We start from the raw sequence: 71,292 nt of genomic DNA, 5'->3' as shown, positions 1-71,292 counted from the left end.
AGGAGGTCTGCATACTGGTACGCTCAAAATAAAAAGTTTGTGTGTAAGAGAAAAACAGGCATTTCTTGTATAGAGGCAGTAATCAACTCGGATCACCTGCTGGCCAGCAAACAGCAGGCAATCACAGTAATCCAGAAAATAGAAATCCAGAAAATAATATCTAAAATACAATGTTAAAGGAGCAGTGTATATCTAGTGGTAAGGTTGCAGATTGCAACCAACCGAACCCTCCTCCGCTCAACCCTCCCTTCCCAAGCGTATCAAAGAACTACGGTGGCCTTGAGGTGATGTAAAAAAAATGTGAAATGCCATCACTCGAGCCAGTGTTGTTTTGTCTGTTCTGGGCTGATGTAGAAACATGGTGGTGCAACATGGCAGACACTGTGAAGAGGACAAGCTCCATATTTAGATATAACCAACTCATTCTAAGGTAAGGACAACACAAAGACTCAGGTGATTATACACTAATGAAATTATTATATTCCATTTCTGCTAATGGAGCCCCCTAATTCCTGCAAACGGATGCTTTAATGTAACAGAACCTGAAGGTAATCATTTGGTACGAAAAAAGTGGTCCAAAAATGTGTCTAGTTCTCAATAAATGTACAGATGGATGCAGACATGTTGTTGTTGGTTACTGCACAGCTCCAGTGGAGCAGCTGGCAGCTGTGTGACCACCTGACAGTTGTCAGGGTGTGGGTGGATTGTTATTTCATTCCTCTCAGAGGAAAAGCCTCAACAATGTTGAGAAGAGACAAGTACGAAACCTGCTTTAAGATGAATCATTGCTTCGTGGTATCATCGACAGGTGAAATGTAGCAAACCACTATGTTTATGTCAGTGTAAAAGTTGTTTACATTTACTTTAATACTGTGTGATGACAGGAAGAATACTAATTTGAGTAAAGGAGAGCTTAATCAATGTGCCATAAGAGATATAAATAACTACACACCTACACACAGGGAGTTACAGACAATAAGAGCCAAGAGAACTGGTTGAATTTTGACGCTCTCCACAACAACAATGCTGACACCTGACTGCTTGACATTTCAACAGAAAACACAAAAAGCATGATGTGATGGATGCTCAGTTACAAAACAAGCCATAAAAATAGAATCTAAAACAGAAAATGCTGCTTGGTAAACTGAATTAATGTTTTACGGAAGACAGAAAGGTTTGAGTGGCAAGACTGTTCCTTACTTGGTCTCTCTCTGCCTGCAGCTCTTTCATCTGGTTCTGGACCACAGTGCTCTTCTGCTGGTGCATGTTACAGTCCAGGGTCAGCTGCTGCACCTGGAGGCTCAGGCACTCCTTTTGATCCAAGAGCTGAATGCAAAATACACACATGTTAGACAAATGTGGCCTCAAATGATTTAGGGATATATAATAGAAGTACACGGAAACATCTGTGTTGTCTGAAATAGATAATGGGGCCTCGTAGTATTATCATTTATCAATTTCTCATTGCGTGTATAAATGTTTATTTCCTCTTTTTTATACAACGCACACTTAATAAGTATGAGACATACTCAGATTATTATTTAACTTGAGGTTCTCCTCTGTCTAAAGGCGTTTGTGCGTCATTTGTAGCAGTGGGATAAACAAAATGTCACTTTTCATATTCCAGTAGAAGTTTCCTGAATAAGCGTGACATTTCCTGATCCATGATGACACAGGAACCCCCCCCCCTCCCCCTCCCACACACACACACACACGCACACACACCACTTGTTTCTCTCTCAGCAGGTGTTCATTCTCCTTTCTGTAACACCTGAGCTGCTCTGCAAGCTCCACCTGGCTGTCTATGGCCTCAGCCAGGTCCTGGGCCAGGATGTCCTGACGAGCCTGGCAGAGACACAACAGCGACAGCAGATTAGATACAAACAGGAAGACACAACTGGCTATTGACTCTTTCACTATTTATGTGTGGTTATGTGTTGAAGCTGTTAGTATCAGCGAATACCAGAGAATGATTAAGGGAATATTCTCACTGGGTCCAGTTTTTCTGCCTTCACCAGCTGGCAGCGCAGACTTCTGACCTCCTCTTGCAGCTGCGGAGTCTCAGCAGGGGCACACCTGAGCGAGCGTCGCTTCTGGAACTCATTCTCCGTTTGTGCCTTCTGCAGCTCAGTCTGCAGCTGATACATCTGCCACCACACAAGAGCAAGAATGTCGATGGGGCTGCAACTATGATTATTTCTATACAACAATCCTCTTGTTTTTCTGAATTTATCAGTTGACAAATACAGTTTTGTCTATAAAATGTTCAAATAATTGTGACCAAAATCCAAGATAATGGACAAAAATGTTGTGTATTGTCTCACCAACAGTCCCACCATCCCCAAAGATATTTAAATAAAGACAATTATATATATAGCAACAAATGCACATTTGAGAAGTTGGATCTAACTTATCTCTGCTTGATAAATAACTTTTAGTTTAAATAATTTTGATCTAAATTTACATCAAGCTATGATGTTCACATTTCAGTTCTTTAGGCCTTGAGATCACAGCTTTGTGTTTCAGGAAAGAGACACTCATTCTATGTATTTCTGAGTTTTTGAGTGACAAGGGTCACTGACCTGCAGGTTGAGGTCATGGAGACGTATGTTCACAGCTGATTTCTCCTCGATGGCTGCTGTGTAGCGCATGTACAAGTCACACTTCTCATCCTTCAGCTTGGTGACGTCATGTTGCAAAGAACACAAGTGTCTACGCATGCGTTCATTTTCAGACTGAAGACATCTGGACTTCTCCCCCAGCTCCATTATCTGCCTAATCTCCAACTCCAGCGAGGCACAGCTTGCGCTCTTTCTGCTAGCTTCACAACGCGCCTCCTGGAGCTCTTTCTGCATCCCTGTCACTGCTCTGACCAGATACTCTGTCAGCTCTGAGTACTTTATCAGGCCTGCGAGGAGAGCAACGCAAATTAGACATGAAGCAAGTTACACAAACACACAATTATTCACTTAAAATACCTTATTAAAGCCACTGACCACTAAATCTTGAAGGCTCAGTGCTGGGTTTGCGTCCTGTGACTTGGGTGTACAAGGGGGGGTAGTGGATCATCAGGCTCTCCACCAAGGCCACAGCACCATTCCTCCCCTGGGTCCTCAGCAGATCCAGCATATGGCCTGTAAATGGAAGATGATAATGTAATGTTGTCATAAACTTCAACCCTAACCGTTGAATCATCCAAAATGCATATATATATATATATATATATATAGCAGGCCAATACACTCTCAAACTCTTTTAGGTAGCATAACATGTTTGTTTTCTGATAAATATTTGTTTTTAGGACTGCAGTGTGGCTGGAATTTCCTCCGTCTCTTAGCAATACACTCAACAGTCAGTGTAAATAAATCCGGTGCAGTAAAAGAGGAGGCAGACTACATCCTCCACAACACCATGGAAATCCAAAAAGCAACAAGTCAAGTCAGAAATCTCACTGGTTCTCATGCTGCGGTTGGTGAAGTTGTGGCAGGAGAGGATCTCATCCTCGTCCATCTCGGTGAGCACCCTGGCCTGCCTCAGGTACGGGATCAAGATGCCTGGCTGCACCCCCAAGGAGATCCGGTGGCGGTTGTCGTTTATCAGGTCCCACAATTCCTCCTCTCCCATCTCTCCAAGATCTGGACTCTCAAGAACACACTCCCCTGCCATCCTGAGTGTGTAACGCGGGTTTAAAAGAGAGATGGGTGAACGGCTAGACCAAACGGAGCAAGCACGCACCCTTTGCCGCAAAGAAAACTTGTCACTGACTCATCCCTGGAAGCACACAGAACAGAAGTCTGACTGGAAGCGCATAAGAGCCAGGCTTTCCACGCCCATTTGTTATGTCAAAACATGTGTGTGTGTTTATGTGTGGGTGTGTAGGAAAACCTGTAAGACAAGACCTCTGTGATGCGGTGCAACAAGGGACTGAGTCGATGAGTGTTGGAACAAACAGAGCTGAAAGATCTCACACACATTCACGTTTCAGACACAAATACTAAAAAAACATTAGTCAAGTGAGCCACACATATGTCTTTTCCATTCACACTCTTGGTGGCTTTCTCAGGTTTGTTTGCTTCCAACAAATAATTCAATATCTAATCACATCATAAACCTCTGCCGCATTTTATCAATGAGCAAAGCCAGATTTGTTTGTTGAATGGAGTCACATTCTATGGTCTAAATGAACAAAGCCGCTGGCCAACCCAGAAACATGAGATCACATGGGAGGCTGCCTTAATAATTGCTAATCACAGTAAAGTAAACACACATACCTCACTGCCGACAGGAACACTGAGCTATGAAGTGCAAAGTCCTCCGTTAAACAAGGAAATAAGGTTGGGGGGCGTAGCTGGCAGGGATGTCAGCGCAAGTTCAAAGGCTTTGTCATACTGTTAGCTAATTTACAGCTAACTGTTTACTGTACAGTAAAGGGTTTATGCAAACAAATGGAAGCTATTAAGGAAACATACTGTAAATTATATAACGTTACTGGCACACAGGATGTGTGTTGGAGGATGTAGGTAATTGCATAGATACAGGGAATATGGAAATTTAAAGAAATTGCTTAAAAGAATATGTTTTAACTATAGAAATGAAATAAAATAATACATTTTAGACTATAACATTTGTGTAGAGCTCAAAGGATACAAACACTGTCTCACAGTCACAGAGTCACAGAGCTATTCCTGTATTTCTAACTAAGGATGCGGTTTAAGATCAAAGGAAGTTATTAAAATTAAGATGCATGTTCCAGTAAACTGCAATAGTGTGACTCAGAAAATTATGAATGAATAATGCATGAGCTCATCGAAACTTGACAAATGACGGATTGTCAATTAATGAAATCTACAAACAGCATGACTCTACTGCTGTTCCAACAAATTATTTTCAACAACAGAGGATTAAGAGAATATGATCCTTTAGCCCCTGATACTGTTGCAGAAAGGGAGAAAAGAAAGAAATGCACAGAATAGTCCTATTAAAGTTAAAGTTAAAGTTAAAGTTTGCTTTATTGTCAATTCCACAATGTACTGAACATACAGGGGAGTTGAAAAGACGTTTCTCTCTAGTCCAGCATATAAACATATAAAGTGAATATTCCTCCCCGACAGGAAAAGAAGGTGGGAAAGTGAGGAGATAAATGAGGGTTTCATGAACTTTCTTGGAGGACAGGCATTGGTGGAGGGCCTCCTTGCCTTCGTTTGGCCATTATGATAAGTTCCCTCTACTGCAACTCTCAAAAACACCCACATACGCGCACATGCACGCACGCACGCACACACACACACACACAATCTAAAACTACTGGTCCTACCAGACCAAGGAAGGCTATAGCAGAAAAACCTCCAATTATATTGACCAAGAGCCTTTATGCTGCTCAAGTGTCATAATCATGTAGGTGACTGAGAGAGGACCTTCTGATTATGGTATTAATCCAATCATACAACTGATCTCTGTTCTCTGAAGAAGCAGCTAACATAACTAATATTATTAGTTGTAGTCTGAAGTAGTTGACTTAACAGGTCACAAGTCAAAAGACAACACAGACAAGTTGAAAGATGGGATTTGGGGTATTTGGGGTTGGGTATTGACACAGACAAATCATATTCTATTTCCACATTTTCACAGCATATTAAGATGATAAAAAACTAATATTTACTTTCTCTACAGACAAAAATAACTTAAAGGAATTGCCCGTATCTATGATCATCTTTGAAATTATTTATGGGAATTTCTTGAGTCATTTCGTGGGTTGCACATTTTTAGCTTTTCGCAAGTAATTTCATGCTGCTGCAATGGACACTTAGAGGAAGTGCTCCAGAACTCAGGTGACTCAATATCAAGAGCCAGAAGGGAAGTGGACTGGGTGAATGGGTGGGCAAAACGCATGACTTTCACCCAGAAGACAGTTGTTTGCTACAACCGTTGACCTATTCACATTGACTACTTCACTTACTTATAGGTAAATTAATTTCTGTAACAAACGTCCTAACCCAAACCATGATATTTTCTTAAACCTAACCAAGTAGTTTTGTTTAAACTCACAAAGAGCCGTGACCGTGCATCCGTATGTGACGAGTTGGGAATGAGAATAGCATTAAACGACGTGCGAAAAGCTTAAAATGTGTGACATGACATGCAAAATGTCCTTTCAAATGGCATCATGATGGCTGTTAACCTGGTAGTGCAACTGTTTTACTGCTGCATCACTGTGCTCGAAAGAAAAGTAAATTATAGAGATCTCGTTCTTTCAACATAAGTCATCTGTCATATTCCACTGAGTAAGAATGGGATAGGTGTGTAAGAGCTTTGTTTTACGTCAGAAATTCAGGCAAGAGGAGTGTGAGAATGAGTTTGAATAAGCGGTGGATGAGTTCTTCTTATTAGCTGCTTGTTTGGCCATAGTTCAAGGTCTGTGCGCCACGATACCAGTTCTAGTGACAGTCTGTAGGGTGCAGGGTGCTGTGGAAATTATGACCAGACAGAATACATGATAGCGCTCACGGAGAGCATGCAATGGGAGGAACCGGTTCCATAACATTGCACGAATAAGACTTAGTGGGAACCTTTGCACTCACATTTGTAAGCGTTAAATTCACTTGAAGTTACCGTCGCGTAAAGCAGATGTGCTGATTTCGAGGACGGCCTGCAGCTGATTGGCAAGTCACCAGTTATTGGAAGAGGGACATATAATGTTGATTGCAATGATTGACAATGGAGTGAAATGCGCTGACACAGTGCTGGTCTATTGTGAACAGACTTAAGTGCCATTGTCAACCAGGACAGGTGTGGCCAGTGTATTTCAATAGCAGAGTATAGAAATACATCTCCACCCATTGTAAATGTGCAGGTGCTGTCCTTTACGATAAACTACCACACTGGTGAGTAACACTAATTAAAACATATTACAGTTTCCATAATTAATTGCTTCCGTATCATTAATAATATTGCCCAAGCACAAATCTTGTGCAAATTAACCTCAGTATCTTCAAAAGGTAGTTGCCCTGTTCTTCTCGGAGCCAATGTTGACGGTGGGTGTTTGGACTGTGGGGAAGACTCAGTCGCGCTCTTCAGCCCTGCATGGTGATAGGTGTCGCTGTGTGGGGCAAGCCATCGCGGCCCAGAGGACGTGTTCCTCTGGAGCTTGAGTGACTGCCAACAGCAGAGTGTAAAGATGGTCGGCCAGGCGTCAATGCTACCTGGGGGCAGGAAGTCTGCGTGCCAGTCTGCCTCAGAGCTCACTTCAGGCTTCCGGTGTGTCCGATTTAGGATGCTGTGGTAAGATACTTGCACCAAACTCCTGTCGCGTAAACCAGTAGCATATCTGACCTGTAACTTTGGATTCAGAATAGACTTTGACTGCTACCACTTTTAGTAATTTAGCTCAGGATGTTTGGTGCCGCCTAAATGATTTTAGGATTACCAAATCCCTCGTTGAATATCAAATTGTTAACATTGATTATTTACTAAGAGTAAAGTACAGTATAAGTTTTGCGTGATATTTTGCGTGATATTTTTTATAATCATACAGTTGTATATTTAATATACAACTGTATGATTTTACATAGTTAATTAATATACTATATTAATTAACAAAGTAAAATTTTGGGATTTACTCCAACTGTCATGGGGTGTGGTGTTGGATCCAAAAGCAGACATGACCAGGGATTTTGAGGGAAAACAAAAGGGTTAATTCGGGGTAGACACAAAGGGGAACAACGGGGAGGTTGCTGCGGCCCAGCAAGACCACAAATAGGGCAGCCGGAGGCCAGCCCGAGATTGTTGCTGCGGCCCAGAAACGGGGAACCGGGGTAGATGTACTGTTGGGTGATGAATAGATGGAAGGCAGCTGGGTGGACTTGGCAGGTGAGTTGAATGAATGTAATCAAGAGGGAGCCGGGAGGAGACCAGGGCGGAGCCACGCCCAAAGCACACACACACACACACACACACACAGACACAGAGACAACACAGACATAGAGACACAGGAAGCAAAGCCTAATCGTGACACTAACTTCCTACATTGAGACAGTCTTTTTATGCTCTCATTCACTCACAAATCTCTCTGGCTTTCGCTCTCTGGCTCCTACGCTATCAGCTGACAGTGGCCGATTTCGCCAAGGTCTCCCTAAGCCAATCATATATTTCCCGTCAAACTTTAAAGACCTGTTCTCTTCACTGCAGTCAGCTGTCATTTCAGTACGAACCGATGTGACCCTCCTCCCCATTCATCATCACATCCGGTGCTTAAGGTTTCTTCTACTGAGCTCAGTGAACTCAGTTCCACTCCACATGCCATCATCTAGATCAGGTCTTCAACAGGGGGTCCGCAACCCCTAGGGGGTCCGCGGAGGTACTGCAGGGGGTCGTGACATTTTCGGTTGATTAGACAATTTTTCATATTTATTTAATATTTAAAAAAATATATATTATTTTTTTTTTCCCAAACATGAATCTGTCCATTATTTTAATAGTTCAGTATTGTATGCAAGACAACAGGTATGTTTATGCATGGCAGTGGCACTAATAGGCCATCACTCATTTTTAATTTCCACATTTTATATTTACAATACAAATGTCAATTTGAATAGCTTCTATGATTATCATGCAATTGACAGATAATGTTGATATTGGCATTGGTATCAGTTGACAAGGTATGTTTCTAAATGGCAGTTGCACGGCGTCCCTACTCACTGTACCTTGCACATGTTAAAAATAAAAACATGAATATATGAACCTGTGTATTATTTGAATAACTTAGTTTTGAATGCACAATAAAGAGGTATTCATGGTACTAGGCCCAGTTTAATATAAAACACAATTTTATACAATATATATAGGAGGGGGTCCCTGCTCCATCTCTCTATCAGTTTGGAGGTCCTTGGCCTGAAAAACATTGAAGACCCCTGATCTAGATCTTCAACCTGCCCCTACTGTCTTCAACACCTCCACCAGTGTCGACTCTCCAAAATTTTAACTTTGCTTTGCACAATTTGATAAATGTATTTGTTCACTGTAAATTAAGTTTCTCCTGATTGAACAACCTGTGCCTACCTGTATAATTGTGTCAATTATCTCCCGTTTGTTTCAGTTCTCATATTTATTGTGTTTTTTGTTATGTATGTTATGTTATTTCAAACTAATTTGCAATCATAACAAGCGTGGTCTTTGTTGGTGAAATGTTCCTTGTATACAAAGAACAATTACTTACTGTAAAATCTTTTTGGTGTGTTTTCTAGACTTAACGGGTTATGAAAAAAAGTAGGAAAATAATCTTTGTGTTGATTTTGGAAGTTTTACCAAGCTTCAAGATCTAAGAGATAATCATGATTTAAGAGTCTGCTTTTGAACAGCAACCTCCTGGCTTCCGTGTAGTATAACTCAACCTATCCACAAACATTTAATTAAACGTTGGAACACCTCACCTCTACTGCAATGAGCTCGGTACCATTGTGCTCCGGCAGCCCCGGTGGTTAATAGTCAAGTTAAGCTTACTGTATGCTTTGCCAGAGCGGCACGACCATGAGATGTCCACTCTGGCTTCTCTATACTAACAATAAATTGAAGCTTTGCAAAGGCCACCACGAATCACTTATGACACTATCATGTTGTCGTCGTGGACTGGGAGGAAGTAATGCAGAATACCTCAAAATACAAAATACCCTTGCTGAGCATGTTCAGAAATTCACTGCAAATGGTGCAGTTGCCCCAACAATAACTATAAACACACAAACCCTGGCATGCACACCTTAAACGACACAGAAGTCACGACTGAGACACAGTGCAGACAGCCTCACCCAGTCCTTTATGCATGTTTCAACAGTATAATGTACATGCCAATTACATTTTATCAATAGGTGTCACTTCAACACTGTCAGGTGAGAACACTTGCAGTTGGTGTAAGCCCTGGTTAGAAAAATGCTTAATAGTGCACAATGGAAAAACCAACAGCATCAATAGCTGGGTCCCAATTGTATACAATATATTAATTGTCACCCGTTCTGAATGTTATCAGCTAGTTAAATGTCTATTTAACGATTTTATTGTATGATATCGGGAAAAAAAATTATATTGTGAGTTTTGTCTTCCTCTTTGAGTGCAGGATACCGATAAATGCACTGATATGTATTCAAAAACTAATAAACTTAAGAGAAAAAGAAAGCACAACAGATCTTATCTCTTTGTTGGTTTGTAAGATCTTGCTGGGGCTGTCACACGACCATCCTCATTATATTTTAATGTAATGCAGCTCTTTTGTGCATTGCATTTTGGGAAATTGGTGTATATCACCTAAAAATTAAGTGTTTTTAGCATGCATAATAATCCTTTGAGTATACTTAATTTAGCCACATCTCCAGACGGGGTACTACAAGACCTACTTAGAATTAGTGTGGTATTGAATTAGGATGCAGCAAATGGTACTTTTTTTGACCATAACAAATTGTATAAAGTATGTTTGTATGTCATGAGGAATCTGTTTTATAAAACAAGAGTGCATTTTAAGTAGTTGTGTGGAATGTCTGCGCACATGGGGAGCTTTACCTGGAATCAAGAGGAAAGTAGAGGAAAAGAAAATAAGTAATTATGTGATGGAGATCACACATTGTTTGGCTACAATATACTGTAGAAAAAGGTGCCGTTTCAGCAACCATGGCTGTTTATGTGATTATGCAGGCGACATGCTTTAAGGACTTTAATGGGAGTGAAACCTCACAGACCTCAAGACTGTTCTAAATCGCAAAATGAGGAAGTGGCAAGGGAATAACGTCATCTGAAATATGATCACATTGACCTGGCACAAGATATGAAGAGCTCAAACGTGCTGCTGTTTGCCCTTTTTTCAGTAACTGAACAAACAAAAGGTGGATGAGTTACAGTAAATACATGATTATACTGAATGATTAAGAAATTACTCTATTTTTGTCTTTGCTGCATTAATTATTGGGACAATGTCACTAGAAACAACCTTTATTTATGTTACTAACCTTTTATCATTCAAATAGTACCAATGAACCACATATCAGTTAGATTCCATACTGGCAACTGGATTTAAAAAAGCACTCAAAAGGATTAAGTTATTTGTATTATTAAGTCTTTATTTTATAACATTAACACATCACACTCAATTATTATTGTATTTCATTCAAAGCATATACGAATGCAAACATTAAAACATAAGAATGGAAACATTAATAAAGCATATAATAATGCAAACATTAAAATAAAATGAGCTTGCATACTTCTCCGGTCGTCACTTATCTAATCTTTCTTCTCAGGAAGTCTCCTGCTATGGTTCTTGTGTGCGTGCTTCAAGCACTTGCAACAGCCTGTGCAGTGCCCTCTGGTGCTGAGGGAACTCCTCACACACGCGGTGCACGATGGTGTTGACGGCGTGCACACGCTCCATCTGGCTCTGCAGAGCGGCGACAACAGATTCGCTGGTGGACGAAGCCTTGTAGCTGCCCTCACACACGCCCTGCAGCTTCTTGGCACGGCCCTGTAGAGCAACTAGGTGGACTAGGTTCTAGAGGATGGGGAAAGCCCATGAGTAGTTATTTCAGGTATTCTTGGTGTGTGGGAGTGGATTCTGTAAGTGGAAAGTGTGACGCTCAAATCGGTAGTTCCCCAGCCATGTCTACATGGCCCGGTGATATATATGTTTCAATTCTGAATTGACACACGTACCAGCATTTTAGATAAAGATTAGATTAGATTTAAAGACAGTGAAGAGTAAATCACACACACACACACCAGTGTAATCTACAAAGATTATGAAATTTAAAAGCTCATTTACAGTATATTTAGCATGTGTTGCAAGGCAGTACATGTGCCCCTTACCCTATCTTTTGTGTCTTGGAGATTTCCAAATTCAGGATCAAGGATGCAACTGGTGCCGCAGAGTTCTATCAGCTGCTGCTTCTGCTGTGCGAGCCTGTTGCTCAGACTCTCCTGGCTCTTCTGTAGCTCCCCGATCACCTGCTCACGCTCTGCCACATGCTAAAGATGTACATACTGCATATAAGACAATTGTGCAACATGCTTCAGGCATGTAATGCAGATATGGAAAAGATCCACGTCCCCTACCTTTTGTGTGTCCCGGAGCTTGCGCTGCAGGCGCTGTGTGATGCGGTTCAGCTCGCCCTTACTAGTTTGTCTGCGGTGGGCAGAGTGGTGGGCGATGGCCTCGCTGCGCAAGACAATGGTCTCCCTTCGCGCCACGGTTGCTTCACTCTCCCTCAACAGTCGCTCCTGCTGCTTCATCAGCTGGTTGAGTCGCACCTGCACAGACACGCACGTTTAATGAACTGAGTCCAGAGGTATTAAAACATTGTTAAAAACATGAATAGAAGCATAACAATCATTACCAAGATTAGCCAAGATATCTTATTAATTTGAACTTTTAAGTTGCTTAGAAGGCCAAGCGATTCATTTTTTGCTCACCTTAAATGTTTGCTTCATTCAAACCACATACTATGGTATTGTTTGGGATGCTATTTTACCATAAAGATATTTTAATACCTCAGATGAGGAAGGTCCTAAAAACAGTGGTGATGAATGAAATAAAAATAATGAAAAAGCTGAATTTATTTTAACATATCTGATATGTTTGCTGTGATTCTACTGTCAGCATTACATAATTCAAAAGATGTGCTGTAGATTAAAATGGAATACTAACATTACAACCGAACTCTTCTTCACTTCCCTGGAGTCAACGAGCAACGAGCGGTTATTGAGACTTCTGGGTCCGAACGGCCTCACGCCTTCAGACAACGGTGCAACGAGCAATACTGGGAGCTCAGGGGTTGGCCTGTTCCTTTCGAATGGCCACACCCCAAATGGGCAGTGCACTAGTGTAGAACAATAGTTCCCAAGCCCCAGATCATCTGCCTCCAGGGCCATAAAGGCTAAAAAGTTGAATTATTATATTTCCATTACACGTTCTTTTTTTTAGGTAATGACATTGATTTTGACATCTCTTCTATACCTTTCCTCATCACTTCCAAACCCAACAAAAACAGGCTGATTTATATCTAAAGCATGTCATTAGTACAGGAAGTAATCAATCTGTAACTTAGCTACTTGATCTGTGTGTGCTGTGTTCCTATTGCTGTTGCAACTAACTAGCAAGATACATAATTGAGAAAAAAAACACTAAGATTTTGAGAGTCTTTTTTGTTTGAAAGGTGTAGCATGTGTGGTATAATATCCAAATGTCTCACCTAAAGCATGGGGCCTTTTTCTTTCGGTCAAGATACCCCCTCTGTCAATAAGTCAGCCGTCACATGTTACTGCCCTAATGTACGTACAATACCTATATGCACATACAAAGGCAAACAGCAGTGGACAACTCAATATGTCTGTTTACCTTCTCTTTGTATAATTATATTGTGTGCAATGTGTTTACCTCCATACGGTGTATCTCAGCCTTCATCATCTGAACGTCTCCCACCCCGTCCAAAGCTGAACGAGTCTCTTTTATAAGCTGGGTCTTCTTCTCCCATAACATAATCTGCCGCCTGCCACACACACACACACACACGCACACACACACACACACACACACACAGTACCCAATATGTGTGTTTGAATTTGTTAAGTGCATGAGCGTTGTATGAGCTACTTATCCATACTCTGTGTATTACCGACAGGAAATGGCAGTCGGCACGTTCCCGAGTTTGTAAAAGCAGGGAGGAGGACCAGCAGGGAAGCTAAGCAAAGCAATGTACTGCTGTGGACGGGGGCAGCAGCAAAACATATTTTGGACACCAAGAAGAAAGGCACACCTACAAAAATCGATATCAGTTTCAAGTGTATGCTGCATTTAGAAGATTTTCACTGCTTTCCAAGGGTAAACTGAAGCCATTATATCTATCTACGCTCTCCTCAAAGCCACCAGACTCACATAGACATAAACACTTATTTTACCTCGCAGAACATAGGAGTTGCTGGTCTACCGCTGCCTCAATCAGTTAGTTAGTTTGTGTTCGTGTGGGACTAATGTGAATCTGAAGTAACCCTTTAAAACACCAAACTGAAATAGATTTTTTAAGAGTGCCTCTCTTTTAGGTGTCTAAAAGACGTCTTGCTGCTGCCCCCTCCCACAGCAGTACATTGCTTTGCTCCTGTGCCAGTACGTCTGTCTGCTTCTTCAAACTGGGGGCGTGCTGACCGTCATCTACTGTAGGTATATAGTATATAATAAACATATATATAATACACTGACTACACAACCTACAACCATACTTAAAATAAATCAGTCCTTTAATATAGAGTTGAAAAATTACAAAACCAGACTCATGTGAAATGTCATTAACTGAGTAATTTCATTCCAATACATATTAGGTATTAATTATTGGAAAACAATTATCTTGATATTCATGAATATACTAAAATACCCTCGAGGTTACTGTTTGCTAAGCAGTAATCATAACAGTATACTATCATAATGTTCTCTTGCCTGAAGCCAGCAGGGATTCATAAGAGTTGGAATATATATTTTTGTTCAATAAAACATAAGGGAATAAAATGCATCAAGCTGTTTGCTATACAGACGTAAAAATATAAACTCATCTTAAACAAACGTGACTGACTTTGCCTCCACCAGAGTGTTGAGGAGTCTCTCCTTTTCCTCCTGGGTGTTCTCATGTTTCATACGCATCTTGATAGCCTCTCGCTCTGCCTCCTAAACACATGATATCACGGTTAGTTATCCTTTACTCATACAAATGGAAGAAAAGAGGAATCAAACAATCGATGGCGTGCCTTAAGACTGTGGAGCCCATCTGCCTCCATCAATGCATGCTGCTGCTGTAGCGCCTGGCTGAGCTCTCTGTTCATGCTCAGCAGGGTCTTGAGCTTCAGCAGGTCTCCCTTCAGGATCTTCACGTTCTTGTCCAGCTCCGTCCCCTCACGGTGCTCTACTTTAATCTGACCTGGTGGGGTTTGGAGTTTGTTCAATAGCAGCTCACGTAATAGTGCACAGGGTAGCTTTCAACACACACTGTGGATTGTTTTACTATAAAGGTATAGTTAGAGATGTCACACTGATGTTGTTATACACAGAAAACCTACAGTATTTCCTGACAACTGACTATGACTGACTGACATGGACCTGTGTACCTATTTGTTCATGTATATGCTTCTTTATAACTACATTACATACTCTCCAAGCTTATTTTCTTCTGCTGCATGGTAGTGTACTCTATCTGCAGTTTGAGCATGTCCTTGCTGTTGGCCTCTATCTCCTGGCTCAGTCCTACTAGAGTCCTCTGCCGTTTCATCCAGAGCTGCTGGTCACTCTTGATATTCGCTGCCAGCTCTTCGATCTGAGTCATTAATGCCGCCATCTTGATTTGCAGAGGACTCAGGTCCTCAGTCTGGGAATGGAGACACACAAATCACAAAGGTAGCATGTTGAGATAGTTTCTGATGAACTTATATTTCACATAAACAACAGACAACCAGGCCTCACTGCTTCCCCCAAAAGCTCTCACCCCAGTTTTTTCTGCGATTTGATGGATCTTGTTGTTATATCTGGAGATGGTAGCCTGCTTCTGCCCGATGAGTGTACCAAAGGAAGAGCTCTTAGCCTGGTTGATTGTCAGTGACTCGGTGTACTTTGCGATCTCCTCATCGAGGCCCTCCTGGGTGAGTGTCAGGCTGTCCAGATGTTGGCCGACCTCGCTGCTCTCCAGTCCCATCGCCACTACATCGTTCTCCAAATGCCACAACTGAGAGAGCTAAAAGGGAGGAAAAGACGACGAGCAGATCAAATATGTAATATCTTTATCCTTAGCATATTTCATGAAATGTAATATTACAATTGTCTATCTTCAGCACTGCATACTTTTTGCATTTTTGGCATCTTCTTTGCCATTCACGCTAGTTCCCTAACTGTGTGGAAGTCCTTTAACAAAGACAAGCCCCGTTTGAAAATGAAGATCTAAAATATGCTGTAGATATTAAATGATATGATAATGTTAATGAAAACATGATTGCTTATGTGTACATGGAAAGACTTTCTTGAAAGGGACTTTGGTGGAAAGATCTTTGCTATCAGAGTGTTATGCACCTTTGGACTCAACGATGGTCAAACTTCTTACTAAGCTTTCCCATGGCCTGAAACCATCGGGGGTCTGCAACCTTTGATGATGCATCACCGCATCAAAAGGCAACGTGCATAGCAACATTTTCTAAAAATCCATTTTCTCGGATAATCAGGATATTGTGATTATATATGAGAGCACTTTACAATAAGGCTGGTGTCCTTATGAAAGCGTCCACGTCGGAGTTGAGATCATTAACCCTGCCAGCTTCCAATCTAGTTCATCAGTAATAAACTTCTCATCTTTACCTTCTGCTTCTTGAGCGTGGCTATCTTGCCGGTGAGCCGTTGCGAGTACTTGGCAGCGTTGTTGTGGGTGAGCTCCTGCTGGATGTGGGTCATGATCTTTTCCTCCGACTCCAGACGCAAAGCGCTCTCTTTCTCCAACTGCCTCCTCTGATCGTTCACCTCAACATGGTGGGCGCCGATGTCCTAGATGCAGGAAAATAAATGGCGAGCCGAAACGGTTTCAGAAGGAGGAAACAGAAGGTAGGAAGACATTGTGACGAGACACCTCTGTGAAAACAACCAGGTGCAGAGCTCTGAAAAGAGGAGACTTTGTCCTCTAGCTACCTTAGAGAGCCTGGCGAGGGTGAGCTCTGTCTCCCTCAGAGTGCGGAGGCTGGTGCTGTAGTGGGCCTGCAGAGCCTCTTGCTGGGCCTGCTTCTGACTGATCAGCTTTGTGGATGTGGCCCCGTCCGTCTGGGACCCCTTCAGCTGCATAGTTAGTGTCTCACTTCGCTCTTGCTCTTCAATGATGGATCTCTTGTAATCTTCAATCTCTCTGTCCATCAAAATCACCTGGTGCTCAACGGTGCTGATACAAGGGCAGCAGTAAAGAATGAATAAATGCAGATTTCATTTTAATCTCAGGTTAATAATGTGTGTCCTACAAATATTGATCCTCATGCAGGAAGTGATATGAGAACAAATGTTCTCTTATTGTTGTTCGTATCCATGACTTGTTCTTATTTTGTTACCCATTGATTTCTGGAATCCATCAACGTTTTCTTATTTTTTGCTCTTCTCTTAGGTAAGAGAACATTTTATGACAGCATACTGAAAGAGATAAGACTTCTTTTCACAGTCCGCAAATTGTTTGTCCAACAAAAGGAAACCCTTGGATGATTTTGCTTACGGGCTGCTCTCTGATGTTTTTTGATTCTCCTGTAACACCAGTACTGACACTCTTTAAAATCATGTTTACTTTAAGTGTTTGTAAGATTTGAAGTTTCTATATTTAACTATTGCTGAGTTTCTTCTTCTTACAACCATTTTTTTGGCTGCATCGCTCCAAAACATTTGGAGTTGACTTTTCTTATTCTTTTCTCAAAACCCAAAATTAAGAGAAAACATAAAAACATTTTAAGAGAATGTTTGCAGCATGGGGCCCATTGTGTTTGATTTAGCCTTGAAAGCAGAGGCTGAGGCAAACCAACTATCTATCACTGCAGACTGACACCACGATGCTGTCCATGAATCATGTCTCCTGTAGGGCCACGTTGTTACTCACATGCAAGTTGGGAATGCATCAGGACATTTGAAGTGTATCAGTAGCCTATTCACATTCAGCCTTTCCTTTGCCTCATTCTCACCGCATGGCCTCTTGCATGGCGCTGAAGGCGTCGTCTCGTTTCCTCATGCCCACGAGGCAGCTGCTCCACTGCTGCAGCAGCTGTTTACGCGCTATCACCAGAGACTCCATCTCCATCTCAGCCTGCACACACACATGAATGCACATGTGTCGTGACTAATATTGTGTATATACATATACATCAACAACACTCATAGAATATGAGAATATGCATAGTATATCTATATAGTAAATATGACATTTTCAACCATGACATCCCAATTTTTATAAATTTGGTAAGAAATATCAATATTAACAGCAGCATTGATGCGTTTCATATCCTTTAGTTTATATACCTTATGCTATAATATGGTTACCTCAGAGTGAGCCTCTTTGGCTGCCTGTGTCTCCTCTGCTTGAGCTTTGGCCTGGGCCTCATACAAGGCTATCTGCTGCATCTGCCTCTCCTTCTCCTTTGTTAGACGCTCCACATATAAATCCTGATGGCACAGGAGTGTTTTCAATCAATAACAGTAAATGCATCAACGATAGTTCCTAATACAGTCAAGACTTTGAAAGATCTGCAGGAGTCTGCCCACCTGCTTCAACTTCTGATCTTCAGCCTGGTTCTTCACAGCTCTCGCTTTGCTTCTGGCATTCTTCGTGGCTTTGACATTTGAGCGCAGATCTTGACTGACTCCTCGTGTGAAGGCGAGCTGCAGCATCAGGTCGTCTGTCTTCGCTTGTAACTGGGACACTATGGAGAAGATACACAGGAGTCAACAAGGACACAACGGACACATGGACTGAGACTGGTGCTGAAACAATAACTGTACAGCTCTACCACTTTAAAAACAGATGTATTTTCAGGATTTCATATTTTCTATTGTAAATTTGACTATTATTATCATGTCACTTGAATTTTGCACCGTTGATTTTTATGCACCAAATCGCCAAGACAAATTCCTTGTATGTGCGAACCTACCTGGTAATAAAACTGTTTCTGATTCTGAAATAATTGGACTGTGCTATAACAAGGATGAAGCTTCAATTCAAATAACAATAGGTTTAACTGCTCAATCTTTAGCAAAAATAATGTAAACCTGAAACCTAATTTGATTTAAGATTTTATAGTTTAAGAATGTAATCAAGCTTTGAACTGAGGAAAAGTGTAATGATGATAGATCAAAATCCAGACCCATGTGTTTCCACATCCACATGGTTTCTACAAAGACAATCAATTTCTGCAGCTGTATCCCTTTTCAGAGATTGAGTTACCATCATGAGCAAAGCAAGTGAGGTTACAATAGACTCAAACTCTATGCTCTTGGGTGTGTCTATACTTCTGTGCCTGAACAATGCCGCACAGACAAATGCCTATTGACGACTCTTTTCAGACCAAATGGCAAATCAGTCTCACCATTGGCTTTGGCTTTGTCGTTTTGGCTGGTAATCCTGGAATGCTGGCTCTTCATTGCCTCCAGCTGATCTTGTGTCTGTTGATGTTTGGCTTCAGCCTGTGCCTTAGCATGATGACGGTCATCCAGTCTGGTCCGGAGTCTGGCCAGCTTCTCCTGAACCCTGAACGTCTCAACACCTAGCTCCAGTTGGTGTTTAGCATCTGCCTTCACCATTGCATGCTGAAGCAGTGGGAGAGAGTACGGACTCTGATTCCTTTAGTCACACACACACACACACACACACTCTGGGTCAAAGACATTTTGCTCCAATTATTGATATTTGGTGATTTCATCGGGCTATTATTATCCATCATTTTTAAGTCAACAGCACCATCTTCTAGACATATTGCGATCCTATAGATGTTAAGTTAGGGAAATTTTACCTGTTTGTGTTTATGAATGCCAGCCGCAACAGCAATGCTGGCATTGTTTTTTTTGTTATTGTTGAGTGTGTCATGACAGCAACTACACCCTGAAGACACCTACTGTAGCGGGAACTACCACAGAAGAGGTTTTGAGTACTTTGCCAGACGTTTATATTCCTGCACACAGATTTTGTCACAGCGATAGCGTAACAACAGTACAAGATGCAGTCACAACCTTTACAGGTGTGTAATTGAGATCCAAATAAAGGCTGGGTTTGAAGATGGGTGTGGTCCGAGCAAGGGGGCCAGAAGTATTGGGGGGGGGGGGGGGGGGGGGGGAGTAACAGAAAAGTAGCCAACCTTTTGGTTCAGTTCCAGGTTGATCCTTTCCAGCTGCTTTCTGAGCTGAATGTTGAGAGCAGTTTGATGCCTTTTGACCAGGGGCTGCCAAAAGATTACATATTACAACATTAACATAGCTTTAGAGGGCCGTGCTGGTGACACGTGAGCACACTGTGTATTTATTGGAAAGCACAACCTAGCTTTTAAGTGGTACCAATGTACTGAATTCACACACAGGTGAGACACCATTGAGGCACCATTATTCTCTTTTAGGAGCAATGAGGCAAAATCTATTCATTTAATAAATACTGATTGAATAAATATTGAAGGAGAAGCAACAGACATGTTCAGGGTCAAGAACAATTAACTCGTGGTCCTCTCTCTCCTCTTCCTCGTCCTCCGGCAGCATCTCTCGATCCTCCATGTCTTCTGATATGTTAAGGTTTGAGAGGTGAAGTGTTAACGGCGCTTGAGCTGCATTTCCTTGCACTAAAACACAGAAAAGACATTCTTTAAAGTTTATTAAAACTTTTACAGACATTTATTTTAATGAAAATCTTTGAGATTATTACTTTAACCAAATGAAAAATTCATGTGAACATATATAAATATTGCTCAATAATATATAACATGTAAATACGTTTTTGGAACTATTTTTTGTCCGCCTTCAACTGTCTTCTAAATATTATTTCTGTTTTTTTCTCTCCATGTACTCACTCGCGCCCTTGTTATTCTTTTTTATTGCAAATGTGTTTAGGGACAAGGAAGTTAATGAAGGCACTGTAATGTTACGACACAGTATCTTGCCCTTGGACAATAAAGTTTTGTGTATTAAATTAAAATGTATTCCAAGATAGTGATGGTTCTGTGGACTCAGGAATCCTAAACAAACCAGCCTTAATGAGCAGTCTCACTTACTGTATGTAAATTGTACTGATTTATGTGCTTCACTTGCCAAGTTAATTCCCCTCAGGATGATAAATGATATTGTATTGAACAGTGCTCTGCTGCGTCATACCGTGTTGCTTTGGACTCAATAGTAACTTACAAACAGGTAAAGTGACAGACCTGAATGTGTGGATGCAGGTGAGTAGTCATCTGCACCACTGTGGTCAGGGTGAGGCTGGAGGGACGGGTCCTCAGGCTCTGGTCCTGGCTGATTCTGTGAGCCACAGATAGAAAGCACATATAAAGGTCTTTGACACTGAGGATTTAGACACACATTACATGGACACATTTTAGACTTTTACAGGAACTGGCCATCGCTGTCCTATAGGACTAACATTGTACAGTATAATGGGCTTGATCTCATTGTTAACTTATATTATGTGCACCCAAAAACAAAGGCTACAAGTGCAACATCACACCTGTGGACAAAAGATGAAATACATATCCCCATGTCTCCACAATAAGTTGATAAAGAAGTGAAAAATGAAACGCTAGAGCATAGCTCGACTCTTGTTTATTCCTGACAGATATCATACCGCTTGAGCAGGTGGAGCGGTCGCCTCACAGTAGCTACTCTGCTGCTTTGTCATTTCCATCCTCAGTTTGTCTGGAGCTTCCTTCCCTCACCTCCTTCCTCACCTTCAGCGCTCTGCATTGGACCTGTGATGACGAAAAAGAGGTCTGACGCTAATGTTAGCTGTTTGTGCGAGCTATTTTTTTTTTCTTCTCCAACTGTTACAACTTAACGTATTACGTCTATTTCTTTGTTTTATATTTTCACTTGAACACAGTAGAAAACCCGCCTTCCATATCTACGTGGTACAGAAAAATTGAAAAACCTCAAAGCGAATAACTCACATTAAGTTAACCAAAGGTAGCCCAACGGTAACTTGTAGCTAGTTAGCCAACGATCAAACCTTGAAACAATGTCGCGTGAGCTAACGGTCAAACCTTGAAACAATGTCGCGTGAGCTAACGCTCGAAGTGTAACTCAGTTACAACAGTCGACAGTTAACCGTAGCTACTTAAATGAAAGAAATACTACGTATATCTGAATACAATCCAAACAATACTTTCCCTTTAATTTTGACAATACGTACCACCTTACAGTATCACTGATAAACCAGCGCACTGGCAACCGTTGCTTGGCAACCGTAAACATCCGTAGGAGGAGTAGAAGCAGTGCTCATCATCCCGCGTGCATTACCGTTAGCTCCATTGTAATGGCCAATTGTGTGCATTTGACCTTTCTGGTTGAATCTAGTGCAACGTTACCAAGTGATTTTGGGTTCCTAGTGTTTGCTAAACTCCAAAAGCATTTAAGACAGAACTGGAAGGCAGAGTTTTATAGTCTAAATAGTTAGTACTTTACCCCACGAAGCACAAGTAGTGTACTACACCACGTTGTGCCACTTTCAAATTACAGAGATAGTTATAAGGAACTCTAAATCCAGTTTTTTAAAGAGAAAACCCATGATGTGTTTTCTATATTTGATGTGTTGTTATAACTTTAGCTACCGAACACTATTATGTATGTATTAGTAATCAAAATACAACAATGCATGATAATGACACTGACAGGGGCCATTCTGCTGCCTAATGAAGTATTTTCCATTTAACACACTAGAAAAAGTTTTTGACTCTGTAATAGTACAAAGTAATCCAGATTTGCATCTCAGAATGAAAAGAATAAATAAAAAAATAAAAAAGGCTTTCATTGACTTTTGCTTTTATTTTGCTGTATAAATAAGGCAGATACACATTGGCTAATCACTGAATTTGGCCTTACAATTTCATAATCTCAAAAAGTAATTAATAATTCACAGATACAAATCCTGACATTATCTTCATACATCCTCAACAATCTTATTTCATTTAGTTTATTCCAAAGATGTAGACAAAAAAAATACAACAATAACCCACCTTGTGTAGTGATTCAAAAACAAATACTTAACAAAAAGTTGACAAAGCATAGAGGGAAAGACAATCATACAGAAACAAATCCATCTCATGTTACAGTGCTTTAGTATCCTTAGAGAGCAAAAGATGACAACAAGGTAAGAATTTCTGTAAACAATGTTAATGCAGGTATTGCAGCGCATTTGTAAATATTACCTCACAATGCAATATCACTACAGGGTGTGTACCTTTGAGCAGAGAGAAATCTGGCACTTTAGGCCTAATCAAAGGACTTTGGTATATTTAGAACTACGACACTGTTAAAAAGGTACATCAGAAAGGGAACCTGCAGATAAGGCTACATTCTTGGCAATAGATGCTCTACTATACAGTACGTACCCTCACTTCATCAAATTGTTGTACATACAGTATAGCTGGTAGAGGCTTTTTAAAGCACTGTTACATATCAAAGTTGGTCATTTAAATGAACTTCCAACAATAGCATTAACACAATTAAGTAGAAATGATGTATAAATAAATACACCACTTTATACGATTGAATGACACATCTGGAAAAAGATATGCAAGATGATATAGTGTACATAAGAAAACAAAAAAATTTTGTGCAATAATCTGCATACCACAGTCAAAATGTGACTGGGTAAACACTATTGTCATACAACAATAGGAACCAAAACTATCCACACATACATTCAATAGACATGTTAGAGGTCCTCTCATTCAGACATTTGCTTTTATATAATATTTACAGTATACACACGACCCTACTATAGCGATTTTATCATTGCACTTATTTTGTATGTGTATTTGTAATTAGTATGGAATTTACACAGTGCATGACACTTCTCCTAGATAACGTATGTTTACTGCTCTTGAGCATTATTTCCATATAGACATGGATAAGGACATCATTGGCATAAAAAAATGGCGTCTTGGCAAATGAAGCGAGGTGTTCAGGATGTGGCCACAGCACAAATGAATACTGTCAACACCCGATGAAAAACTGCTGACATAAAGCCACTTAAAGGTGTAATGTTTATATGGTAAATAAATCTACCAAGTATTTGAGCTTTTCTAATATACTTTTCTTAACCTGCTTACACTTTGTTGTTTTCATTCTCATCAATGGAAATGACAACATCACACCATAATCATTCAAAATGAAATCCTTCTAATTTCAACATACTATCATATCGTAAAACTCCACTTCCTATAACAAAGGGGCTACCAGGCTCTATCTCACTCTCTAGCCTTAGCAGAATCTTAGCAGAAATTATGTATCCCTATATACTCCCCTTATTAACTTTTACCAACCCAAATTCTGAGCCAAACGTGACTCTTCACATATCAGTCCCTAGTCAATAGAGTTTCTTACAGTTGTATAAATCCTTCAAAGTCAAATCACCTTTTTCTCAGGCAGCAAGCAACAGTTTGTCTTTAGTGTTTCCTCAGTCATCTCTGCCTTGTTCTTCTTAAATTCATAGGCTTTCCTCTACGGTAATGGATTCGAATTAGCGTCTGATATTTTGACTTTGGCTCCAGTCCCAGACTTCACAAGCAGGAAATATTGTAAACAATCTTCATGGTTGGCTGGTGCCGTCCTTCTCTGGAGGGGCAGGCTCTGGGTCCACTGTGAGGCCAACTAAGGGTCCGCCGGCTGTGCGTGGGTCCATTGCAGAATGCATGACAGTCAACCATACATCGTCCATGTTTGGCATTACAAAGATTTTCTAAAAGAGGAGAGTGAATGATGGAAGGACAGTGGGTGGTCTTTCAATTTTTACTATTCGTAACACATGGGATATCTTAGAATTTGAACCACAAATAGTGAGCACATAATAAATACCAGTAGGTTATGTGCAACTGTTTAAAAAGGGACAGTGCGTAGGATTTGGCCGCATCTAGTGGTGATGTTGCAGATTGAAACCAACTGAATACCCCGCTGCTTACTCCTCTCGTCCCAAAACTACGGTAGCATGAGCCGGCAGTACAAAACCGTGGTTTTCCGTTCAGAGGCCATCCTTACACTAATAACGCTACTTTGATCTAGGAGTTGAATATAATTTGAAAATATGACAGCATTTCAGGTCAAATGCAATTCATTTCAATGGAATGGATGCAGGGAATCACATGGCGACTTCAACTTTGGCAAACTTTCAAATTTTTCTATCCCTAACCCTGTCGTCGGTGTTCAAGTGTCTAAAAATCAAAATGTAGTGTTCATCAATACCTGGAATTCCTGGTCCAGTTTTTTCTCGATCCAGTCTGTAACGTGAGCCAGAGTCACTTCTCTTTCCCCCAGTTTAGGTCGCGCTTTCAGTTCCAGGTGAGGCGGTTTCCTGAAGCCATACCTGCAACAGAAAGGTCAAAACACTCAAGGATTACCTTATAAACATTAGTAAGAGATGACAAATGAACAAATGGACATTTTTCACAGCACACATTTTGGCCTGTCCTAGCAGGAAAAGCACAGGTGTAATTGATAACATTTGAAACCACTGCATTCAATCAGGTGAGGTTAAGGCATTTTGTGTTAAGTATGTTTTTCACAAGATAAAATTAGCATCCCAATTAATATCACAGTGAACGTGAATTACGGATTCACCTTGCTAACCAAGCTGGCTAGCTAGCACTGGCGTTAGCTTGTAACTCAGCAATTGCTATGCTACACAGTGCATGGCCCCGCCAGGCAAAGCTCTTCCCCAGCTCCACCCTCTTGTCCAAATGTCGTTACTTTAGCCTTCAAAACACCAAGATGGCAACAGTTACAATAGCAATCTTAAGGCTTTAAAACTGTAGACCACAAACCAATTGGTGACATCACGGTGGCTCCGTTCACATCTTGTATACAGTCTATGGTCCTGGTAATGTGCATGCTGGCTCGTTGTCACTGCTTACTGTGATACTGGATGGAAATGAGTCATTGCTAATGAAATTTGTTTCACCTTTGCTTTTCCTGTTATGACAAGTCAAAATGACTGCTTTGAAAAAGTCTATTGATGCAATTGTATGGTCACCACCAGCAGAGGGCATTGACGTTTTAAACAAAGAATTGAATTTTTCAAATAAAACATGCAGGTGTGGACTAGACTGAATTTCATTTGTTCTGATAACAGATACCCTCCCTGTGTATGTTGGACATGAATTATTCCACTCTTTAGAAATACAATTATGTAAATGTCGACACGAGGGAGGAAATCAGCTAATTAAGAGTCACCTGAAAGCCATTTTAATCAGCAAGAGTCATTTTCCTTCGGTGGGAAAGTGCTATCTTTGAGAAAAGGTGTGATTATTTGTCAGTCTGACAAACAGCATTTCACAAATGAGTTAGTAGAAAAACATCCCTCCCTTTACGTACCATATCCTGTCAGTGGGTGGAGGCGGTATGTTGACAGCCAGCATTCCTCTGAGTTCCTGCACCTCCACTGTAAGCAGGAGCGGTGTGTTAGACACTTCCTCCATCTTCTTTTTGATGAACTCTGTTTCTGTGGCCTTCTGGAAGTATTTGGACTTGGTGATCTTGTCCACGAAGCGCATGATCTTGCTGGGTTTGTGGCCTCCAACGAAACTGTATTCAATAAAGGGTCAGGGTTAAATTCACATATTGAATTTAGTATGGCTGGGCGTCAATGAAATCTAATGATACAATTTTTTGATAACTGATATTAAATATTTTTGATGAATTCCTAGCCATGCCTGGCAACATATTGTTGGAGGACAGTTATGTCTTCTGTCCCAATTTAAGTCATTCTCAGTCTCAGTATTTTCACCTCCCTCAAGTTTATAAAAAGAAATCTTTTGTCTCCATTTTTTCCTTAAATGACTACTACGTACATGTAATATCATTTTGTGATTATGGAATTGGATTAAGTGAGCACAGAGAATGTATATTAACTCAATCTCACCCCTCTGCTCCAGCCGAATCATTTGAGAGATCTGAGGCATCTTCCTCATCGGATGAGCCTGCGCTGGACGACTCTTCATCACTATCAGCCAGGCAGTAAGTCCGTGGCCTGTATCTGGAAACACATAAACAAACAAAAATGGATTAGGGTGGGCACACATGCACACACATTTGCATGCATGCAGCAAAACATGCAAATGCTGTGTTCTATTGTACAGTACCAACAAAACAATGAACAGATGAGGTACGTAAACAAGGTGACACAAGTGTACATGACCCATGTGCACAACCTAAACTTCTGGAAACATAACCGTTTAGAGATAATTCAGTAAGTTTCCACCGGATTAGGTATTTTTTTTTTTTTTTATACTTTCAGGAGTCATTTGATGTGAAACTGAAACTTGACTTGTTTCCTGGGCACTAGCAAAAAAAGAGCTCAGTTCTCATTTCCTGGCAATCAATCTAGCCCTGAGAGGTACATACTTTACATGCATGCACACTGTATTTTATGGATGAACCAATCCAATATACCAGATAGCTATTGGTAGCGGGAGGGAAAAAGTTTGATCTTGCAAATTTACCCTGACAAATATGAACCTTTTCTGTTTGTTGCCGAGAATGAATTTGGGGGTTGTACATAGTGTGTTCAGTGCCTTCATCTGTGTTTCTGACTGAGAAAATGAATACTGAATTAGATGAAGAATTGGGTGGTAACATGAAATGAGACAACCCCAAAACTAGAGAATGAGAGTTGAACAGAAAGATCATGGTTGAAAGTCAAGCAGCACTCACCAAGAGCAGAAACACATCCGATTAACAAGGTGGAATCCAGAAGGTAGAGAGAGAATATCAGAGAAAAGAAAGGAGAAGATATGAAAGACAGCAAAGATATAGAATACTGAGTGAGAGCCAGACAGAATGTGGCAAACACCTGACAGAGACACATATACCTTTTAGTGTCTAGTGTCTTGAAGCTTTTCTCAAATCTGTGTGTTTAACTGTCTCACCCGTCTTTGCCAAATTCCCCAAAGCGGACACTTTCTCCCTCCTTGCCCAGACGAATGAGGTTCATCTTGGTTTCCAGAGTCATCAGAAAGGAGCCACTGTAGGAAATCTCCAGGTCAAACCACAGACCTAAAGGGACACAGTGGTTATTAGAAATGCTGATGTGAGAGAAATTTGAAAAAGTGAAACTGTAAAAGTGGAAGATTGGGTGATACATATGCAGTAAAATAGATGAATTTACTGTCATGTTACTATAGATACACACAAGCATCATCATGTTACATTAGTAAAAAAAGTACCTGTTGACAAATATCTGTTTTGATCTCATCGTGTTGTCCAACCCTGTTAACAAGTTAAATCAAGGTAGTTTTAAGGCCAGTCTGCTCGACACAGACAGCACACCTAAGGCCACAGTCCTTCTCCCTGCCTATTACATCTCTCCATCTTTCCCTTACTCCTTGATTTGCCTACCTCTAAGCCCCCCCCCCCCTTCATTACAGAAGTGGGAAACACAGCAGATTTAATTTTCTTGATCCCTAAACCTCGACGAGAAAGACATGATCACATGTTCCTGTGTACAGAGAGCCACAGCCGATCCTGAAATTTGGTGTGGTTTCTCTTTGCACCAGTGGGAGGCAGCAAAGTATGAACATTGACACAGGAAATCTGAATGAGGTGAGGAGTGAGTGAGTCAGAGGATGACAGCCATTCTAAACCAAAACACATAGCACTTTGCTGCAACTAAGACGCGTCTACATGTATTCAATGCAAAGTGTGTACAAATACATGGTGCGACATTTAGTGCACAGCTACCAGTCCTTTTCAAATCAGATTTCAATCGCTTTCCTGACAAACGCATACATGGCCCACAAGTCGTCAGATAGGATCAAGAAATGTAATACTGGAAGGCAAAAAGAAGAAAAACAGCAGAGACTGGGTGTCCTCTCCTCACTGCTCTAGTGATGCCCGAACACCAGCTGGTTGTGCCAAATTATGCGATAATGCAATGAGTCTGTTGTGCCAGAAAGAAAAACATTCAGAGTGAGAGTGAGTCAAACAAAGTGGAGGAGAAATCAAAGCAGAAGACATTCAGAGAAGGTTTGAGGAAGCCCTCAGAGAAAAATAGAGTCAGACAGTCAGACACAGGGTGATCAGGCTGGGTCTGCTGAACCCAGTAGGCCTTACCCGCCTGTCATGGGGTGGCGTGATGGATAATAACACCATGTCTGGCTGGTTCTAGGTTTATGCAGGGCACTGCGGTTTGTTAGTTTGGCAAGAGGAGAGCCTCAGTGCAAGCTGCTTGACACAAGGAAGTGCTTCCTTAATTGGCGTAAAGCTGTACAGCGAAGAGTTAGGAGTGTGTGTTACACATAATGCCAAGAATTGCCTTCAATGCAGAGTAAGTGCAAACACAAATAAGCATTGAACACAACTGCACAGGCCTGCAGAGACAATTTCTTGTGGAGATATGTGCACATACACAGCTGGAAAGGTTCATTGATCCATTGCACTCAGCAAAGGAAGGCGCTGGGTCAGACAAGGTAAAGGCAGAACCTGAGACAAAAGGAGGATACAGCCACTGCAACACCCGTGGACATCTCCAAAGGGAAACTAAACTGACTGGTTCTACTCAAAGTTTTAGTACTACCACTTCAAGGTAAAATGCTATTGATCATAGAAACACACTGCAGAGAAAGTCAATGTTTCATTCCTCATTTCTGCTGAGGTGTGAGCTGTAGGAACATGCACAAGGCTAAGAGGATCAAATACCTTCATTTATCTTTTGTTTGGAGCATGTCTTTCCTGCTTTCTTTCACTTCCAAGAAATAGTCTAAAAATGAAGCACTTTTATGTTTAAGATTGATTTGGAAACAAATTGCAGTTTTTTAATGAAAGTGCAATTGAAGCTGATGACCGATCCACAACATTTACAAAATGATGGCCTTTATACACCGACTGTGTTTGAAGTGGCAGTTGAGGTGTGTTTTGGGCTTCCACACCATTGCCTTGTCAGTGGGAAATGCAATCAATTGTTGTTCTCATTATCGGGTTATTATGGAAGTACTGCAGTGATAAAAATGAGGCAGTGACTCATGACAGGAGGGAGGAAGAGAGAATGTGAAACTAAAGTGTGAGTAAGGACACAAAGAGGAATGAAAGGGAATGCAAGAGGAAGAGAACTATTTGGAGGCTGTACATGTGAAACAGCCAAAGAGACAGATTTGTCACTGAATGTAAAGGAGATGAGAGAGGCAATGTGGGACAACGTGATGGAAAGCTCAATGCTGAAGCATGTCTAAAAAAAAAAGACATGGAAAGCTCCTTCTGATCAAAACTAGAAAACAGTCAGCTGAAAACCTATGGGCTACTTGAGTCAACATAGTTGCGCAATTGCAACAGGCAAATAGTGTATAGTCCCTCACAAAGTTAAGACCTCACATAGCTAAGGCTCCATTTATCCGATCCACAGATGCCCGACCAGAAGACCTGCTAAAGTGCTTAGGGCCTCACTCTATTGTACTCAGCTAAGACGTCACTAACCAATCAAATTCTATTCTGGAAGCAAAGCCTTCAATTATGAAGTGTTTCCCAGGAACTACAGTGCACAACACCAGATTTCTTCATTTCAATTGAGCACACATGTCTTTTTGTAACACTTGCAACTTTTCCAGTGAACAACAATACCCTATTGAACTCTGAGCAGTGTTACTGCTGGTCAGACCGACAGGCAGCAGCTGTAGAGCAGAGGAAAGGTTTGTACTTTGACCCTGACTGCTGCGTTATTATTATTGTTAGCATTGCATTCTAATTGATTGTTAGCAATGTGTGATGGTCACTATTGTAAGCATCTCAGTCTGGACGGTGTTGTTTTCAACAGAGCTTTAGGATGGAGAGCATGTCATCCAGACACAGCCTCAGCACTGTGATCTCATTAGTCACAGCAGGAGGAAGAATGGAAGCAGTGGCCAGTCATGAGACAAGATGTCACTTCTGTCCATGTGTGTATGCAATGCAGTAGATTGCAAAAAGTCTTCACCTCATTTGACATTTCACACTACTTCTTGTACTGCAAGATTTTGAAAATGAAATAATTTGGATTTTTGGAGAGATTGTGACAAAGTTCAAATTTTTGTTATGAATTTGAGTAATATGAGTACTATGGGTTAGTGATAATACACTGTTGGTTTGGATAAGTGACCTACAGAGGCCAGTTTAAAACACATACGGTCCAATACATACTGAAATAACACACTAAGACCTTATTCATCACAGAAGCATTATGTATAATCATTCATTATAACCCATTTCAAGATAGTTGAAATTAATTTAACTGCCTAGTTTACCTTAGTTTACTCCTCAGAGCATGACATTGACGCAGTTTGTGCACTAACAGATGGAAATTGTGAAATCAGGCATGAGGCATGATTCTTCTTCTTGTCTACTCCACATACACTGTAAGTTCCAGTCAAGCTGCCGTTAGCCACTTTCTCCTGTGTGTGTTTGTATGACACAGCTGGAGTTCACACTTTATTTTTACCCTCCAAAATGCTATAGAGTGATGAGTTGAGATGGACTGACATAACAACATACAGTGTAAAGAGAACCAGTAGAGATTTAAACCTGCAGGAACTGTCCACACCTCTGTGATCAGAAGAACTTGCATACAGTTACCAAGTATTGATACCGTGAATATCGCTTTCTTTTATCTAGGTAATAAATAAGCCTTCCATGGGCCTTCATTGTCCTCCTTCTGCATAATAAATTCTTTGTTATTTTGATGTCCTTTGTTTGATCTTTGGAAATTAAACTCAAAATCCTTGGATCGTTTCATTCATTTTGGTATTTGTTTTGATAGCGGATCAGTTTGAAAAATTGCGTGATTATCGGAAAAAGAAGAAGCCGCCACAGTGAGCTGTTAAATGAAGAGCTGCCTCGTGTCGTGTGCAGCATAGAATAAGATCACACAGGATGATAGAAAAAGGCCGGCCTTCCATAATAGAACGACAGTAGTTTGTTTTATAGCACCTGTAGTATTAAATTGCGTTTGCTGTTATCACCAGTAAATAGGGTGTCGCTAAAAAAACCAGGCATGAAATCTTAAGGATTGCCACTTTAAAGTTAACAATGAAAACAACAGACTAGACTGTCTGAAATGTTCAATATAATCTGATGACTAAAACTATATATCGGAATGAAATGACTTTTAATCAACTAAAACTTGACTAAAGAAACAGGATGAGGTTGAATAAAACTAACAAGGACATTTGACAAAGGACTAAATAGTTGACAAAATGAATACAAGTCTGCACAATGCATGAAGTCATCCCAGAATACAGCACATAGAGCTCAGTGTACCACACAGTTAGCGTTACTGGCCAGTATCTCTTTACAGAAACCACTGAATGTGAGTGTTTGTGTGTGTTTGACATGGATTTCTCTCTTGCCTCTGTAGTCAATGGAGGGTTTGGATGCCCCAAGGATTCTGGGAGTGGCCGAGCCCATGTCCAGTTCTGTCAGGGTTAGCTCATTCATGAAGTAAGGCAACTGAAAAAGATAAAAGCATGCAACTGAGCCGAGCAAACCGTACATGAATAATTAATTTGCAGATTATGACCTAATCAAATTGGGGGAAAAAACACTGCAACGCCTGATTTGGTGTGAATGCAGCATTATGCATGGATGACGCACACTGCCTTCCGCCACACCTTATAAATAACTTTCTCTACGTGTCAATCCATTTTTGGACTGAATTGTGCCCAGTCTCTTTCCACTATTGTACCAAAACTACACTATTACCTGTAGCTATTGCCACAGGACATTGTGGATAGTCATACAAACCAAAACACATATACAACTTAGCAAAGTAGGTTTTTCCTGGGGGGCAGGATCAGAAAGAGACATTAGAACAAAGGGATGGAAGTGAAGGATGAGGTGTTTCCGTCTTACTGCCTCTGCTTCCAAACCCAGTGTGGCGCTGCTCGGGGATTTAAAGAGGTGCACAGAGACACATTTGGAGAACTTAAATGTGTATGCTCTGTGGGCTTGATGTTTCCATCACGATGGTGAGCATGACTCCTTTTATTTTTGCATCATCGCTACTCTTTACTTTTACTCTCTGTTGTCCGTCTGTTTAAATTTCAAGGATTTAGGGTGTTAGGACTGGCCTTGCTCCACTCACCCGTATCTTGCTGAGTTTCATCTGAATCTTCTTGGAGACCAGTTCAGCCCAGTAGGGCTCGCCCAAGAAGTCCCAGAAGACCCGGCCAAGAGCCGCATTAACCCAGGCAACAGTATCCTTCTCCTCCTCCTCCTCCTCCTCTTCAACCCTGGGTTGTACCTGAGCTGGAGTTGTGCTTTGAAGCTGAAGACACAGCAGGCAAATGAACAAGGAGGAGAAAAGAAAATGAATATCCTATCTCTGTATAGGACTTTAAAACATTAACCCCCTACTATAACACTTATTCTACTCCTGTGAGGATAAGCCATAATGTTAGATACTTGTTGTTGTTTGTAATTACACATCTTGTAAAACTGTAAGGTTAAATTGCAATTGGCATGGCATGTTTGTCCCCTAACAAAGCAAAAAGTGTTAATAGTATAAATGGAAGATAAATATATGTGCTACCTTCTTATCAGCCCCGGGGCTACTCTGAGGACTCTGAAGAGCAGGGCTGGCAGCTGCAGGGCTGACTACCGCTTGTTTTGGCAGTAAGGAGGCCATGTATACATTGTAGTCTAATAGCGGTTTGGTTTTGGCACTGCCTGCTGGCACTGAGGCGTCCTTTGATCTGGGCTGAGATGCCAGCGCCTCATCCAGACTGCCACGGCTGCTGCTGCGACTGTGAGAGCTCAGAGCTGTGGGCCACGGCAAATAAAAGGAAACGGTGAGGAATTACAAGACAAAATCTCTCAAATTGACTTCTTCTGTTGCAGAGGGAGACAAATGACTTGCAGTAACAGAACATCAGTTTTGCTCACCAGTCTTAGTCCCAGCAGAACTTGAAGCTTTCCTCAAGTCCGCCTTTAGCTTGGAAGCTGATAGAAACCGCTGGAACCATTCCTCCTTCTCCCTCCCAGTCCTTCCAAACAGATAGAGGGTCAGGTCTCTACTGGACGAAGACGACCACCCTCGCTCCTGTCCTCCTCCTGTCCCCTCTCCTCGTTCCCTCGTGTTAAAGCTCTCACTGGCCTCCCACCGGTCCCCCTCGGCCTTTGACATGAAGTCATCCTGTTTGCCAAGTTCAATGCATATGGGGTATTTTTTATTCCACACACGTTTCCTGGCCAGGCTCTGAGGCGCTAGATATACCTAGGGGAGGGTTACAGAAGACAGACCCGAGTCAAACACGGTTGGGTTTCAACAAATCTCCAGAAAAATGTCATAGCTTTGAAACGATAATTAGAGGGACATTTTCCGTGTTGTAGTATTTGTCATTATCTATCTAAAATCCAACATTGTTTAAGTAATAGCCTATTCTAATGAACCAGCCTGGGACTAGACTTACATATTTGTAAACTGACTTGTGTTACAGAACTAGTTCAACAGGTAACTACAGTTGACCTTTAACTCAATTACAGGAACATTAGGGAAAACATAAAAAAAAAAAAAAAAAAAAAAACTATATCATCTAATTATGCCAGCGACATACTTTGCAGTTGGTAAGGTCATAGATCTTCTGACTGATGTAGGTAACTTCGGCTTTTGTTTCATTGTGTGTGGCACGGCGAGCGACATTATGGTTGGGTTTACTCAAACGAATGATGGAGCCCTCCAACCGGACATACACAGAGTGTGTCAGTGTGGCATGGTACGTCTCTGGGTCATAGTTCGATATATCATTCATCCAGCCCTGGGGGGGGGGGGGGGGGGAAGACATTATACATGTTGATTACTTTTCAAGGCTTGAGTTCCAAAACTGTCATACTAGAAATCATGTGTATGCTTTTCTGCATTTAAAGAGAGAAATGCTTTTGAACACCTGCAAACATAGAAGACATAACAATTGAAAACAGTGCATGGAAAATTAAGACAACCATGTATCTGTGAGCTTCACACTGATAAGAGAGTATCTTGTAACCGCTGTCATAAGCAGTTTGTTGTCATCTGCTTTCTGTGGTAGACTTTGAAGTTCGTCTGGCTAAATTCAGCCCAGGAGCCACATTTAGTTTGTTTGTTACTTGACACTTCAATGCAAAAATAAAAATATGCATCTTAAATTGCATGTTTGTCTTTATTCGCGGAACCACATAGATATACTATGAAGACAAATTCTCTTTCATTATAAAAGTTTATATAATGCCTTTTTATGGGCTCAACACGCTTTTGGCCATAACTCTAGAATGCATCATTCTCTCATAAGAATGCATATGCTATTTAAGATATGCATGTAAACTGCAACATGACTGGTTGGCGGAGGCATACAACTGGAAAGCAGTGATTCTAGTTTTTTTTTTAATTTATTACAATATGTGGCCTTAATGTATAAATGTGGGGTGGTACAGTAGAGCAGAATGTAAGAAGCAACATGTCCATTATACTGACAATAATAATAACTCAATTATTAGTCCGATTTTGTTTCCAAAAGTGGATGAAACTTTTGGCTCACACAAGTACTAAAAAAGGATGTTTTAATGGCATCAAAACATACAATCCAAGAACCCATCAGCTATCGGTCAAAGGGGGATTGAGCCGCCAGGGGGCCAGTTTTTTGGCTAATAAAAAGCTAAATCGACGTGAGATGATAGCAAATGTGTTCCAAGGCCTTTGCAGCATATAAAACAAATTCAACTAAGTTGGAAATGTTCACTGACCTTATGGATTTCTGGTTCCTTAATGTCCAACCTGGTCAGATTCCACAGCTTCCCATGTTGTCTGGACTGTCCAAAAGTACTGCCAGAAGGTTTTGGTCCTGTCAGCCACACAACACCAATGGCTAAAAGAAATCCCAGTCCAATCCCAAGCAGCATTCCTCCGATGTAACTCGGTAGAGGTAAAACAAAATACCCATAGACCAGAACAGTAAGGATGATAAGAGTATAGTGTGGAATACTAGGTGCTGGCTCTATACTCTCTGATTCATCTTCACTGAATGGTTCCGTACTACCACTTAGTGGCACGTTAGTTTGACTCCCAGTTCCAGTATCATCAGTTCTATTCCCACCATCGCCATCTGTGTCAGTACAAGTCTCAAAGTCCTCACTGTACAGGATGCAAAAGTCATCATACTCTTGTTTAGCAAGAGCGGACATAGAGCATTTGTCTAATGACATGGAAAGTAAAGATTTGTTGGGGGTCTTAGTGTCAACAGAGGGGATAACGGGTGACTCAGCGGTACCAGAAGCCCTGCTGTTGGGGCTCTCGGCCTCTAGGTCACCTCCTTCTTCCTCCTTGATGCAGTAATTGTTGTTGCTCTCCAGGTGACCATTGACAGAAGTAATGTTGGAGAGTTCTGAGGCACTTGCAGAGAGGGACTTGGGCCGGTAAATACTGCTGCCACTCTTTTCATCTATCATCTTACTCAGCAGTTGGAGCGGCTCGGAGATGGCCTCAGAGAAACGCCGCCTAGTGTCTTCAATCCTTGCCTCAACCTCTGAGACTTTGAAGAAGCTGCGGCTATCTTGTGAAGTTAACGGAGAGGAAGGGGCGGTTTTAGAATCGCCGGCTGACGACGTGGTAGCAGACGGCATCCTGGACTGTGTGAATTGCTTGAAGAGTTGCAGGTTGAGGCGGGATTCTGGAAGACGGTAGGGTGTGGAGGAAGAGGACGAGTCCTGGGATGTATCTGAAGATAGAGATTTGACAAGACTCTTCATCAGGTGCCTGTGCCTTACTGTTGGAGCAGCAACAGCAGGGATCCCATCCCGAGACTCGATGTCAGAAGAGAGAGACTTCAGCAAGCTGAGGAAGGGTTTGTCACTGGAGGGAAAGCTCAAAGATTTAGTGGGAGAGGAGTTAGACGTTGAGCCTTTTTGCTCAGCATTTTGAGATGACGAACGGTTAGTGTGATGTCTAGAAACTGGAGAAACTCTGGATGCATCCTTGGCTGCAGATGTCGAGGACACGTCTTCAAACATCTCCTCACTTGCTTCTAAGGCCGTCACAATGTTTGAGTCATCCTGATCAGCTGAGGTAGTGGGGACACTTGTCCAATACAGCTCTTCTTCTTCCTCCTCCTCCTCCTCTTCCTCCTTCCCAAGAGCTGAGAAGTGGATGGTGATGGTGTCCTTTGATGGCGAACGCTGGACATGGAGCTTGGGGGAAGAGGCAGGTGGCTGTTTTTCTTTGGAGTGAGCGCTCTCTGTATGGCTGGGATGCTGGCTAGTCATTGCAGTCACACTGAGTCAGTCTGCAAAGAAGGAAAACAGAAGGCACGACATTAATTAACTGACTACAGTCAAAAAAGAATCTGCTATTGACTATTTTGATATTCAAATAGATGTTTCAGTCGATTTTCAAACAACAATGCCAAAAGATTCACTGGTTCCAGCTTCTCCAAAGGTGGATTTGCTGCCGTTCTTCATCTCGTTTGATGGTAAAATTAATATTTTGGGGTTTTGGACCTCAGTATGATGGGCATTTGACTGTTTGACTTTTTCAAGACAAAGCGATTCATCGATTACTGGGGAGAATAATTGGCAACTTAATTGCAGCCAAATGCTAAATTCAGTATACCATCGCCTGTAGTATCTACAATTCAAAGCTTTCTGATCTGAGACATGATTTACTATTCATGAAAAACATGATTTGTTAAAAGTACTACAAATGCTTTTGTCATACATTTACATTACTTAAATTAAAAGAAAAAAAAATCAAACACTTTACACATTCAGAGAAAATATGGAGTTAAATTGTTTGGAGTTGCTAAATGTTAAGCAAGTGATGGAGGCAAATTCAGCTTTTTGTTTTTCATGTTACAGGCTTATTTACAAGGCAACTAGTCAGCATGCAAGAGTTGGGGATACAGTTTTAGCCAGTGAGATGCTTTTGAAAGTAGACATTTGAACCAAGATTCTTTCATTAGTCCTCTGAAAAGTCCCTCTCATTGAAAAGGATTGCAACCAACATTAACTATCCAAGCAAAAGGTTTTGACTGTTGGTTAAGGAAGTCATCCCTTCACATTGCCTGAATTGTTTCTCATATTCAAAAATATCTTAACATGTACTGTACTATGTGAAAGCCGTTGCTTAATTTGGGGTGACTTGGACGTTTGTGTATTTTGTAACTTATAGACTCAAAATGTGGGAGACGGGGCGACCAGATAGCCGAAGGGTTTGGGCGCATTCCAGATGGGCTCAAAGAAGAGAGTCCCAGGTTAGATTCCAGCCTTCAATTTCCCTACTCTCTTAATAAAAGGCATGCCCAAAAATAATGTGGGAGACACGGCTGCTCATAGTACTTGAGCCGACTATAAACAACATTTACCTATCTCTACATCATGAAAAACAGGAACAAGTCAAAAGGACACAGACAAACAGTTGTAGCATTCAAAAGGTTAAAAATTAGGGGCGGGCCACACCATGCATCTTAGCGTAAGCAGATTGCTGTCTGCACCCTCCCCAGGCAGTGACAACAGGACTGCGAGCACAATTAATGAATTAAATCAAATTAAAAAAGGAGATAATGTATCATATTCTTAAAAGACAACCTTTGATGACCATCTATCTATGAAGGCCAACAACGGTAAAGTAGGTTAGTGACGCAATTTCCAGACAAAAATGTGTATTTGTCTATGTATCCGTGTGGTAGTGTTGTATCTCTGAACCAGTTTGGTTGTGTTAGAATTCAGTTCAGCAACAATAAGGAATCTTAAATCACCAGAAACACACACACACCCCCAATCCCACTCACCACCTGCTGGCACTTTTGCAATTACCTACCACATACTGCTCAAATATTCAGCAAAATCAAGGAGTCCAATAAGGAGCAATCAAAAGCAAAGATAGCTTGGCTAAAACAAGAATTGAGACTTGCTTGGCAATTGCCGCAATGCTTCCAGAGTCTTGATAGGCGTTTATAACTTAGTAATGTCCAGATAATAAATTGAAAACATTGCACAATTATGCAGATTGTTTGGTGCCACAACATGATGCCTGAAGTGCATTGGGTGATCAACAGGAGTTTTTGAAAGGGACAAAGAAAAGGACCCAACTTTAGAAAGGGAACATTATTAAAGGAGCAAGGTGAATAGGCCGATGGACAGGTATTCAGAATCAACATGGAGCATTCACAGGGCCAATTCAGAAATGTTTTTGAAGAAGATTACCAACCCTACCTTCAAAAAAAAAAAAAAAAAAAAAAAAAAAAAAAGTTACACATCAGTCTGTTTACAGGTCTTGTGAAGTACTACTTTCTATGAGAAAAGTTGTAAAAAGCCATTTGTGGCGTCGGTTGCGTCTGAAGAGTAGTTTAAAAATGGAAAAATCTGGGGGTTTGGAGTTGGAAAAAAGAAAGGAGTGAGCTACAGAGGTCTGGTAAGCTCATTCTTCCTCTCCGTTTGAGGTTAGCAGCTCGAGGATACATTAGACGCTATTAGCACAGCGCCAGAATCTCTGACCATTTTTGGTTGAGTTGCACTGTGGGTAATGTAGACACAAGGTTGAGACAAGAAACAACAATGTGTGGAATACAAAAGACGATACTGTGTTGATTGCATTGATTTTGACAACATTGTCAAACATAGTCAATGATAACTAGGTGGAGTACTCCTTAGAGTAATTACACTTCCAGTTTATTCTACAAGCTTACGGCTGTCACTAGTGTGACAGCTTTATTATGCTGAGAAAGTTTACGACCAAACCATTGGAAACATTATAAAAGGGCTTCACATAATGCTCTTTAAGAAACAAACACATTTCAGCAGAAGGCATAGCTTCTGTTAGGGTATTTTGAAAAGATCAGCTCAGCCCAAGAAAAGGGATGGGTTAAATACACAAGGAAGTAAGTGCACTATTTGTAGTCTGGCATTGTTATTGTTAAGAATTTGTGAATGAGTGTTTAGAATTCAGACTTCCAGATCTCCGAATATAGATGCATATAGCTGTAGTGTGCTTGTAAGCTGCCCAGTGTAATGCAGAGCAATGAGCTTATGGAAAGGAATTCATTATTAAGCTGTTTTCTTCCCCTAAAACTTGCTATGTGACATTTAGTAAAAGCCAATCATAAACACACACAACAAAACGAATGTTTGCTGTATTTCATGTTTGGAATGACATTGCTGCATACAGGTTAAATTTGCTGTATATGACAACACAATAAGATCAAACTGCTGCCTTCATTTACATCTTTATAACATCCTTTGGTAGTGAAAACACAATTATGGCATTATTGACATTTGGCAATAGCTTTCTCGTGTCTTGTCCGGACCACAGAGGTGGCCTGATCATGCTGGCTCACTCATAAACAGACAACTTAGTCACTCATTGTCACATTGGTCACGAGTGAGCATGTTACCCAGCCAGGCAGTCTGCCAGCCACCTCTGTCCCTATCCAGCCTTCAGTCAGCAGCAAAACAATGAGGCCATTCTAATGGATCCCCAGTTGGACATGGATTTTATTTCAACATGTAGGCCTCAAAGGACCTAGCAGTATTTGCCAACAGCATATTAGGATTAGTGAGTAAGGGAGGAAGTATGTATGTATGCATTTGTGTAGTCTGTAAGCTGATTCTATCTCCTAGTTTAACACGATGCAAAAGGAAACAAACTGAGCAAAAGACTGGGCATGTACAGTACGTCGGCATGTATTTGGCTGTCCATCCAAGTGTGTATGTGCACTGACAATTAAGTGCTAATTTGTCTTGTGTTCCCGGTGCCTTTCCCTGAGCCAATGAACAGCCTAAGAGGACAGTGAAGAACAAAATCTTGTCATTCATGGGGATGAAGCAAATTACAGAAGGAGGCCAGCCTCATTAACCCTCGTGTTTTTGCACTAATTAGAGACATGTTCACACACAGGTCACTTCTTCTGTAACAAGCAGCTACACACTGGTAACGAGAAGAGACTTGCAGACCGATAAACATATTGAATGTATCCATGCAAATTTAGTGAGTAGTTGTACATGGCTTTGTGTTTAGCTACTGAATTTATTGTTCAAATGAACCTGAGATTGACATGCTAGTGAGGTGAGAAGATAGCAGGTGCAATAAAAAAAACAAAAAACAAAAAAAAACAACTGTAATTTGCTATTTTAACACAGGGATGTATTATAATGTGGATTAGCCTAAACAAGATTCAGCCAATGTCTGAAGGGGTAAATTCAATCTCTAAACGTAATCTTACATGCATTTATGAAATCAAATATGTTGTATTTTAAAAAGGAGTGTCACAGAAAACAAACTAATGTTATTCAGTCTTCACCAAAATCCATTGTGTGTATCCTTGAGGTCTAACTAATGTGTTGAATGAATTTCCTTCTACACAGAACATTCGCAGAGCAGATTGTAATTTAAATCCAGCATTGTTTATGTCCATGTTTACTTGCTAGCAGTCTTCAAAATTCCCATAAGCAATAAAGAGCGGAAAACAAAAATAAGATGGACGTTGCAACCTTATTAGTGAACATGTTTATAAAACAATGTCAATAAAAAAAATGACGTTAAGTGTGAAGAATACAGATTATGTGTTAGAACCTTTAAAAATCAAAGGCAGGATCTGAACCAATAGTCTCGGTTGGCTTCCCAACAGTCATGCTGCAACTAATTAAACAACGAGTTGCTGTGAGAGCTCAGCAGACTGGCTTCATCTGCTGACCCCGTGTTCTCTCAGTATCGTTTCCCGAGAACATGACCCTTGACCTCTGTGGTCCAGACAACAAAACACATCAGAATGTACACAGAAGCCTTCTACTTATTAGTCTCAGACTGCCGTGTTAACAGAATAGTTACTAAAGTTAAGAGATTACAAGAATACTCAGCACAGTGTTAGGAACTTTGGATATGTGGTAACTTACATTCCGTGTTATGTAGTTAGATTACATTACGTGCTAAAACATCTTTTTACCGACAAGTATTTATGCTCCTGCAATTTTTTTAATTAGTGTAATTTTACTATTCCTTTCAAACATCTTGCCCAAAATAAATAGTTGAAAAGAGATGTAAAAATGGGCAAAGTTTCATTAACATCCTTAATAATCATGATGTGTGGCAAACTTATCCATCTAATCCATTGCACAAATAAAGGGTCAGACATTATTTGTTGTGGTGTAGTGCAATGAAACTGAAAGGCTGGATAAACGACCTAACATGCTTTCATTTAAGAGTAGTTTGAGAGAAATGTTAGTGTTCTGCCATTTGTGATTTAATGCTGATGAATCCTTGATGTTAAATGTATCATAGTTCAACAATAATAAAATTAATTCTTTGTGGAGGACATCTTTTGACAGTGCCATATTTGAAAATGATCAATATAACCACGAGACATGTTGCCTGATCAGTGAGCAGCGCCACCGTCATTTTCACAATGTAATAATAGGAAATGGAGGAAGTCCTTAACTGAAGCAAACACAGCTAAATGTAGTCAGATGAGGAAAAGTGGATCCACCAAAAGAAGAAACGGGAATTTACAACATAGATAAATGGAAGACTTTTACCATCATTGACTGACGACCTACTTTCTTTAAATGAGGCATCAAGTTTGAGAAACTTTAGGTTCCCTAAATAACCACAGCTGTATGGGTTACATGGGACTGCTTACTGACTCCTGCAGAACCTCCACATCACACTAAGGATATGACTGTCGGGAACCAAAGAAAGCCTCTCTCATGGAGGGCCATGGCTGGTGTGGCTGGTGCCCTTTTTATTTATTTTCACCCCTGCCCCTCACACAGCCAGAGTCTGCCACTGCTTGATATTTTGCCCGACACAAATAATTGGTCACTTTTCCAAAACCCCATAATTCTGTCCAACTGTATGCACTGATCAGTAAGGAAGCAAATATCAGTCAACAACTCTTTGAAGCTTACTTAAGAGTGAATCCGAATCATAATGAACAGGACTGAAATTGCTACTTTGTGACGAGCTAGATAGATAGATATACTTTCTTGTCCCCATGAGAAAAAAACATTGTATTTGGGAAACACAACTAGGCTTCACAGTCTACAACAATTAGACAATTATCACGCATATTCTATCTGTAGCTAAAACTGTCTCCAGACTGGACACAATTATTTTACAACCTCCCTACATTATTGTCCCCAACCCCTAAATACATGCGGCCTAAAAAAAAAAAAAAATTCAGTAGAATTGGCTGACAGCGTTTCCTCTTCTGTGTAAAGCTCAGTAACTGCACTGCGAGGGTATTTTTGCAAGTCATCCTGCCTGTTGCTTTCTGCCATTACAACACCACATGTCATCTCATGCCATACACCACTGTTTCAGATGATATCAGTAACAGGAGGCTTGCCAAGGGACAGAGATTAAACTACAAGAGGAAAAAAAGACCTTGTAAAAGACTTGAAAACACGCTCACACATTCCCCCGTGGAAGACTTAATGAAATCCCCAGATCACCAGGTTGCCAAGGAGGGGATTAGAAGAAGTCCCACTTCAAATCCTGCTGTGTATTTGCAGTAGTGATGGTTTCCCCTGTGCTTACACTGTCAGTTTAGCTAATGACTTGCATAGTGTCTCCCAGCCCAGTGCTCCCATTAATACTACTGCCAACACTTCAGCTACAGTGGCTAACAGTAGGCAGTTTACAGATAGGAAGGAGGATTATATGCCCCATTGTGGTGATTTTTTATTCAAAAGCAAATGTTGAGGTGGGAGAAAACTTAACATGACTTAAGACTCATTATGTGAACATGTCAAGGCCCCTAATGTGGTTCAACTATGAAAGAGAGGGCGGTAACTTTGATTGGTTATGTGGATGCATGTCTGGCATGTAACGCGCCTTTGTGTTTCTCATTCTTGGACATCTCTTTGTTTCCGTCAATGTAGAAATATACACAGTGTGGACAGATGAGTAAGCCGAGCAGTACGTTAGCGCTCAATATGGCTGACTGCATTAGTTGAGACAAAGGTGTGTGTGTCCTGGTATGTTCTAGTAACTGGGTGATTAAGAGGCAAGAGGTAAACTGGTTAATGCATGTCACAGTTTCATTTCAGATTCCAGGTTCTGGAGACAAACAGAACTGGAACTGTTCTCAAGAATGCCGACAAACTGGTGAGACAGGAAGGGATTGAAATGTTAGGCAGTGAGAACACTACGCCTCTCCGCCTTCCTCTGCCAACTAAAAGCACATTTTGTCCATTGAAACATGATAAACCAACATGGTGAATGTATTGGGACAGATGAGCTAAGTGCGCCGTTGGTCCATAAAAATAAGTTGATCAAACAAATAAAGTTACTTGTTGGATTAAGGTTGTATCCTCTTTTTTGCTAAAATATTCAAACACTCTGATGACAAAGCCTTTATGACTGTTGGCAGGGTTTCTTTTACAGAACTTGTGTTACTAAAGGCAGTCAATACCCAGATTCAGCCTGTTTGAAACCATGTCGGTTCACTGACCCAGGTGTTGTTCGTGTTAAATAATTCACTCCACACTTAACCGCTGAAGCTCGTCAACAAGCCCTCATTACTTTTAAATGAACTCCTTGGCTGCAGCGGCGACTAAACTGTGCCATGGTTCAAGAGCTCTGTCCCTCTGCTCCGGTTACAGATACTGCCTCAGTCAGCCATGACTCCCACAAGAGATGCATCTCTTTTCATTTTTAACTAAAGAATTGCTTTGATTCTTTTTGACAAGTTTTCAAAACAGACATTTTTAGCTTTTTGTGTTTTTTCTTTACATTCTTTTAATTAGAACGTTTTTGCAATGCTATTTGAACTACCAGCCTCTCACTTTGATTACTATTCCATAACAGTCAGCTGGTCACATGTATCATTTAAAAAATAAGGCACTCATTAAAAACAAAACACTAGTTAAAGGAACAAAGAAGAGTTAAGATCACTGTTTTAATTATTAAGTGCAACCGTGTAATCATGTTTTGCAGAGAGGCGATATTGAGGCGAGATGGATATTTCTGAGAAAACTCATGGAGTGATTATGGGATAAAACGCTTAGTCACAGCACAAGTTGAAATTGTTAAAAAGAAAAAAAAAAAAGGCTGTCAGTCTAACAGGTTTATCGTTACCAACTGATATTCATCCAAAGTTTCATCCAAAAGTCACAGTGAAACAAAGCCTTCCAGCAAACACAAGAACTCTGATGGTGCAGTAAGCCAAGCCACAGTCTGCATCCAGGCCTCTGGGGCAGCCATCTGCCCAGCTGGCCACATCTGGGTAAACTCAGGAGAGGACTGGACCAAGCTTTGTCTCCAAAAACATTCTTCTGTTTCCCTAAACAGTTCCCAGCACATACTGAATGTCAACATACTAGAGTCAATCATTTATCAAAATACAGAAAACCCTCCAGTTTATGAGACTATGCTCTGTTTAGTTTAGACTGGGTGTTTTTTCTGATGGCACTCACCACACCTGTGACCGGCTGCCTGCATCCATCTAGAGTAATTGAACTTTCCTGCAACCCGATACAGTTTCACAACAGCAGGCTTTGAGGCAAATAAGAAATCAAACACCGATAACAATAACAGATTTTGTACTGCACATTCAATCATTACAATAAATCAAATAACTTTACATTACTAAAAATTACTAAATTGAATTTACATGATCTGATGTAAAATATTCCTCATATGCATCTCTTAAAAAAAACAACAATCAGGAATCTCATTTAGCAATAATTGTGCCCTCCTGGCCAACAAACAAACAAAGGAGAAACTTAAGAGTGTAGAATGCAGCAATCGTACATTCATTGTCATCACAGTTGGACAAAGTGAAAGGAACTGGGGAAAGCATTTGTCAGCCAAACTGCAATGACAATAGACTACATTGTCATGAGAGACTGAAAGGGTCTGTGCTATGTCAATGTATCCCAGACTAATCTGTAGCTCATGGGGAATGACCTTTGTGGCTTTTAATCTTATGAAAAAGATAGATGTACTATTCCTCAGGGCTCAAAGTAAAACGGCAAATTAATTCAACGATGCTCAGGCATCTCAATTTCTTTCCTAGCCTTTTGCTCTCACACAAAATACTCCCTGTGAACGTACTGCAGCTTTGTGAATAATGTCTCGGTTTCTAGTGAGAAACTGAAGCAGTATTTATAGATGGGCTATATTTATACATCTTCCCACCTCGCCTCCGTCTCTTTGCTCTGGTAATAAGTGATTAAAATGACAGCAGCGCGATGAAAGGTGCTGTCAGCGTGCAATGGAGGCAGCACCTGAAACCAGCCCGTAAATGTTGCTGGCTGGCAGGTTGACACATTCCCCCGATGTCTCAGTAATGGTCATTATTTCACCGGTTGGGTCGGTAAGGGAGAAGCACCTGCGTGAATACATAACAGAAGGCTGACAAGTATCTTCAATGTCAGACTGTATTTTCCCTTATCACAGACAAGGAAAACTAATAATGTCAACACTAATATGTATGACAAGTATATTACTGATAGAGATCTGCGAAGGGTTCTACAGAAATCAACAAAGACACAGGTTTATGTGGAATTCTGGAAATATGACATGTCCAACAAAGCCCTGGACATTACTCCGAAAGAAACTAAGGTGCCCACACACACACACACTCACGTGACAATAGGCTAGGCTGACTGCCTTTGCGCTGTTGTTAAGATTGATAAGTGTGTGAAACTGGGCCAGTGTTTATGGACAATGCATTCGCAGTAAAAATACTGAAGGACTACTTGCTGTAGACTAGGAAAGTCAGCATAACAAGATGGTTGAAAAAGCAGTGACTGAGAAACCCTGAAGCAAGGCACTAACCACCCCTTATTAATTAAATCAGAATGTTAGAAGAGGCTTGTTTTGTATTATTTTTAACCAAATAAGCCTCAAGTCAGGAGCCTGAAAATTGTGACATGTTTAAGAGCCAAAAGTCAAATAAGGTTTGCAAACGAGAGAAAGCAAACTGAGCTACAGTTGCCGAAAGGTTTCTTATCTTGATCAGTGGTAAACGAAGATCACAGAAAAACAATATTATAAAATTCTTGAGCAATATCTACAAGACTTCTTTTTCTACTACGTAGACAAATGGTCTCATGTGGTAAACTGAAATCCTAGTCTATTGTAAGGGGCCAATAAACTGTGATGTAATGGGCTATTGTGAAGGGAAGAGAGGTGTGAACATAATCTAAGCACAGGGTAGTCCAATTGTAATGGTCACTAGGTACAAGATCTCCTATTAGTTCGTTTTACATTTATACTGAATAAATTTACACGTGTGTGTGCGTATATATATATATATATATATATATATATATATATATATATATATATATATATATATATATATATATATATATAGAGAGAGAGAGAGAGAGATATGTATGAGCAGGGCAACACTTTGACTGACCCCTGGACCAAAACAAGAACAGTTCACTTTTACAAAAATAGGTCAGACCTGGTGAGAACTTGGACGGCCACAATGTGAGTCAAACCTACGAGCAGGTGCACAGTCAACAGGGGTGTAGCCCAGTTCCTACGCAGGGTATGATAAGCAGTCCTCGTCTCCGTGTGAAAGATGAATATGGCAGACTCTATTTTAGGAAAATAAGACTGGTGAAAGGTCACCGCACCTGCTGCTCAAACCCTAAGCCTCCTCCTGTTTCTCACGGGTGTTTTTTTTTTTTTTTCTTTCTCTGACAAACTGACACCTTGCTCTGTAACTCACCCTTTCCAACAGGACAGCTAAGCACACAGTGTACTGGTGCCGTGTCCCATCTGTGACAGATGTCAGGAAACGGATAACCACGGCATTATTCTATGTTTTTATGGTCAACACATATCCCACCAACGAGTGATGTGTGATGCAGTATATGCTTCCCTGCCATAGAAATCTATTTTTGTGCAAAAAATAAAATAAAATTTAAAAACCTATTAAGTAGCTGTAAAACTGCATTTGGAAGCGTATTTTGCTCAATGCTAGTTGCTTCCTCTTAACTCATTACTGTTGTTTTTCTTCCATCTCAAATGGCATTGTGCACATGGGTTCCCCATATCAAACCCTTTTTTAGACACTGATTAAAGTATTAAAAATATTCTGGTGTTAGACTCAGTTATTTGGACAGATATTCGTAGACAGATTTTACTATAAATATCAGCATACATGGTATAAATTAGACTACTATGTTGTTGGACTTCTATGTCAGCCTTAATATCTGCAATTCATTGCAGACCGAAATGCCTCTCTCTCAAAAACAAACAACAAAGTGAAATGCTGTAGTATCTTCTCCTTGGTATTCACAGCATCTCCACCCTAAAAACCCTGTACAAAGGCTTTTAAAATAGTTACTCAGACAAAAGTATGAAGGTATTGTGTTGAAGAAAGTTCTCAGTATGGACAGTAGTCTGTTCACTCTATACAAGATCTAATGACTTCATGCAAATTTGAAAGTCAAACCATAATTTACTGTGAATAATTGACTCAACAACACAGCTTTTCTGAGCTAAGCAAGATTTTACAATCTACCATAAGCCTAAACAAAGAAATTAGAGAGTATTGAAGGATGGTTACAAAGAGAACACTGAAGGAGTGCAAGGGTCAGTATCATAAAAGTGTAGCAATATACTGGAGACATGAAAAATAACATGTGATAACTTACAATGAGGATAAGGAGAGAATTAAAAGGGAATTTTAGAAACCAAATAGCACCAAACTAAGCGTGGTGTGGTGTGCAGGGCTGGGCCATGGCCTCGAGATATGTTTGTACAGATCCCTTCAGCAGGTTTTGGGATGAATAAATCATCACTACATGACTTTGGCTGCAAGGTATCAAAGGCTGTTCATAGGTCCAAAAACAATTAGCTCAATATAAGCATTCTGGGGGCAGCAGTTGTAGTCTTATCACCTGTAACATGAATGTGACCTGTTGGAATTCCCTCAGGAGACACTGGAATCCAACCAGCATGCCAGCTTTGATGGTTTTTCTTCTATAGAAGAGCAGCAGCTACATGCCACAACTAAGATAAAAAGAACTACAGAGACACTGTCAGTTAGTAAACTGGTTAAATGGGAGGAGGTCATTATGCATAGGAACCTTGTAGAGCAAGTTACTTAACATTTCAAGTATACCTCGAGGTCACTCTGTGCAAAGAAACCTGTAAGACACCTTGCTGCTATTGACTTTAATTATCCATATTTCAGGGCCTTTAGTTGTAGGGCATGAAAATCTGTGGTGTTTCTAAAAAAAGTTGTTAGACAGTCAATTATATTTATTGAGAGATAATCGTCCAAACACATTTTCAAATGTTTTTTTAACCAGCATCCCTACCGGTGATTGACAAAGATGCTCTTTGCAGTTGTTATTCCCACAACAAACACAATATTTCATAATCTCCATGTCTCTGTGTTCCTTCAGGTTAGGAATATCACATGACATGGACTTTGTATTTCCCCAGAGTTTCCTTTGATCTAGGGATGCACCAATGCATCAGTCGCAAAACCAATTCCTGGGCTTTATTAAAACAATGGTATCCAATACCATATCGGCCCATTGTCACAAATACCCAATCCAGCTATTTGACTCAGTATCGGACCGATATCCAGTATCAGTAAATCTCTACTTTGATCCCTGACCACTTCAGTGTATTCCTATTCCGCTCTTCCTCTCGCTCTCTTCTCTCCCCGTCTATCTCTAGACTTAGCCCTCACTGAGGTCATTTGTAGCTCAAGAAACAGATCAATAATGAGTTCAAATTTACTGGCAAAGTGCTTACCTTGTATCCTCGGTGCCTGGGACTTGCATCTGCCTACTGCAGAGTCATGTTTCACATGTCCATGATGCTCAGGGGGCTCCTGAGAAACACATTATCAGTCAAGATAAATGCTCAATCATTACAGATGCAGGTTGAAAACACAAAAACATAAAGAGTGGCAATATAAAGTGGGTGTTCATGCTTCTTGGTGAGTAAGTATTTGTGCCTTTGTGTACAATGTTTGTATACTGTGCCATAATCATATGGCAAACAAATATAATTCCAAGTGGCATTTGACATATGGGTGTTGCTGGAAGAAGTTAATTCGGCTAATACACGTGCTAACGTGGTCTAAATAGAAACTTGTCGAGCTTTAATAGCAAACCGATGACGAGTAGAGAAAGCAGCCTGTCTTGTGATACATGTAAGATAACAGGCTAACAACTATTTCAACAGACAGACTTGTTTTGTCTATATTGGACTGAAACCCTAAAGCTTGCTACAAACTGAATCAAGAAATAGTTTAAAAGTCCTTTTTACCCGAGGTCACCTCACCAAACTCGCAGAATGTGGACAAAAACAGAGAGAAGTCAAGGACAGCTTACCGTGTCGAGGGGATTTCATTTTTATCTGGAAACAACGAACCAAATGAACTTCCAAAATGAGGCTTTTCTCAACACGGCACCGTTAACGTACCAAGTTGCATCAACGACTCGTTTTCTCCCTCAGCCTGTTGACAACTGACTAGCTGACTGGACTCAGTTCCTTAAAGGAAACACGCACGCAGCAGTCTATCAAGGCCAGAGTAATCGAGACCGAGCGGTGGGATAACTGGCTCGCTGTGCGGGTCAGTTGCCAATCGATTGGTCGACAGAGCGTCTTTCCAGGCCTAGAGCAGATGAGGCAGATGTGAGAAGGTAAAAAACTGTGTGAAATGTAAACAAGTTATTAAAATGTTGCACAGTGCTTTCTGGCTTATCAATGCAGGAAGCAAGAACAATACAAAACGGTTAAGCAATTATAAAATTTAGAGGATCTCATAATTAAACGAGATTGCTGGCCCTTGTTAAATTTATAGTTTTTTGTAAGTCTATAGCCTATAGGCAAATCGATTAATTAATTAAAAACCCTCACAATAAAAACATTGTTGAGACAAATGTATTTCTGCCGTTTAAACGTTTAAGTTCCTCTTTAAGTCCAGCCCTGTGATTTAAATGGGCGTACATGCTAATGCAGTGTTGCCACCCAGTGTTAGTGAATTGCAACTGTTCTCATTAAATTGAGGCTAATGTAAAGCTTGTTTTGTGGGGTTTAACGTGTGTCTAATCTGTTTAGTCTGTGCCTTCTGGTGTCACTTTTCAGTTTTGAAGAAAAACAACTTTTAAATGTCCACAGTCAACAGCTTTTATTTTAAGCATCAGTGGTGACTGCTGTTCAGCTGCCACTATATACCAGGCAGTATAATAAAATATGTTGTGTCCTTATGGGTTAGTGTACCTGTCACATAACCCAGGTTTAGTTGATGTACAGTGAGTGGGTCAGTAAACTGCACCATAAAAGTCACATAACTCTTTCACATGTCAGTTAAATTATATTATGGGATCAGTTTCATACATTTGATTAATTTGAGTACACAACAATGATTAAAACATCCACTCAGTTTGACTTTTACACACACTTACCAGAGACACAATTTTCTCCTAAACATTTCAGGACTATGATGAACTTCACATGCAATACATTTAATGTATTAATTCATGTGTGACTCCTGTCACACAACAGTTTGATGGAGAAGGCAAGGTCCACTGTATAAGCCAACAGTGTAATACTGGCAACCACTGTTTCCATGATGACCAGTTCTGCACTTTTGTTGGGGATTCTTTCTCCGAGGTCTCTCAGATGCAGTATCTTCATAAAAGAAATCACTGTGGCCACCATGAAGAGCAACACCCCAATCAGACTGAAGCCAGCCAATAACTTGTCAAAAGGTAGAAAACATCGCCCAGCAAAGTCTCCTAATATTACCACAAGTGTGACTAGAGACATGAGGACACAGACACCGTATGACACGCCGGAGACCCACAGCTGCCAGCTGTGTGCAAAAGTAGGGAGTCCACAGATCTCCACAACCAGGGGTATCATATGACAACCTCCCCAGACTTGGAGTATCTTCAGGAGACCAGGCATGCTGCCCATGTAGCCTCTTTGTTCTTGGGCTTGGGTGCGAAGAACGTAGGACTCTGAGGTGTAGCCAAGGAAGGTGATGCAGGAGGCCACAACAGCCGCCACCAGGCGCGGCGTTGCCCGTTGATGATCCATGACGATCCAAGGGAAAACCACAGAGGCACTAAGACTCATCAGTGCCCCTAAAACTGCCGCTGTCATAGTCAGGTTCTTCCAGGATATTGGGATAAGGCTGTGAAACTGGATGATGCTGAGAATGTGGATAAGGAGTGTAAGTGTGAAGAAGAAGCACCAGGAAAACATGCAGAAAATCCTCAATGTGTGGAGGTGTTGGTGGTTGGATGAATTTGTGTTTAACTCTGAAGGTTCCAGCGAGGCCACAAGGCTGAAGGTGGTGCAACCGGATAAGACTTCCCATGTCCGCACCACGAAAAGAGGACTTGTGAAGTCTTTGGCCTCCAATACAATCACAGGCATTCTCACAATGTTGAATCTGAGAGATCTCGTATCCAAGAGACAAGATATCCAAGAGGCGTGTCAAATGATACTTCAGTCTCAGTTCCACCAGATTGATTTAATAAAAAAAAAAATTTTGTAATCTAAAAGCTTCGTCAATCAGCTAATTGCATTCCCAAAATATCGGCCTGATGTTGAGTTCTGAAGAGTAGTCCAGTACAGTCAATGGAAACTCCAACAAATCTTCACTTGAGCCGCAGGTATCATACAAAAAACAACCTTCTTTCTGCTCTGTTCACCAGTGCTTCACCCTTTTCACATATGTAAAACATTATCTCTTGGAACACTGTCTCTGTAAAAATATGCCTCGCCTACTTCCTTTTTGAGGTTGCAGCAGTGCTTTCAGTCTCACTGGAGGTAGGTGCAAATGACCACAATAAAAAAAACATGCAAACAAGGTTACCTTCCTCCCACTCTTGATTCTCATGCAATGCAGTTCCCTTTTTTGAGATAATAAACTACGGCGTGTACAGGTTCTCCTGACTCAATTGGCATTAATTTGCCACCACTTTGACCTCACTGTTGGAGGCATGAAATATGGCCACAGGTAGCTCTCTGAATAATTGTTTGCACGATGTTTGTAGCTGCCTGTGGGGCATTTGTATTAAGTCAAGATGAGTTTATTTGTTCAGTGCTGTGGATCATTTGAGTGAAGTGTTGCTCAGAGGATCTGGTAGTATGTGTGGATCTGCCCTCAGGGGAGAAGAAGCTAATATTGTGACAAGCATCTTGTCTGTCTTTTAATTTCACAATACCTATAAATATGTTTGAGTTGCTTGAATTGAAATGAGTGTTTGGATGTCTGTGAGGGTGGCAGCAAGCTGCAAATGTTTTAGTGTATGAATGTATGCATGCATTAATGGGAGTGCCTTTGTCTTGAATAGGCTACATATGGGCATACATGTGTGCACCTATGCTGTAATAATGTTTCATATCGACCAATGTATTTGTGTATGTTTTCATGTTTGCATATGTTACTCGTGTGTGTGAGTGTATTTAATCAAGCACAAAGAGTCCTCTGATGATCCCAACCAATCACTTTGCCTCTGTGTATCGGCACACCTGCACTCTGTGTTATAAATAGATGGAGGATACATCAATTCCCTTGTGTCACACAGCTCAAGTTCAGAAACTTGTGTTTAGACAGAATGGAGAAGAAACTCCACAAAGACAGATGATAGCTGATGAACAGTGCTAACCACAGAATCCTGTGTGTATTTGTCTTCATTTGTCAACTGCTTTATAAAAGTTAAGATGTCACTTCATCAGTTTATGATTCAGGCTCAGTTGTGCAGTTTATTTAAAAAAAAATCACATTTGAATATAACTAGTTTATTTTTATGCATTCCTTTGGACAGAAATGTATTTTACTCTACCAAAAATGTTAAATAAAAAATCCACCAAATGTTGAACAACATTGTGGTAACAGATTCCTCATGATGGCTAGAAGGCATCTATCTGAGCTATAGAGCATTTAAGATTTGTTCTGTTGGTTATTATAATTCTTTAAAGAGAAACACAGAAGGTTTCTGATATTTATGATAAGCTTGAAGATGTGACGGAAAAAGCTGTTGTAAATATTGCACATTTCTAGTAGTTTCTGCATGGAACTAGTGCCTCTCTGTGGTAATAAAATATATTCCAGATTAATAGAGTAGAGATTGGAGGCTGCCTGTAGTACTGAATGAGCAGCAGCAGAGGGTGAACATCTTCATCTTATCAACAAAGATGCAGTGGGAGGAAACCCTGTCTGTACTAAGCGTACCTCATGCAGAAAACAATGTAGCTGCACCTTCCAATCCTGACAAAAATCCTCATCATAATGAAGAAGAATATGCATACTTAGTGTGTGTGTGTAAGTTATTATCAGTAGTGGAAAGTCACTAAGTACATTAACTCAAGTACTGTACCTAAGTATTATTCTGAGGTACTTTATCTTTACTTGAGTATTTCCATTGTATGCTACTTACTTATACCTCTACTCCACTACAGTTCAGAGGGGAATATTGTAATCTTTACTTTACTACATTTATTTGATAAGTATACGTTTCAGATACAGATTATTAATACAATATGTAATCAAAGAATTCATTCTGATGTGTTATTATAGGTTAAGATAAGGCTTTATTGATTACCAGGGAGAAATTCACAAGCCACCCAGCCGTATATAAATAAATTAAATTTAGCTCCACCTTTGTAAGCTGTAATATTAAATAAATGAACACATTAATGCATCACTTATTATAATACAAAAATATAATATATATTATACTTTTGTTCTTTTACTTAAGTAACATTTTGAATGCAGGACTTTTACCTCTAACTTGCAGTACTTCTACACTGTGGTATTGCTACTTTTCCTATTATCTAAATTATTTGATGATTATTATAAATTATCTGAGTACTTCTTCCACCACTGGTAATAGATATCATTGCTGACTGTTGACAATCACATCCTTTTAAATAAACTAAAAGGGTTTTAAAACAGCTACAACATGTGATTATGGGGTTTTTAATCACCACATTTACTTACTGTACTTTAAATACTTAGTTGTTCTCTGCATCATAATGTGTTCAAATTTGTATCTAAAATGTCATACTACTACAAATAGTAATACAAATTAGAAATTATTCAGTTATATAGCACCCTCCAAAAAGAAGCCAACAGATGCAGAGAGACAAAAAACAAACAATTAAGATTAAAATCAGAAGAAATGTAATCTAAAAAAACAACAATTTGCAGTAATTTTATTTTTCAAGGCTGCTGTTGTTTAGTTTTTAAACCTGTCATTACCGAGATGTTCAAAGTCTAATTATAGAGTGCAATATAATCCTTTTGTGTGTTGTGTGTTCAGTGCTACTTGACCTCCTAAGAAATCCACTTGAGAAGTATAAGCTTTCTCATCATATCAGTAAAATACTGCAACCACACCAGACAAAGTGTGAAACATTTGTCAGATGGGCAAAAAACGTGTGACATTTGTGTTCATGTTGTACAGTATGGCTGCTATGATTGAGTTCTGTACATTTATTAAAAGGAGGAATTGTCTTCTAAGTAAGGCTATAGCGATTTGATTAATCCTACAAAAAGCAGTCGACAAATCTTTTAAAACAAGAATTTGTGATCATTTCACACATCAGCCAACATATACTTTCAGAGATTGCTTTGTTGTGTTTTAAGGTGGGATGCATCTGCAAACGTGCAGCACTGACAGAGAACACAGTGTTGTGTGACACAGGAAGTGTTGTATGCATCTCTCGAGATGACTGTCACTGTTTTTAAGTTACAACTTAGATTTTCACTCTAAATGCTAAATGCAATACTTTGTGACATTTATTCAACCACCATGTAGTGAACTGCTCTTGGGATTTTAAATGTTCAAAGGTTCTCTTACTCAGAGCATTAATATAGCAGCAAACAACTATTATCTCTGTAAAGATAAAGTGGAGTAATGGCTACCTGAGCAGAGAATGAAGTCACTCTCCCTCTATGTGTGTTGTAATCCGAGCATAGCATCCACCCTCCTGTTAGCTCTGTCAGCACTCTTGCCGTTGGTTGCACCTTTAGCACTGTTGCAACCGTCGCCGTGTTAAAAGCCATGTGGAGGCAATAAATATGCTCTGAATTTCTAATGTAGCACCTTTAATTGTTTTACACTGAATCAGTGGATAGGATGAACAGAAACGGACTGCTCAAAGGAAAACATATTCACCACACAATCAGCACTGGTGGAGCACTTTTTTTTAGATGTCACATATTGACTAATCAAGATGTTGAAGGTCCAATGCTCAACAGCAAATATGTTAAAGTATACATAGTTTGTAGTTAAAGAGTTGAACCTGCAAAGATGGTATGGTTCTTTACAATAACTTGATGACTGACTTATCTAAATACCTACATGGCCTATCAAATATGGTTCCACTTTTATTCTTATTTCAAGCTCCATGTACGATAATGCTACTCTTACCGCAGCTTCTACATTTGAGGAATTGAGCTCGATCACTGGAGACAGAGTGAGAAATGTGTCAGATAAACAAAACTGAACCAACACCAAATGTGTGACATTGTGGTTTGCGTGGTATGGGAACAGGACACGTACTTCTGCTGTGATGGTGAACCATTCAAACACTAAAAAGAAATAATTGTATGCAGCTAACACATTTAGCATCTTTTAATGTTTTTTGTAATCCCAGTTTATGATTGCACATATAACTGTCACGGGGCATGATGAGGACTCAAACGCAGACAGTCAGGTGTAGTGAAAAAATAAGGTTTTTAATCAACCAAAAACAAAACAGGGAATCCAGGGACAAGACAAAAGAAGAGGGGGAAAATCCAGCAGGAAAAGGCAGAACGGGGAACAGGACGAGCAAAACGGGCGGGTTGGACGGAAAACAAACACAATGATCTGGCAGTGAGTGAGTGAAAGACAGGGGTTTAAATAGTGACTAGGCAGAGTGAACAGGTGAGAGTAATGAGCTGATGAGGTGAGTGTGACTGGCAGGTGCACTGAATGAACTGATTAGGTGAGTGAGGAGCTACAGAAAGAAACAGACACAGAACACACAGGGCAAAGCCTGATCGTGACAATAACGCAATATATTTAGAGATGGTTTTGTAGTGTTTTAAAGTAGGATGCATCTTCAAGCTTGCAGCCCCAACAGAGATCACGGTGTTGTTGTGTGAAGTTTGTATGCATGTCTGGAGATGTCACTGTTCTTTATTCATCACAAGTATTTATACTGCATGTTCAAGTGCTTAAACGCTACCATCCAATAGGATTTTTGTCCAATCACTGGGTATTTATTGTGCCTATTCACTCCCCATGGATTTCATGTTTTGTGGTTTTGCAGTGAATCACAGTGGACAAAATCAGAAAAAGACTAAATTAAAACAAATATAATACACAGCTTTAGTATAATGACGCATAAATGGTGCAGCCAATTGTTTTTGGAAGTTACAAAATAGTTTGAATGTAGTGTGTGATCAAGGTTAAAAGACAACAGCTGGTTTGTCAACTTCCTACTTTACTGGCAAAATCACACACATAACTGCTTGGCACACATGAGAGCGAAGAGTGTTCAGAATCACAATCAGAATCGTTTATTGTCAAGTACGTTATACATACAAGACATTTGACTCGGTGAATGGTGCATAACAATATACACAGTGCAATAATCAAGACATAATTTGAAAATAGAAAATTTTAAAATGTACAATAAAATGTGTTAACAAGCAAACAGATAACAGTACTTGTCAACTTGTCAAGTTAAATGTGTCTCTTCATCACAGCAGTCTGGTACAAAGCCTGCATCACTACCAATGTCTCATCAATCTGCTTGGTGAACATGATACCAAAGTACTTAAACTCTTGCATCTGACTCACTCCAACCCAAAAGGGAGAAAGTCACATCACAGTACAAAACACAGTACTAAGGCCTCAGACTTGGAGGTGCTGATTCTTATCCCGGACTCTTGGGGTATCCCGGACTCACTGTCGGGAGAAGGGTGGGCCACAGCTCCGGGAGACTAACCTTCAGTTTCGGGTTAGCAGTCGAAATTAGAATGCAGGCAGCACAAAACCCCAGCTGGTGTAGCTTTGGTTCTAACCGGTGTAATGGCAGCTACAAAAAGTTTGCTAATCCAGCAGGTATTGGAGCAGTCCCCTGGAATCACCCCCCCAGCGTGCAGTTTACAATAGCTGAATTTGAGTAGCTGCAGCTCCACTAACTGAAAGTCCATATCCCGGAGCTAATGCATATTTTCCTCCTGGTGATGTGGTCTCCTGGTGGCAGGGAGGACAAAACTAAAATATGAGTCTTTTTTTTGTTTCTGCCACATTGGTTTTAATCAAATAGACAAACTATCAAAACAAACATGGACCACACAGCCCCCAATTGGACTCACAGTAAACACAAAGATGGTTAACTTAAACTAAAGGCCGATGCCACACGTGAAGATTATATGGTAGCAATGTTACTCTGACCAGGTGTCAGTGTTTCTGAAAATTGGTCGAATTTTGCACGTTCTTACTAGCAGTTGGCTTTTTACATTTTTTTTAAATTTCTTTATAACAGATGACTGTAAATGTAGGAGCATGTGGCCGGATCTTACACGTTGCACCTTTAAGGGCAAGTATTTGACACAATTACCAACTCTTGCCTGTATGGGTAGAAAGCGTATCATTTTAAGTTCACTTAAGATTGATGTCAGACTTATTTCTCTCTGCAGTTAAGGGTCTGTGTACTTGCTCTAATGTCATGGCAGCCTACAGTATACGTAATAAGGAACGGGTTGTGTTAAATTCAGTAATACCATCTTTCACATTACATCAGTAAAAAATAGAGTTTACATAGAGTTTACTCCACTACCTTTAATGGTATTGTATTCTCTTCTTGAGTTAATCATTTTATATTAATGAGAACTCTCTGTGGCTTGAACTTTAATTTTATGTGTATAGTCTATTTCATTACAGGTCAACTAAATGTGCCTTAAAGTGCATACAACAACAAGTGAGATGGAAATGTATCAAAAACAGAACTAACAACACTGCCAACCACCTAAAGTCCAAACAAACAATGACAAAGCACATTCACATGCTAAAAAAAAAGATATGTGTGAAAAAAAAGATATGTGTGAATCACATGCAAAGGCGATCAAGACTCCACCTCTACATCGATACTATAACATGGATCAGATATTGTAAGTTACTGAACAGAGCTTGCTGTCAACAGTCCAGGTGAGACCTCAGAGTTTTGAGTTGAGTTATCTGGCACATTAAAATTAACAATAATTAACTTAGTCTGTGTCCATGCCTTTTACCTTCTGTCACTTTTTATTTCTTCCATACAGATGGCAAGGCTGTGGCATCTCATGCTCCTGAGCTGGGCATGGAGTCCTTTCTGTCTGTCAGCCAGTGTGGGCTTCATTGGTTCACCGCAAGAGTGTGAAAAGGCTCACTTTGTCCCAGGTTACAACCTGGGTGGAGAAGGCTTCGACATCGTCACAATGCAGCGGAAAGGTGCCTATGTCATCGACATGGAAACATGGAAGCTCGGCAACGACACTTGCAGGATGTTCAGAAACAACTACATGAACAGAGTTAGTCAGAAAGTCCCAGCTGCCGTGGTGGACTGGAGACCCCTCCAAAAGTGCAGTTTAAAGGTCTCTAGTATAGTCTACAATTCTGTTGAAACTCTTGTCAATGACTCCACTTCAGCTGTGTCCAACAATTGGAAAATTGGCCTCGAAATCCCTGTAGACCCGTCTGTTACTCTTGGTGTTGGCTTTGGAGGTTCCCACTCCAAAGAATCTCAATTTGCCATGAGAAAGTCCAAACAAGACCGCTACACCTTCTTTCGCCATTCTGTCGACTGCAGCTTCTATCGGTGAGTATGTGGACAGATATTTGTCTTCTTGGCATTAATTCTGCTTTTATTGGGTCAGTTCACTGAGAAATACTTTGTTTCACAGTGTCCTGGATAGACAGCCATTTCGCAAACAACATTAACAGTGATTAAAATGGGATTGTGATAGACTGTAACTGATTAATATACTTCCTGTGCTTCACAGCTACAGATTGGCAACAAATCCTCCGCTGAGTCGTGACTTTCAATCAGCCGTGACCTCCCTTCCAGCCTATTCATATAAAACGTTGTCATTATATCGCAGACTGATTGACACATATGGTACACATTACATAACACAAGTGTCTCTAGGTGGGCAAATAAAAGCAATCACTTCTGTCAAGACCTGTGAGGCAACCATGAGTGGACTGTCGGCAACAGAAGTCAGTGACTGTTTGTCAGTCGAGGCTTCTGCTAACTTTGCAAGCACTGCGAGCATTAGGGCAGAGTACAAACACTGTCAGGCAAAGAAGAAGAAGTTAGCCTCCGGCCAAAGTTTCAGCAGCACGTTTAAAGAGCGCAGCACAGACGTCATCGGTGGAAACATTGATGGCACTGACATCCTCTTCCAAAGCCAATCAAGCCATTATGTCTATAACAACTGGCTTAACTCACTGAAGTCCTCACCTGACGTGGTCCAATACAGCATAAACCCCCTGCACACCATACTGCCAAGCAGTCATCCTGCCAGAGCCGGACTGAAGCATGAGGTGGAGAAGTACATCAGCCAAAACGCAGTGTTAAAAAAATGCTCAGAATCCTGTCAGGTTGGTCACAGATCCAGCACAAGGGATCCTTGTGCTTGTGTTTGCAACAGTAATCAGAATATCAAGTCAAACTGCTGTCCTGCTGGGAAAGGTCTTGCAACATTAAAGGTTTTCCAGCTCTATGCAAAAGGGTTGCATGGTGATAGGTGGACTAAGACAGATGGTTCAGTGGAGGTGAGCTATGGAGATCAGAAGAAACGCACTCTCATCATTGATAGCAATGACAATCCTAGATGGCCGGAGACTTTTGAGTTTGGACCCATCGTCATTAACATGCAAAACAAACTTACGTTCACTGTTTATGACGAGGACACTTATTGGAATAGTGATCTGTTAGGCAAATGCTCATTTTCTCTGCATAGGGGGGCAGTGAGCAACTCTTGCATGTTGGATCATGGCACCTTCTTCTTCTCGTACACAGTCGAGTGTGCACCAAGTCTCGGTGGTGACCAATGTCAAGAATACATACCATCCCCCATGAGTCCCTCTCTGGCCAAGGTCTTCCACACCAGAAATGGGGTCCTTCTTGGGACGGGGGAGGGGTATGCTAAACCAGCCGGCCAGTCAGGTTGAGGTCAGCAGTTGACATTAAGTATGACGAGAGTACCACTATTTGATTTTATGATGATCTTGAATATAGTTAATAGCATATTTCACTCTGTTACTCTTTCTTTGTTTGATTTGTGTTTGCTAAACACAAAGTGTAATCCAAAGTCTATGAAAAATTGTGTTTTATAATCCACCTTTTCTTCTGCTTCTTTCTTGTTAGTTACAAATTCTGCCAATAAAGCATCCGCAAAGACAACACCAGTGTCCGTCTGATTTTATGTCTTAAAAAGTATGTTGATCTTGTGGTTTACATGTAATATTGAAATGCATACTCATAAATGCAGAAGCTATAGACAGTTTAAACTTTTCAGGCCAGAGTGCTCAAGCTTATCAAATATATGAACCATTAAAGTAATTTAGTTGAATAATAGCTTTTACACCATGTACCTCCAAATGAGGGGTCTTGAGTTGGATTTTTAGATTAGATTTTTCTTCTTCAGAAACATTTCTCACTATTTTCCAACTACAATTTAATCTGAGAGTCTTTCCTGTTGAAGGCTGAGAGAATGTAAAACAAATATAAGTGTAAACTGCTCACTTAAACTTTACCCATACTCACTGATAGCTGTTACTCCATCCATTTAAGGCCACTATCATGGCAATTGTGTGGTATGAATGAAAAATGTACATGGCTCTGTTATCATCATATCACAGCTGTTTTAGTTAAATAAGGTTTAAATATGTCAAATAAAATGAATCGCTTCATTTCTCAAGTCACATTTTTATGGCTCCATTTTTCAATTCAGATGCATTTTCATCACCTCCATCTTTCACTAATGAATTTTTGCTACTTCCATCCCTCATCGGGTACAATACTGCCTTCTTTTATTGTCTGAACATATTCCTGCATGGGAGTGCCTTTGTCTTGAAAAGGCTACATATGGGCATGCTTATATGCAACTATGCTGTAAAAGTATTTTATATACATCACTCTAAGTATGTATGTTTTCATGTTTGCATGTGTAATATGTTCCTCATGTCATCTCATCTCTGATGATCCCAACCAATCACTTTGCCTCTGTGTATCGGCACACCTGCGCTCTGTGTTATAAATAGATGGAGGATACATCAATTCCCTCGTGTCACACAGCTCAAGTTCAGAAACTTGTGTTTAGACAGAATGGAGAAGAAACTCCACAAAGACAGACGATAGCTGATGAACAGTACTAACCACAGACTCCTGGCTGTGTGTATTTGTCTTCATTTGTAAACTGCTTTATAAAAGTTAAGATGTCACTTCATCAGTTTATGATTCAGGCTCAGTTGTGCAGTTTATTTTAAAAAAATCACATTTGAACATAACTAGTTTATTTTTATGCATTCCTTTGAACAGAAATGTATTTTACTCTACCAAAAATGTTAAATAAAAAATCCACCAAATGTTTAACAACATTGTGGTAACAGATTCCTCATGATGGCTAGAAGGCATCTCTCTGAGCTTTAGAGCATTTAAGATTTGTTCTGTTGGTTATTATAATTCTTTAAAGAGAAACACAGAAGGTTTCTGATATTTATGATAAGCTTGAAGATGTGACGGAACAAGCTGTTGTAAATATTGCACATTTCTAGTAGTTTCTGCATGGAACTAGTGCCTCTCTGTGGTAATAAAATATATTCCAGATTAATAGATTATAGAGATTGGAGGCTGCCTGTAGTACTGAATGAGCAGCAGCAGAGGGTGAACATCTTCATTTTATCAACAAAGATGCAGTGGGAGGAAACCCTGTCTGTACTAAGCGTACCTCATGCAGAAAACAATGTAGCTGCACCTTCCAATCCTGACAAAAATCCTCATCATAATGTAGAAGAATATGCATACTTAGTGTGTGTGTGTAAGTTATATACATTAGTGGAAAGTCACTAAGTACATTAACTCAAGTACTGTACCTAAGTATTATTCTGAGGTACTTTATCTTTACTTGAGTATTTCCATTGTATGCTACTTACTTATACCTCTACTCCACTACAGTTCAGAGGGGAATATTGTAATCTTTACTTTACTACATTTATTTGATAAGTATACGTTTCAGATACAGATTATTAATACAATATGTAATCAAAGAATTCATTCTGATGTGTTATTATAGGTTAAGATAAGGCTTTATTGATTACCAGGGAGAAATTCACAAGCCACCCAGCCGTATATAAATAAATTAAATTTAGCTCCACCTTTGTAAGCTGTAATATTAAATAAATGAACACATTAATGCATCACTTATTATAATACAAAAATATAATATATATTATACTTTTGTTCTTTTACTTAAGTAACATTTTGAATGCAGGACTTTTACCTCTAACTTGCAGTACTTCTACACTGTGGTATTGCTACTTTTCCTATTATCTAAATTATTTGATGATTATTATAAATTATCTGAGTACTTCTTCCACCACTGGTAATAGATATCATTGCTGACTGTTGACAATCACATCCTTTTAAATAAACTAAAAGGGTTTTAAAACAGCTACAACATGTGATTATGGGGTTTTTAATCACCACATTTACTTACTGTACTTTAAATACTTAGTTGTTCTCTGCATCATAATGTGTTCAAATTTGTATCTAAAATGTCATACTACTACAAATAGTAATACAAATTAGAAATTATTCAGTTATATAGCACCCTCCAAAAAGAAGCCAACAGATGCAGAGAGACAAAAAACACAAACAATTAAGATTAAAATCAGAAGAAATGTAATCTAAAAAAACAACAATTTGCAGTAATTTTATTTTTCAAGGCTGCTGTTGTTTAGTTTTTAAACCTGTCATTACCGAGATGTTCAAAGTCTAATTATAGAGTGCAATATAATCCTTTTGTGTGTTGTGTGTTCAGTGCTACTTGACCTCCTAAGAAATCCACTTGAGAAGTATAAGCTTTCTCATCATATCAGTAAAATACTGCAACCACACGAGACAAAGTGTGAAACATTTGTCAGATGGGCAAAAAACGTATGACATTTGTGTTCATGTTGTACAGTATGGCTGCTATGATTGAGTTCTGTACATTTATTAAAAGGAGGAATTGTCTTCTAAGTAAGGCTATAGCGATTTGATTAATCCTACAAAAAGCAGTCGACAAATCTTTTAAAACAAGAATTTGTGATCATTTCACACATCAGCCAACATATACTTTCAGAGATTGCTTTGTTGTGTTTTAAGGTGGGATGCATCTGCAAACGTGCAGCACTGACAGAGAACACAGTGTTGTGTGACACAGGAAGTGTTGTATGCATCTCTCGAGATGACTGTCACTGTTTTTAAGTTACAACTTAGATTTTCACTCTAAATGCTAAATGCAATACTTTGTGACATTTATTCAACCACCATGTAGTGAACTGCTCTTGGGATTTTAAATGTTCAAAGGTTCTCTTACTCAGAGCATTAATATAGCAGCAAACAACTATTATCTCTGTAAAGATAAAGTGGAGTAATGGCTACCTGAGCAGAGAATGAAGTCACTCTCCCTCTATGTGTGTTGTAATCCGAGCATAGCATCCACCCTCCTGTTAGCTCTGTCAGCACTCTTGCCGTTGGTTGCACCTTTAGCACTGTTGCAACCGTCGCCGTGTTAAAAGCCATGTGGAGGCAATAAATATGCTCTGAATTTCTAATGTAGCACCTTTAATTGTTTTACACTGAATCAGTGGATAGGATGAACAGAAACGGACTGCTCAAAGGAAAACATATTCACCACACAATCAGCACTGGTGGAGCACTTTTTTTTAGATGTCACATATTGACTAATCAAGATGTTGAAGGTCCAATGCTCAACAGCAAATATGTTAAAGTATACATAGTTTGTAGTTAAAGAGTTGAACCTGCAAAGATGGTATGGTTCTTTACAATAACTTGATGACTGACTTATCTAAATACCTACATGGCCTATCAAATATGGTTCCACTTTTATTCTTATTTCAAGCTCCATGTACGATAATGCTACTCTTACCGCAGCTTCTACATTTGAGGAATTGAGCTCGATCACTGGAGACAGAGTGAGAAATGTGTCAGATAAACAAAACTGAACCAACACCAAATGTGTGACATTGTGGTTTGCGTGGTATGGGAACAGGACACGTACTTCTGCTGTGATGGTGAACCATTCAAACACTAAAAAGAAATAATTGTATGCAGCTAACACATTTAGCATCTTTTAATGTTTTTTGTAATCCCAGTTTATGATTGCACATATAACTGTCACGGGGCATGATGAGGACTCAAACGCAGACAGTCAGGTGTAGTGAAAAAATAAGGTTTTTAATCAACCAAAAACAAAACAGGGAATCCAGGGACAAGACAAAAGAAGAGGGGGAAAATCCAGCAGGAAAAGGCAGAACGGGGAACAGGACGAGCAAAACGGGCGGGTTGGACGGAAAACAAACACAATGATCTGGCAGTGAGTGAGTGAAAGACAGGGGTTTAAATAGTGACTAGGCAGAGTGAACAGGTGAGAGTAATGAGCTGATGAGGTGAGTGTGACTGGCAGGTGCACTGAATGAACTGATTAGGTGAGTGAGGAGCTACAGAAAGAAACAGACACAGAACACACAGGGCAAAGCCTGATCGTGACAATAACGCAATATATTTAGAGATGGTTTTGTAGTGTTTTAAAGTAGGATGCATCTTCAAGCTTGCAGCCCCAACAGAGATCACGGTGTTGTTGTGTGAAGTTTGTATGCATGTCTGGAGATGTCACTGTTCTTTATTCATCACAAGTATTTATACTGCATGTTCAAGTGCTTAAACGCTACCATCCAATAGGATTTTTGTCCAATCACTGGGTATTTATTGTGCCTATTCACTCCCCATGGATTTCATGTTTTGTGGTTTTGCAGTGAATCACAGTGGACAAAATCAGAAAAAGACTAAATTAAAACAAATATAATACACAGCTTTAGTATAATGACGCATAAATGGTGCAGCCAATTGTTTTTGGAAGTTACAAAATAGTTTGAATGTAGTGTGTGATCAAGGTTAAAAGACAACAGCTGGTTTGTCAACTTCCTACTTTACTGGCAAAATCACACACATAACTGCTTGGCACACATGAGAGCGAAGAGTGTTCAGAATCACAATCAGAATCGTTTATTGTCAAGTACGTTATACATACAAGACATTTGACTCGGTGAATGGTGCATAACAATATACACAGTGCAATAATCAAGACATAATTTGAAAATAGAAAATTTTAAAATGTACAATAAAATGTGTTAACAAGCAAACAGATAACAGTACTTGTCAACTTGTCAAGTTAAATGTGTCTCTTCATCACAGCAGTCTGGTACAAAGCCTGCATCACTACCAATGTCTCATCAATCTGCTTGGTGAACATGATACCAAAGTACTTAAACTCTTGCATCTGACTCACTCCAACCCAAAAGGGAGAAAGTCACATCACAGTACAAAACACAGTACTAAGGCCTCAGACTTGGAGGTGCTGATTCTTATCCCGGACTCTTGGGGTATCCCGGACTCACTGTCGGGAGAAGGGTGGGCCACAGCTCCGGGAGACTAACCTTCAGTTTCGGGTTAGCAGTCGAAATTAGAATGCAGGCAGCACAAAACCCCAGCTGGTGTAGCTTTGGTTCTAACCGGTGTAATGGCAGCTACAAAAAGTTTGCTAATCCAGCAGGTATTGGAGCAGTCCCCTGGAATCACCCCCCCAGCGTGCAGTTTACAATAGCTGAATTTGAGTAGCTGCAGCTCCACTAACTGAAAGTCCGTATCCCGGAGCTAATGCATATTTTCCTCCTGGTGATGTGGTCTCCTGGTGGCAGGGAGGACAAAACTAAAATATGAGTCTTTTTTTTGTTTCTGCCACATTGGTTTTAATCAAATAGACAAACTATCAAAACAAACATGGACCACACAGCCCCCAATTGGACTCACAGTAAACACAAAGATGGTTAACTTAAACTAAAGGCCGATGCCACACGTGAAGATTATATGGTAGCAATGTTACTCTGACCAGGTGTCAGTGTTTCTGAAAATTGGTCGAATTTTGCACGTTCTTACTAGCAGTTGGCTTTTTACATTTTTTTTAAATTTCTTTATAACAGATGACTGTAAATGTAGGAGCATGTGGCCGGATCTTACACGTTGCACCTTTAAGGGCAAGTATTTGACACAATTACCAACTCTTGCCTGTATGGGTAGAAAGCGTATCATTTTAAGTTCACTTAAGATTGATGTCAGACTTATTTCTCTCTGCAGTTAAGGGTCTGTGTACTTGCTCTAATGTCATGGCAGCCTACAGTATACGTAATAAGGAACGGGTAGTGTTAAATTCAGTAATACCATCTTTCACATTACATCAGTAAAAAATAGAGTTTACATAGAGTTTACTCCACTACCTTTAATGGTATTGTATTCTCTTCTTGAGTTAATCATTTTATATTAATGAGAACTCTCTGTGGCTTGAACTTTAATTTTATGTGTATAGTCTATTTCATTACAGGTCAACTAAATGTGCCTTAAAGTGCATACAACAACAAGTGAGATGGAAATGTATCAAAAACAGAACTAACAACACTGCCAACCACCTAAAGTCCAAACAAACAATGACAAAGCACATTCACATGCTAAAAAAAAAGATATGTGTGAAAAAAAAGATATGTGTGAATCACATGCAAAGGCGATCAAGACTCCACCTCTACATCGATACTATAACATGGATCAGATATTGTAAGTTACTGAACAGAGCTTGCTGTCAACAGTCCAGGTGAGACCTCAGAGTTTTGAGTTGAGTTATCTGGCACATTAAAATTAACAATAATTAACTTAGTCTGTGTCCATGCCTTTTACCTTCTGTCACTTTTTATTTCTTCCATACAGATGGCAAGGCTGTGGCATCTCATGCTCCTGAGCTGGGCATGGAGTCCTTTCTGTCTGTCAGCCAGTGTGGGCTTCATTGGTTCACCGCAAGAGTGTGAAAAGGCTCACTTTGTCCCAGGTTACAACCTGGGTGGAGAAGGCTTCGACATCGTCACAATGCAGCGGAAAGGTGCCTATGTCATCGACATGGAAACATGGAAGCTCGGCAACGACACTTGCAGGATGTTCAGAAACAACTACATGAACAGAGTTAGTCAGAAAGTCCCAGCTGCCGTGGTGGACTGGAGACCCCTCCAAAAGTGCAGTTTAAAGGTCTCTAGTATAGTCTACAATTCTGTTGAAACTCTTGTCAATGACTCCACTTCAGCTGTGTCCAACAATTGGAAAATTGGCCTCGAAATCCCTGTAGACCCGTCTGTTACTCTTGGTGTTGGCTTTGGAGGTTCCCACTCCAAAGAATCTCAATTTGCCATGAGAAAGTCCAAACAAGACCGCTACACCTTCTTTCGCCATTCTGTCGACTGCAGCTTCTATCGGTGAGTATGTGGACAGATATTTGTCTTCTTGGCATTAATTCTGCTTTTATTGGGTCAGTTCACTGAGAAATACTTTGTTTCACAGTGTCCTGGATAGACAGCCATTTCGCAAACAACATTAACAGTGATTAAAATGGGATTGTGATAGACTGTAACTGATTAATATACTTCCTGTGCTTCACAGCTACAGATTGGCAACAAATCCTCCGCTGAGTCGTGACTTTCAATCAGCCGTGACCTCCCTTCCAGCCTATTCATATAAAACGTTGTCATTATATCGCAGACTGATTGACACATATGGTACACATTACATAACACAAGTGTCTCTAGGTGGGCAAATAAAAGCAATCACTTCTGTCAAGACCTGTGAGGCAACCATGAGTGGACTGTCGGCAACAGAAGTCAGTGACTGTTTGTCAGTCGAGGCTTCTGCTAACTTTGCAAGCACTGCGAGCATTAGGGCAGAGTACAAACACTGTCAGGCAAAGAAGAAGAAGTTAGCCTCCGGCCAAAGTTTCAGCAGCACGTTTAAAGAGCGCAGCACAGACGTCATCGGTGGAAACATTGATGGCACTGACATCCTCTTCCAAAGCCAATCAAGCCATTATGTCTATAACAACTGGCTTAACTCACTGAAGTCCTCACCTGACGTGGTCCAATACAGCATAAACCCCCTGCACACCATACTGCCAAGCAGTCATCCTGCCAGAGCCGGACTGAAGCATGAGGTGGAGAAGTACATCAGCCAAAACGCAGTGTTAAAAAAATGCTCAGAATCCTGTCAGGTTGGTCACAGATCCAGCACAAGGGATCCTTGTGCTTGTGTTTGCAACAGTAATCAGAATATCAAGTCAAACTGCTGTCCTGCTGGGAAAGGTCTTGCAACATTAAAGGTTTTCCAGCTCTATGCAAAAGGGTTGCATGGTGATAGGTGGACTAAGACAGATGGTTCAGTGGAGGTGAGCTATGGAGATCAGAAGAAACGCACTCTCATCATTGATAGCAATGACAATCCTAGATGGCCGGAGACTTTTGAGTTTGGACCCATCGTCATTAACATGCAAAACAAACTTACGTTCACTGTTTATGACGAGGACACTTATTGGAATAGTGATCTGTTAGGCAAATGCTCATTTTCTCTGCATAGGGGGGCAGTGAGCAACTCTTGCATGTTGGATCATGGCACCTTCTTCTTCTCGTACACAGTCGAGTGTGCACCAAGTCTCGGTGGTGACCAATGTCAAGAATACATACCATCCCCCATGAGTCCCTCTCTGGCCAAGGTCTTCCACACCAGAAATGGGGTCCTTCTTGGGACGGGGGAGGGGTATGCTAAACCAGCCGGCCAGTCAGGTTGAGGTCAGCAGTTGACATTAAGAGTGACGAGAGTACCACTATTTGATTTTATGATGATCTTGAATATAGTTAATAGCATATTTCACTCTGTTACTCTTTCTTTGTTTGATTTGTGTTTGCTAAACACAAAGTGTAATCCAAAGTCTATGAAAAATTGTGTTTTATAATCCACCTTTTCTTCTGCTTCTTTCTTGTTAGTTACAAATTCTGCCAATAAAGCATCCGCAAAGACAACACCAGTGTCCGTCTGATTTTATGTCTTAAAAAGTATGTTGATCTTGTGGTTTACATGTAATATTGAAATGCATACTCATAAATGCAGAAGCTATAGACAGTTTAAACTTTTCAGGCCAGAGTGCTCAAGCTTATCAAATATATGAACCATTAAAGTAATTTAGTTGAATAATAGCTTTTACACCATGTACCTCCAAATGAGGGGTCTTGAGTTGGATTTTTAGATTAGATTTTTCTTCTTCAGAAACATTTCTCACTATTTTCCAACTACAATTTAATCTGAGAGTCTTTCCTGTTGAAGGCTGAGAGAATGTAAAACAAATATAAGTGTAAACTGCTCACTTAAACTTTACCCATACTCACTGATAGCTGTTACTCCATCCATTTAAGGCCACTATCATGGCAATTGTGTGGTATGAATGAAAAATGTACATGGCTCTGTTATCATCATATCACAGCTGTTTTAGTTAAATAAGGTTTAAATATGTCAAATAAAATGAATCGCTTCATTTCTCAAGTCACATTTTTATGGCTCCATTTTTCAATTCAGATGCATTTTCATCACCTCCATCTTTCACTAATGAATTTTTGCTACTTCCATCCCTCATCGGGTACAATACTGCCTTCTTTTATTGTCTGAACATATTCCTGCATGGGAGTGCCTTTGTCTTGAAAAGGCTACATATGGGCATGCTTATATGCAACTATGCTGTAAAAGTATTTTATATACATCACTCTAAGTATGTATGTTTTCATGTTTGCATGTGTAATATGTTCCTCATGTCATCTCATCTCTGATGATCCCAACCAATCACTTTGCCTCTGTGTATCGGCACACCTGCGCTCTGTGTTATAAATAGATGGAGGATACATCAATTCCCTCGTGTCACACAGCTCAAGTTCAGAAACTTGTGTTTAGACAGAATGGAGAAGAAACTCCACAAAGACAGACGATAGCTGATGAACAGTACTAACCACAGACTCCTGGCTGTGTGTATTTGTCTTCATTTGTAAACTGCTTTATAAAAGTTAAGATGTCACTTCATCAGTTTATGATTCAGGCTCAGTTGTGCAGTTTATTTTAAAAAAATCACATTTGAACATAACTAGTTTATTTTTATGCATTCCTTTGAACAGAAATGTATTTTACTCTACCAAAAATGTTAAATAAAAAATCCACCAAATGTTTAACAACATTGTGGTAACAGATTCCTCATGATGGCTAGAAGGCATCTCTCTGAGCTTTAGAGCATTTAAGATTTGTTCTGTTGGTTATTATAATTCTTTAAAGAGAAACACAGAAGGTTTCTGATATTTATGATAAGCTTGAAGATGTGACGGAACAAGCTGTTGTAAATATTGCACATTTCTAGTAGTTTCTGCATGGAACTAGTGCCTCTCTGTGGTAATAAAATATATTCCAGATTAATAGATTATAGAGATTGGAGGCTGCCTGTAGT

General features: G+C 40.2%; 6 protein-coding genes across 9 annotated transcripts in view; 2 read left to right on the top strand and 4 right to left on the bottom strand.

The window, feature by feature from the left end:
- Positions 1-3,666, bottom strand: part of card14 (caspase recruitment domain family, member 14) — a 10,984-nt gene extending 7,318 nt beyond the window's left edge. The window contains exons 1-6 of the mRNA XM_076092060.1: positions 3,453-3,666; positions 2,997-3,134; positions 2,583-2,908; positions 1,992-2,147; positions 1,726-1,845; positions 1,201-1,326 (exon numbers count right to left, since the gene is read on the bottom strand). Of these exons, the coding sequence (XP_075948175.1) occupies positions 1,201-1,326; positions 1,726-1,845; positions 1,992-2,147; positions 2,583-2,908; positions 2,997-3,134; positions 3,453-3,666 (1,080 nt within the window). The remainder of the gene's footprint in view (positions 1-1,200; positions 1,327-1,725; positions 1,846-1,991; positions 2,148-2,582; positions 2,909-2,996; positions 3,135-3,452) is intronic.
- Positions 3,667-11,086: 7,420 nt separating this feature from the next.
- ccdc40 (coiled-coil domain 40 molecular ruler complex subunit) lies at positions 11,087-21,751 on the bottom strand. 2 transcript variants are annotated; one of them, XM_076091143.1, is made up of 18 exons: positions 21,330-21,751; positions 20,914-21,007; positions 20,189-20,334; positions 19,864-19,947; positions 19,099-19,318; positions 18,278-18,435; positions 18,056-18,178; positions 17,701-17,822; positions 16,679-16,922; positions 16,355-16,537; positions 15,495-15,740; positions 15,164-15,377; positions 14,764-14,933; positions 14,592-14,683; positions 13,406-13,517; positions 12,085-12,279; positions 11,839-11,997; positions 11,087-11,524 (listed from the first exon to the last, which is right to left on the bottom strand). In XM_076091143.1, exons 1-18 carry the CDS (start codon positions 21,387-21,389, stop codon positions 11,288-11,290), a joined length of 2,859 nt encoding a protein of 952 aa, XP_075947258.1. In that variant the 5' UTR covers positions 21,390-21,751; the 3' UTR covers positions 11,087-11,287. The 2 variants fall into 2 exon arrangements, with proteins under 2 accessions (XP_075947258.1, XP_075947259.1); XM_076091144.1 differs by lacking the exons at positions 20,189-20,334; positions 20,914-21,007; positions 21,330-21,751 and having other exon boundaries at positions 19,099-19,352; positions 19,864-20,083.
- Positions 21,752-22,505: 754 nt separating this feature from the next.
- LOC142949478 (testis-expressed protein 2-like) lies at positions 22,506-50,627 on the bottom strand. 3 transcript variants are annotated; one of them, XM_076091137.1, is made up of 14 exons: positions 49,997-50,627; positions 49,413-49,491; positions 48,545-48,671; positions 35,435-36,969; positions 34,273-34,473; positions 33,602-33,932; positions 33,249-33,478; positions 32,802-32,984; positions 32,068-32,167; positions 27,625-27,751; positions 26,619-26,732; positions 26,072-26,281; positions 24,944-25,064; positions 22,506-24,443 (listed from the first exon to the last, which is right to left on the bottom strand). In XM_076091137.1, the coding sequence occupies exons 4-14, from the start codon at positions 36,947-36,949 to the stop codon at positions 24,294-24,296; spliced, it is 3,282 nt and encodes a 1,093-aa protein (XP_075947252.1). In that variant the 5' UTR covers positions 36,950-36,969; positions 48,545-48,671; positions 49,413-49,491; positions 49,997-50,627; the 3' UTR covers positions 22,506-24,293. The 3 variants fall into 3 exon arrangements, with proteins under 3 accessions (XP_075947252.1, XP_075947251.1, XP_075947253.1); XM_076091136.1 differs by lacking the exon at positions 48,545-48,671; XM_076091138.1 differs by lacking the exon at positions 48,545-48,671 and having other exon boundaries at positions 26,619-26,726.
- A 519-nt stretch (positions 50,628-51,146) lies between these two features.
- Positions 51,147-52,052, bottom strand: LOC142950084 (myeloid-associated differentiation marker homolog). The gene has a single exon (XM_076091983.1). The coding sequence runs from the start codon at positions 52,050-52,052 to the stop codon at positions 51,147-51,149; it is 906 nt and encodes a 301-aa protein (XP_075948098.1).
- A 6,892-nt stretch (positions 52,053-58,944) lies between these two features.
- Positions 58,945-61,070, top strand: LOC142949976 (perforin-1-like). The gene is made up of 2 exons (XM_076091874.1): positions 58,945-59,480; positions 59,665-61,070. The coding sequence occupies exons 1-2, from the start codon at positions 58,945-58,947 to the stop codon at positions 60,836-60,838; spliced, it is 1,710 nt and encodes a 569-aa protein (XP_075947989.1). The 3' UTR covers positions 60,839-61,070.
- Positions 61,071-67,706: 6,636 nt separating this feature from the next.
- On the top strand, positions 67,707-69,832 carry LOC142949975 (perforin-1-like). Its single transcript, XM_076091873.1, has 2 exons — positions 67,707-68,242; positions 68,427-69,832. Exons 1-2 carry the CDS (start codon positions 67,707-67,709, stop codon positions 69,598-69,600), a joined length of 1,710 nt encoding a protein of 569 aa, XP_075947988.1. The 3' UTR covers positions 69,601-69,832.
- Positions 69,833-71,292: the final 1,460 nt, after the last annotated feature.

The sequence above is a fragment of the Anarhichas minor genome, unplaced genomic scaffold (assembly GCF_050575085.1).
Source record: "Anarhichas minor isolate MPS153535 unplaced genomic scaffold, ASM5057508v1 ptg000014l, whole genome shotgun sequence".
In the NCBI taxonomy this organism is placed as follows: Eukaryota; Metazoa; Chordata; class Actinopteri; order Perciformes; family Anarhichadidae; genus Anarhichas; species Anarhichas minor.
The sequence above is the reverse complement of the archived record's forward strand: the minus strand, read 5'-3'. Positions and strand labels throughout refer to the sequence as shown.

Bases quoted from the DNA above. Each gene is read 5' to 3' on its own strand.
- ccdc40 (XM_076091143.1), bottom strand. From the start codon at position 21,389: ATGGAAATGACAAAGCAGCAGAGTAGCTACTGTGAGGCGACCGCTCCA. The intron at 16,538-16,678 runs GTAGCTAGAGGA...TCCTGCATCTAG, and splicing joins CCCTCGCCAGGCTCTCTAAG to GACATCGGCGCCCACCATGT. The intron at 15,741-16,354 runs GTAAAGATGAGA...CCTCCCTTTTAG, and splicing joins CCACGCTCAAGAAGCAGAAG to CTCTCTCAGTTGTGGCATTT.
- LOC142949478 (XM_076091137.1), bottom strand. From the start codon at position 36,949: ATGACTAGCCAGCATCCCAGCCATACAGAGAGCGCTCACTCCAAAGAA. The intron at 32,168-32,801 runs GTGAGTGGAGCA...TATCTTTTTCAG, and splicing joins TGAAACTCAGCAAGATACGG to TTGCCTTACTTCATGAATGA. The intron at 27,752-32,067 runs GCAAGAGAGAAA...GTGTCCCTTTAG, and splicing joins ACCCTCCATTGACTACAGAG to GTCTGTGGTTTGACCTGGAG.
- LOC142950084 (XM_076091983.1), bottom strand. From the start codon at position 52,052: ATGCCTGTGATTGTATTGGAGGCCAAAGACTTCACAAGTCCTCTTTTC.
- LOC142949976 (XM_076091874.1), top strand. From the start codon at position 58,945: ATGGCAAGGCTGTGGCATCTCATGCTCCTGAGCTGGGCATGGAGTCCT. The intron at 59,481-59,664 runs GTGAGTATGTGG...TGTGCTTCACAG, and splicing joins GTCGACTGCAGCTTCTATCG to CTACAGATTGGCAACAAATC.
- LOC142949975 (XM_076091873.1), top strand. From the start codon at position 67,707: ATGGCAAGGCTGTGGCATCTCATGCTCCTGAGCTGGGCATGGAGTCCT. The intron at 68,243-68,426 runs GTGAGTATGTGG...TGTGCTTCACAG, and splicing joins GTCGACTGCAGCTTCTATCG to CTACAGATTGGCAACAAATC.